Source organism: Zeus faber, assembly GCF_960531495.2.
Source record: "Zeus faber genome assembly, chromosome: 13".
Taxonomy (NCBI): Eukaryota; Metazoa; Chordata; class Actinopteri; order Zeiformes; family Zeidae; genus Zeus; species Zeus faber.
This window is the reverse complement of record NC_137198.1, coordinates 24,803,312-24,875,400: the sequence shown is the minus strand read 5'-3', so window position 1 is coordinate 24,875,400 and position 72,089 is coordinate 24,803,312.

The window sequence follows — 72,089 nt, the reverse complement described above, 5'->3', positions numbered from 1 at the left end:
CAAACAGTTTTTCTCTCATCGCTTCTCGGAGCGTAACTCACGCGTGCACTGAACTACTGGTACATACACCGATCAGCCACAACATTAAAACTACTGACAGGTGAAGTGAATAACATTGCTCATCTCATTTCAATGGCACCTGTTAAGGGGTGGGATATATTAGGCAGAAAGTGAACAGTCAGTTCTTGAAGTTGATGTGTTGGAAGCAGGAAAATTGGACAAGTGTTAGGATCTGAGTCACTTTGAAAAGGGACAAATTATGATGTCAAGACAACTGGGTCAGAGCATCTCCAAACAGCAGGTCTTGTGGGGTGTTCCCAGTATGCAGTGGATAGTACCTACCAAGAGTGGTCCAAGGAAGGACAACTAGTGAAGCGGCGACAGAGTCATGGACGCCCCTGGGCTCATTGATGCACGTGGGGAGTGAGGTCTAGCCCGTCTGGTCCGATCCCACAGAAGAGCTACTGTAGCACAAATTTCTGAAAAAGTTCATGGTGGATGTGTTAAAGTTAATGTCAGAGTGTCAATGCTGACTCCTGTCCACCGCCAAAAGTTCCTACAATAGGAGCGTCGGAACTGGACCATGGAGCAATGGAAGAAGGTGTCTGATGAAACACGTTTTCTTCACCATCATGTGAATGACCGAGGTTCGGGTCAGATCCGATGGAGCATCTGTGGGATGTGCTGGAACAACAAGCCTGATCCATGGAGGACCCACCTCACAACTAACAGAACTTAAAGGATCTGCTGCTAACGTCTTGGTGCCAGATACCACAGGACACCTTCAGAGCTCGGCCGTTGTCATGGACTCCACAAGAGGTTCTTGTGGAGTCCATGCCTCCACGGGTCAGATCTGATTTGCCGGCATGAGGGGGACCTGCACAATATTAATGTAGGTTTAAATGTTGTGGCTGATCGGTGTATGTTCTGTGTGTCAACCTTTCTGCTACCATTACACACTGGAGTCTGGAGTCACTCCTGCAAAAGAGTGGGCGAGAAAGTGAATCTTTCAGCCCACCAACTGAAAATGATTACAAAGGAGTAATTTAAAGTCCAAGGGCGAAAAAGGCCAGGGCATTGGCGTAATTCATATTGACTCTGACTGTACTGAACACTTTCACAGTCCACCTAAATAAATAATCGAGAATTAAATTATTGCCATCCTGACTCTTCAGAGTCTCGTTTATCCTTTAGGAAGTCCTCTCTCGCTTGCTCACCGCGTTTTATACCAATTCAACAAAACAAATGAAATAAAGAGTTGGAAAATCAAACAACTTTTTTTACCGTGTGAAACGCATCTCGAAAAAAAAGACAAAACATTCATCACTACCAATAGTGCTAACTTTCTGTGTGAAACTTGCGCCTGACTCACCGGAACTGATGGATTCAATGAATTAGTATAGCCCGCACGACGCGGAAAAGTTTGGACTGTTTCGAAACTTCATCTGGGCGAGCACAGTAAACACAGCTGTGCTCCAGTGCCCGACAGTCGTCCTTGACTTAGCATTTCTTTAAACCTTATACAGTTCATGTCTCTGGTGGGATTTAGAAAATGAAAATTCATTTTTTATTTATTTTGTTATGAGTTTTGTTTTTTTTTGCTGATACGGGCCATTTTCTTTGTCTTCTCCCATAAGACTCAGAGATTTCATGGTACGTGCTATGTGCTACATGCTACATGGATATAACTTAAGCCTTGACAGTCAAATGTGCTGGAGTGAACTGGTCTATGTAAATAGAGAGTAAATAGAGAACATGTTTTACACATGTTAATGAAAGCATGGTTTTAAATTTGAAAGAAAATGAATCATCTCACAGCAATATTAGCGTTTTATGACCAGAAAAGGTCCGATGGGAATTAAACTGGATGACAATGTTTAGCTTTAAGATCTTTAATCACCCTGTTCTCAAAAGAAAAACTAAAAACAAAAGGACTGCGTTTGACTGGATTTTGAGTTTAAAAATCCAATAAAAATGCATTGAATCGTATTTTGTATGTTTTGTATTTTTGTATATATTTGGCTTTTCTTATTTTCTTATTTATTATTATTATTATTATTATTTTTTTTTTTTTTTCAGGCTGTTAAGCTTTTTTTCATGCTAAATGTCTGTAGAAAAACATATCATTCTTCACCATGATGAAATCATTCTGCATAAAAATGTACCTTGCGGAATAAACTAAAAGTAAATTCTGATTGTGATTCTAAGTGTGCAGTCCGAGTGTGCTGGTGCACGGGGGCCAGTGGACGTGCTGAACAGCGCCCTAGAGCGGGTTTATGACCTTTTAGCGATAAGAGGCTTGTCGTAGCACCCGGGAAATTTATAAGAGAGGAGTGGAGAAGTAACAGTGCTTTCTAATGTCCCCAGAACACTAGTTTAATCCACTACAAAAAGGAGCCACAGAGGACACCTTAATATTTCATGTCATGTGACAGATGCTGCGATTGGGGTCATATGGCACTTATTTGAACAGCGATGGGGGCCGACATAAAGGGCAAATTAGGCCTTTGATATCGCTCTAAGTGTTATATCTGCCTAACCAAGCGCAATTAGGTTGGGGACTGTGGACGATGGATCTGAAATGTTACCTGCACCACCACTTTGATCGGGCTACAAAGAGCACGCTTACTCAGCTGCTAAATAAAATAAAATATTGGTCAAAGAGGCGGAAACACGGATACTAGCTTCAAAAAGAGGCAAAGCTCGTGGTTTGAGAACTTTTCTTTTTTCAAAAACCTGAAGAACATCGTGAAGAACAGGAACTCATGTTTTCAGTCAACTCTACGTCACTTTCTGTGAAACTAAAAATACTCAAAATGTTGATTTAAAAAAAGATGAAATGCGTATTTTTTTCTGGTTTGCTCCTTTAGTTCTGGTTAGCTTCTGGGAATGTAAAAAAAAAAAAAAAAAATACGATAGAATCTATTATGTATGATTTTATCTTATATATTACATATTTTATTACATATCTATCTATCTATCTATCTATCTATCTATCTATCTATCTATCTATCTATCTATCTATCTATCTATCTGTCTATCTGTCTATCTGTCTGTCTGTCTGTCTGTCTTTCTGTCTGTCTGTCATCTGTCTATCTATCTATCTATCTATGAGATAGATCTTTGATAACCACTGACAGTCAGGAATCACTTTAAATTACTCATATTACTTACTTGATGATGACAATACTATTGACATGCTCATCTCTGTCGGCTGTCTTTTCATCGTTCCAGTCATTCGGAACAAGGGCTATTACATCGGTGACAGTTGAGCCACCGAAAATTACATGTTTCTGCTTTCCGTCAAATCTTCATTACTTATAGCGTCTAGCGTGTATCGTTTTTGGTGCGCCTTTAATTAGCCTCAGATCACAAACCCAGTCCCTTCCCCTGGGAATATACCATGCATTTACTCTTTTGATAGGTTTCTCTGTAAATAAAATTATATATATATACAGTATATATATATATATATATATATATATATATATATATGTATATATAAAATCTTATTCAAAGCAGCGTGCCGAGGAAGGCCGTTTCAAGTATCAATGAGCAAATCTTGGGGATCTCGCTCTCTCTGCGTGTGTCAAACATTGTGTTTCGGGGCGACAATTGGCTTGGTCTTGCATCTCATGTGTATGAACTCAGGAGTGGAAAGTAACTACACTATTTGGCTTTTGTATTCTATTCTAACTATATTGTTGGTCAAATTCCGCTCAAAACAATTTTCAGGTGATTGAGTTCTTCTGTTTCCAGGGGACTTGGGGACTGTGTAAGAATACAAGTATCACAGAAAGTGTCGAAACTTCAGGGTTAAATATTTGCAAGTTGATTTCCACCCCCAAAGTGTAATTCTAACACATTCTGATTCAAATGGTGTTCAGTGTTGGAGCTATTTGACAGAGTTGCTCACATCCGTGTAGCCCAACTCAGCAGAGATCCATTAAAGCTCTGCCCACCAGCTTTTACAACTTGGCAACTTTCTCGCCAGATTTAGCGACTTTTCAGACCCACTTAGCGACTTTATTTCTAAAAAGCGATTAGTGACAAATTTAGAGAGTTATTTAGGCCATCGGGGAAAAGGCAAGAGATGTATGCAATTGTATTATTTTGTAATTCATTCCCATGCATCATGCTGCTCAGAGTAGTCGCAGTCCACTGCTCATCTGCCAACAGTGTCGGGGTCTCTCCTCTGGGCCGTCAGTAGGTGTGGCGTCCTTTACAGATTTTTTTTTTTTTTACTTTTTTACTTCAAAATATACGATGTCCCTGTAGTGAGTTTGTGATTATTTGGCTAAAGGTTCCTCTGTCTACCTTTTATATGTCTTAAGATCTTAAGATGTCTTATGATCTGTCTTGACACAACCACTAGGCTTTATGCAAATGTTGTGCGATGCAGTAATCAATATGCAAATGAGCATATGATGTTGTCTGGCGACTTTTGGTGACTTTTTGAGCTAGTGTGAGCTACTTTCAGTGGAAAAGAGTTTGCAACACTGGCAACGGTTTGGGTGGGATGTCGGTCTGTCTCACGGGACCTGGCTCCGGGCCTGTGGTCCATGGCCCAGGTTCTGCGCTTGCGGCAGCATGTTATGCCTGCACGTGGGGGTGGGTTGTATGTGTGCACCTCAGAGGTGCAGGGTCTCCTTGCGCTCTCTGGGACTGGTTTATGCTGCTCGGGGTGGGCTTGGGTGTTGCCCCACGGGCTTCCAGCGTCTCTGTAGGCTGTTCTTCTGTGGCTGCAGGGCAGAGTGCTCGGGGCTTTCCTGTGGTTGTTGGGTGTCTATACGACCGCGAGACTCAGGGTGGCTGCGGGGACTTTACCGCTTCTTGGATGCGCTATTGGGAAACGTCCTGTACACTCACTTGTGGACACACACACACACACACACACACACACACACACACACACACACACACACACACACACACACACACACACACACACACACACACACACACACACACACTCCTTTTCTCTTTCAATTACTGCCATACTGTAGCTATGACAGAAAGAGGCAACGTGCCAGAGACCAAATTGCTGTTCCAGTTTTCCTGGACTTATTTCACACTGTTTTTTCGATACATGTTGTCATCTGATGTTTCTGTGTTTATGGTTTTTCATGTACATGTTGTTTGTTTCTATATTTATTTCTCTCACCCGTGGTGAATCTCCCCCTCTTGGAGTAGTGATTCGTTTTTTAAAGATCAAAAAATGGTAAAATAGTTCTCCAAAGAGGAGGATTGGTGGCGGTTCTGTGAAATAAAAAGCTGTGCTCTTGCCATCCCACAGGTCGTCCACAGGACAGAGTTGTTGCAGCAGTTGTTGATGATTAAAGAATGAATAAAAAGTTGCATTGCAGGTTGAGAAGTTGAACTCCACTTGCAGACTAACTCTGTCCTAGATGCAATGGCATACAAATACTGTGTTGTGTATATGTTGTTTACCAAGCATGCTGACAGCACAGGTTAAATAAATAAACAAATGATAATAATAATAATAATAATAATAATAATAATAATATTTAACAAACTGGATGGTATACTCTCTCTCAGAAGCTTTTGTTGATAAGAAAGATGTTTTTGCCGTACTTCCGACAGGATTTGGTAAAAGTTTTATTTACCAACTCACTCGCTCAACGCTACGTCACACGTTTCTTTTCCCTGATTGGTTGTAGGTCTATCCAATGTTCTGATTGGTTGTAGGTCTATCAAATGTTCTGATTGGTTGTACATCTATCCAACTGCCTCCAGAGACATTTTGGTCTGCGCCCGTTGGTAACACCCCTTGGAAATCAAAGATGAACTGAGAGATTCCAGACTGATACGCCAGGCTAGAGAACTGCAGTATGTAGAATGAAACATATACAGAGAATATACAGTATGCTTTAAAAATCTTTGTGTTTTTTTACTCTATATAATGTTATTTGAGGCTGCAACCAATGGTCACATTTTTTTTTTTTTTTTTTGCTCTCATCATGTTGAACATCAAAAGGTCCCGCAAAAAATAAACAAGACCCAACATGCAAAAACTCGCTTTCACGTGTCTAGTTCTCTGCGTGATGGCGGCTTTATTTATTTTACCGTTCTTCCTTTAAATGTTTGTTTACTTTTTCAAACTTTCTTGCATGTCTCTTTGAAAATGCTGGTCTGAGTGAAGTACAGCCAACAGCAGTATTATGTGAAGTCGATGAAGTTGAAGGACGGTTCGACTTTCTGCAATTCCATGAAAAAGGTGTTTAATTTTACTTAAGCTTGTCTTAGGAAAAAGGTTTAAGAATACACCCATATTCTTTTAAAGCATACCTATTATGCTTTTCCTTATTTTCTGGCAAATATATAATGCTATAATGTGGGATCTTCATATTAGACGTGGCCAAAGTGTCAAATAATGAGGGAAACTAATGACAAAGTAATCACTGTGAACAAAACACTCGGACTTCCGACAGCTCTGAGCGCTTTTCAAAGGTTTCTCCAAACAAAAGCAATGAAAAAAATAGTTTGTTTGTTTTCTGTGTTTATTAAAGATGTATTTATCTTTTTTATTTTCCGACGTTTACATGAAACAAAAAAAAACAAAACACATTTGAGGGTCCCAGTGCGTCGCGGTGTGGTGTCTGTGTCTCCCACACGCTTGGAGAATAGAAACGAAAGTCTGATCTTACTTTTAAATAAGCCTTGAATATCTAATATGAGTGAAGGTTCAGCAACTGGATTGCTTATTTCTCAACTTAAACTTGTTTAGAAACATATTTTGGTGTACTGATAAGGTGAAATCACTGAAGGTTACAGGGTAAATGACCGAAAGCCATGCTCAAACGCCATTAGCTCACAGAACTCGGGGCCTCGTGAGGGTGGCTCCTCCCACAAAAACATCCCATTTTGGAACATGATGGTATAGAGGCATGTTAGAATGACTAGAATGCATAATCTGAGTGGTATTTTCAGCAAAAACTTCAAAGACATGTTTTGGGGACCTCAGAGATCTATATATAACTTTTGTAAAATGGAGCATAATAGGTCCCCTTTAAAATGTCATTCTGCAAGCTCCTTAATGTGTGTTTCCCACAGGTCAAAAATATACTTGTGGTGGTAGCCTCCAGACTTAGGGGGCTTTCTAATCCACGTGAACCAGAGAGCCGTGTCCGCATCTTCTAACCTAATATCAGAGAACGAGTCCACTAGTTTCGCAATCGCGGATGGCGTCGTTCTCTCAGACGGATAAAAAATAAAAATAAAAAAATGCTAAAACGGGTCGCCAAATATACTTTGCAGCCATTAATATACCAGGGCCCGCCCAAGTAACGTTCATGTGTGGGAAACACTCTTAAAGGGTGGGGGATGACACGGGGGCAATTTGCTAAACATTTTCAGTCCTGCAATGTGTGCCTGCCTCTTTGAGTGTAAAGCATAATATACACCAAAACAGTCAATTAAAAACAAAAAAAGCCAATCATCAACTTTCAATTTTTGGACTTAAGAAGGGAATGGATGTTGATGGTCTGTTTCATGATTATACAGTGGTAGATGAATGTATTTAACATGAACAGTCATTCGCTGTGAGGCAAGAAACAGTGCTGACTTCGAATGCACATTCAGTTTCACCTTAGTATCTTTTCTAGTCATCGAGAGATTTTGCCTGCCACCTGATGCAAAAGTTATAAACAAGGATGCAACAGGGAACGAAGTTGATCCAGAAATATTCAGCACCCTCGTTAGACAAGGCAGTGTGGTGCCGACAGTTTTCTTGAATCAAGGTGCGATAAAGAGGCATAACACTGTATAAACAACCACTCTGCACCCTGCAGAATACAATTATTTCCATTTTTTTTATTCCTTTAGAGTTTTCAGATTGTTCCTTGTCTTCTGCTTCTGAGATGTCTGACTCATAGATGAGGTCACTAGCAAGAGACAAATGATTGAGGATGCACTTTATGCAGTGATTGTTATGCTTGATTCTCATGAGTGTCTTGAGATGTTCACATTTTTTCACTCGAGTCTCTAGAAAAGCTGTTTCTCACCATGTTTTGCATTCCCATGTTTTTGTTTTTATGAGTAGATTGAAGCTATGCTAAGAGGCGAGTGTGGTGGTGAAGAAGTACTACAGGAGTACCAAACAAAAGAAACCCCAACAGTTGCCACAAGAAGAAGACGAATGGTTAACATATTGGTGGCTCACATGATTGATAGTAATGAATATCTGTGTTTCATTTTCTTTTTATTTGTGCCAAATAACTGCATGGCCATTTCATAGATTTAGATTACTTATTTAAAATCTCCTCTCAGGCACCTCCCAACTAAAGCAATCGGAGAAGAGTGTGCTCTTGGGATAGTGATGCTGTTCCCTTCCATCGAGGATCCATATTCCAAGAAAGGCTATGTAATGGTCATTATTATTGTTTGCACAACACTTTCATGTCATCCAGGCATGTTGCGACACGATGCGGTGTGCATGACATTCACATCAATTCTCTGAGATTTCTCACGAGCCGAAAATGACCCATTTCATTTTCTTCATTTCAGGGACACTGTGTGACACCTGGTGTCTGAAAACAATGCAAAGGAAGTCGAGGATCTCCACTGCCACCAAATAGCTCTCTTGACTTTTCTCCAGGAGCCCCAAATTTCAACAGTACTGTTAATGTTGAAAGGCAGCTTGATGCGGATGCTTGCCAAGAGGTCATGTCTTTGCCCAACCATACCACAATCAATTCCCTGATTTTACAGAAGATGAGAGAGACCTTGCAGCACCATCACGAGCTTGTTATAGACCCAGGCAGAAGTGTTGGTATCCTCTCCACCTTCCCAAGATTCCTGGATACAAAAGGATTGGTAAGTTTGGAATGATGTGTTCATCAAGGCTTGAAATTTGAAGTCGTAGTAGTTTAATATCTTCTTTCTTAAAGGTGAATCAAGGCTCCACTCCAATTTGATGACGAGACATCCTCCAGGCTGCTTCCGAAATCAGGTGTGTTCTTCCAGCCAAATGTCATAAAAGAGGCTAAGCAGCTCACTTCAACACCAGAGTTGCGTCGCTTGTGAACTTGAACCTGGTACAAATAAACAGAGTCCCCCAGGGAGTGATCTCTATGAGGCAACAAGTGAGTTGTATTTGTTTTGCTCGTTTTAAAGCATTTGCTAAAATTGCAATTGCACTTTTTCATTCAGTATTCTCATGACTATATGATAAAACTCAGGAACCAAGAGCCCCTGTGGGAATGGATATTCTGTGAACTTCTCTGATCCTCTGAAAGTTGAGATCAGATGAGATTTGTGGGATAAATATAAAAAACAGATGGATGACTGTTTAAAAGCATTTCATGATGCCTCCCTCTTCTCATTCAATCTTGAAAGGCATTACATTTGAAGAGTTTTCAATTAACTCTTGTGACTCTTTGTCCTCTGCCTACGACCAAGAAATGGCCTCCCTCCCTCCCTCCACCGCCAGAGAATGAAATTTCCAGAAAATTTGTGCACGTGATGATTCTAATCTTGCACAAGCCAGTGATAGAGATGTTTGAATAATCACTTCTATAATGTTTTTTTTTTTTCTGCGGCAGCAAATTATTCTTGTGAATGATGTTCAATTTCCTCATCTCAACCCTCGTCGTGCAGCAGTTTGGAGGAGCATCGCCACAACCAGCAGGATTGGCAGCCGTACCTCCTTGAGGTCGGGCATCAGAAGAACAAGATTGGCAGCTTCTACATCACCGTGGATAAGCATCTTCTCCCATGCCAGGCAAACCGCTCCCTCTGGACATTTGATGAACTTCTCAAAGCACATTTTGTGTTTAATTTGTGTTATGATGTTGTGTTTGTGAATTTTTAGACGTTCCTGCAGACAAGTGTTTAACATTGATTTCGGGGAAAAAAAGGAGTGCCAGAGAGTTAGCGGCTTGAGAGCCAGACTGCTTAACCATCTCACTCACTCTCACTGTGAGTAGAACAATGCTGACCTGTTTCGTGTGTCAGAAATTGTATCCCAGCAGTCAGCAGTTTGTTTCACATTTAAGCGTTGAACATGATTACTAACTTGGAGCCAAGTTCAAATTGTTTTGTTCTCAGAAAGGATGTAGGCATCACTTCCTAACATAAGGAAGCACCTTAATAGTGTTCATAGCAATGTTCAACAAATTGCTCAAACTTCAGTTGTTGCTTGTTCCTCTAGTGAGCCAGTCGCAACTTAATCTCGGGCACATTCTTTGGAGGACCAATTCATTCCCCTGAATCAATTTGATCTTCCAGTGTTTCCCCCGAGAGCAATGATTCAGGACTTACTAAAGATCCAAACTTGGAAATGTGTGCATCCATCGTGGCCAAATTAGAGGGGGGATTTCCAACAGTTTGGTATCCTCAATTGTAGGGGATTTGGAGGAACTAACAAGTGAGCTTCGCTCATAAGCAAAGCATACTGTTATTTCTGCTTTACCTATAACTGAGCCCAACATATCTGTAATAAATTAGACTTTTGAAGTGTTGGAAATCCCAGTCACAAATCTGAATGCAGAATGGAAACAAAATAAATACTTCAACTTAAAATGGGGAATTGTCGACCCAGAAGAAATACCACGGGGCGTTGAGATATGAAAACAGACAAAATCATAAGTCCGGTACTTATGATCAACTACCTGTCAAGGATACGTTTATATTTGTGCCAATTTTAGAAACCCTGAAGTTCATGTGCAGAAATCCGGACATATGTGTTTTTGTAAAGAAAGAGTATAGATCAGAGCCTTAGACAACTGACCTTTTTGATGGAAGTTATTTTAAAGCACACCCTTACAGCAAAAAGACATGGATTGAAAATTCAAGTATACTATGATGATTTTGAAATAGCCAGACCCCTTAGCTCCAAACATGGAATTCACAAAACTGGCGGTCTTTATTTTGTTGAAAGAAACTTGCCCCCAAAATTGAATTCAGGTTTGATGAACAGTCATTTGGTATCACTTTTTTATGCACCAAATTGGCACAAGTATGATTTTGATGTTAAACTGGAGCCGTTGATGAAAAAACTGGAAAGCCTAGGGCTAAGCCTACCATTTTCTGATGAGCAAGTAAATGGTACAATCTCACAGATCACTGAAGATAATCTAGGGATGCACACAATTCTTGGTTTTAAAGAGTCATTTAGTTGCTGTCATTTCTGTCGCCTTGGTTTGATTGAGAAGAATGATTCTCAAACTGTATACAGTGAGGATGATCCGAAGGGGATCCTTTGTGGAAAAGATATGTTTGAAATGCATTGGAAGTCTCTCCAGGAGAACCCACAGTTGAAGTCACTATATGGTTTGAAAATAAATTCTACACCTTATTCATTGAAATATTTCCATGTTTGTAATAACTATTAATTTGATATAGTGCATGATCATCTTGAGGGTGTGGCTCAGTACGAGATCAAATTGCTTTTTGGATACCTCACACAACACTTTATGTAAGAACAGGACTTGCTTTCCAGGATTTGTGGTTCTGATTATGGATTTTTAGAACAAAAGAAAACATCCCTCAAAGATTCATTTGGAGAGTGCTAGCAATGGCAATTGGTTGGAATTCAATTCAGACATTGTGTCTTCACCCCCCTTTTGTGACATTATTCCTCCAAACAAAAACTGTAAATGATTACTGTTGTTATTTCAAATAATGAACATGTTTTTTTCACCTCCTCTCACTCAAGGTATGATAATATATTTAAAGCATTTGATTGTTGACTACCACAAATTTAAGCACTTGTATCCACATAGAAACGTGTTACCTAAGGATCATTTTATGATCAATTACCCATCTTCTTTAAGGAAAATTCCTCCTCCTATTAAGGAAAATTCCTTAATATAGTATGTCTGTGAGATTTAAAGCCAAACACAAGCTTTTATTTAAAAATGTTCAAAAACATAACTAAATCTCTTGCGTAAAATCATCAGAAGGCCATTGCTCATCACTGGGCAACCTTCACCCTCAAACCAAATGAGTGCGGGCCAAATGAATCTTCTCATCTCCTTCAGAGATGAAAATGTGGTCAACAATGAAATGCTAGAAATGATCTTGTCAAAATATGTTTTCTCAAATCCTGGGTTTGAAGTTGATGGTGTAGAGTATGAAGCTGGACTTGTTATTTGCAGAGCAATAGAAGGAGACATGCCAGTCTTTTGTCAAATAAGGGATATACCATGGGTTGATGATCACATTTTTTATTGACTAACAAGCTATTCACAGAGAATTTTGATGACCATCATCATGCATTCAGAGTATTGCAAAGTGAGGAAAGTTGTATAATAAAAGTGTCTGAGCTTAAATGCCATAGCCCATTTGATATTCAAAGCACATACAATGTTTCAGATGAAAGTTTGTACTTTATACCTTTATTTATAATTTTTTAATTTAACTTTATTAATGACTGCAAGGGTGAAAATGCAAAAATAAATGTATAATTCATTTGAAAAAATAATTTAAAAATATTTTTTTTATTTGAATTAATTATTATAATTAATTTTCACATTTGTTCAGTGTAGCTATCATGACACTTCAGATAGTGAAACTAACACTACCCAAATAGTAAAAGAAATGTGACTCAGAGCAGTGTGATTTGTCTAATCTGTTAGTGCTACTTTAACTCTGTTTTGCGAGTTAAAGAAGGAACTCTTGCCTAGTGGTAAATGTTTAGCTATTTTGAAAGTGTTCATTTAACTCTGGAAAGTGTGGAGCTATAAACTCTGAAAAAGTGTTGAAATCAACAATGTGGGAGAAAATTCAACACTGGACATTTTGCTTGACAATGTTCATTCGATTTGTTAAAAAGGGTTTTCTTATAAGGGGAACATTTGCTAACTGTGCATGTCCAGTCGCTGCTGGTGGTCTTTGAAATGGCTCCACATTGGCAGAGAAATTGGAGTTCTCCTGCTTAGAGAGCCAGTCCAACAGTACATGTAACTGCATTCACCATGCATTCACCATTATGCAACTGCATTCACCATTATTAGCTAAAGATGGAGCGGGGGGACACAAAACGCTTGTGGGAGGGGCTGCGAACAATAACAAACTACAAGAGCAGCTCCTCCCCAGCCACGAGTGTGGACGCCTCCCTGGCCAACCAACTGAACTCCTTTTATGCGCGGTTCGAGTCTGGCAGCAGCACCGCTAGCTCACCGGCTAATTGGAGTTACACCGCTGGGGACGAGCGCGCACTCTCAGTGTCCATGCACGAGGTCAGGAGGGCTTTGATGCGGGTGAACACCAGGAAAGCTGCGGGCCCAGACGGCATATCTGGGCGAGTACTGAAGACCTGTGCTAACCAGCTAGCTCCGGTGTTCACTACAATATTCAACATCTCCCTGGCTGAATCAGTGGTCCCATCCTGCTTCAAGAGGTCCACCGTCGTTCCTGTCCCGAAGATCGCCTCTCCAACCTGCCTGAATGACTACCGTCCGGTGGCCCTCATCTCGGTGGTCATGAAGTGTTTCGAGAGGCTGATTAAGGATTACATCTGCGCCTCCCTCCCCCACACCTTGGACCCGTTGCAGTTCGCGTACCGGCAGAACAGATCCACGGATGACGCGGTCTCCCAGGTACTGCACACCACGCTCACGCACCTGGATGGCCAGAAGGGGGCCTATGTGAGAATGCTGTTCATTGATTATAGTTCAGCTTTCAACACCATAGTTCTCACCAGACTGGCTATCAAGCTGAAGGAGCTCGGATTGAATGGTCCGCTGTGCACCTGGATCCTGGACTTCCTCACAGGCCGCCCCCAGGTGGTCAAGGTGGGGAAGTACATGTCAAGCTCCCTCACCCTGAACACAGGATCCCCCAGGGCTGCGTCCTCAGCCCCCTACTGTACTCCCTGTACACACATGACTGTGTGGCCAGGTCCAGCTCCAACACCATCATCAATTTTGCTGACGACACCGTGGTCGTGGGCCTGATCACCGACTGCGATGAGAAGGCCTACCGCGAGGAGGTGGCTGACCTGTCACTCTGGTGGACAACAGCCTACACCTGAACGTCAGCAAAACCAAGGAGCTGATTGTGGACTTAAGGCGTGGATCACAATCGAGGACGCACGCGCCCTTGTGGATTAATGGGACTTCTGTCGATAGGGTGAGCAGCTTCAGATATCTGGGAGTCCACATCACTGAGGACTTAACATGGACTGTTCACACAGACACTCTGGTGAGAAAGGCGAGGCAGCGTCTCTACCACCTCAGGCAGCTGAGGAAATTCCGGGTCTCGGTGAGGATCCTCAAGTCCTTCTACTCTGGAGCAGTGGAGAGCATCCTGACAGGCAACATCACTGCCTGGTTTGGGAACTGTACTGCCCAGGACAGGCGGGCCCTGCAGAGGGTGGTGCGTTCAGCTGAACGTACCACTGGAACTACCCTCCCCCCCTTGCAGGAGTTATACACCAGGAGGTGTAGTAGCAGAGCCCGTAGGATCATGAAGGATCCTCACCACCCCAACAACGGACTGTTCCAGCTGCTGCGGTCAGGCAAGCGCCTCCGCAGTCACACAGCGAGAACAGAGAGACTGAGACGGAGTTTCTTCCCGCAAGCCATAAGAACTGTCAATGCTGACCTCACCAGGGGTCCTAACTGAGCCATGCACTAGGCTCCACTACCTACTGTACTGTATGTAGCATACTGTACCGCATACTGTATCACTGTTCAGGGTTGTTCGTGATGCCGTATTGCTGCGCCGTACTGTTGTATACTGTGCTGTATTATCCCAACACTACCTCACACTATTCACATTCACATGCCACTTTAATTCACATGCCACTTTAAATGCACATATCTGTATATACATAGGCATATTCCTTCTATCTATTCCATCTATTCCATTTTATTTCAATTTATTTTTATTGTATTTTATTCTATATATTTTTATCTTATTCTATAAGTATTCCACTTACTGTATTACGTTTTAGGAGTCAGTTAGTCGGTCTATTAGAAAGGAATTTTCTACTTTTTATTTTATTTTATTTTTTATTTTTTCCTAGGACATATTGTGTGCTATCACCGGGTGCGTTGCATTACATTTCACTGCATATATGTATGGAAGTATGTATATGTATGTGACAAATAAAAAATCTTGAATCTTGAATCTCTTGAATCTCTATTCAAACAGTACGCACAAGCAGGGCCGAAATTATGAGTCCCTAGGCAGCACGGGGATCATACTTCTACTTCTTCCGCTTAGTATAACAAATGATTCATGTTTCCTTTCAAATTGCAGCATTTTCTTAGATCATTACATTTACTATATCTTTATCACACAGCTCTGTGAAATACTCGATTCTCATTGGTCGATAGTGCCAATCAGTGGTCACTTTTTTCTGAATGACAATCAGTTAATCATGACCATTGTCAGGGACAACCACTTCTCGGTCTGGATTCCGAGCCATTCTAGACATAAAATCATTTCCAACCAATATTTCTTATGAATGTTTTCTTTAATTTTGTAAGGAACCATGATAATAAGCGTTACAATGTGCAGCCATTATTGCAAAAAACGCCCATCAGGTCTTGTATCACTTTGGTCTCGTATCAATATCCCTTACATACCAGCCTGCAACTGCTGTTTACCAATTGCCATCATATTTGACGATGGATTTTCTTTATTTTTTTTACATCATCCCTTCCCACAATAATTCTCTAATTACAAAAGAGGAAAAGGATTGCAACAAAGCCAACACAATCTATCTCTAATGGCCTCTTCCCCTTTTTTTGATGTTTAATCAGAGTAAGAGCCGAGGCAGCTGCCCATGGCCATTATTTTGGCCTCTTCTCTTCATTTGTTTTTTTTTTTGTTGTTTTTTTTATCCCTAGCTGCTGCCATTCCCTCACGATAATGATTAAGTCGTGTTTAGTATTGAAGCAGTTGCTTCGACTGGCCAATATAGGCCAATACTAAAACATTCTAACCGGATAAGTCTCTTTGTACAATCCTAATTGATGACAATGCCAAATGGTATTTGTGTGCATCAGCCATCACTTAATGATATGATGATTTCTGACTGAATATACAGTATTTGGGCTATAAGCCAAGGCCGTACATCTACATTCTAGGACTCGTTTTCAATGGCCAAGGTGCTAAGGGTAATAAAAATAAGTGTCAATGTCCACAAAAGGTATTTAATTTCAATTAAATTTTAATACAGTTTTGGCGAATACCCTCTGGTACTTTATATTCTTGCATAGACATTGCTTCTGAATACAGAAGCATTATTTTTGTTTTATTTTTAATTACTTTCAGCCATATGGGTATATGTCTCATCGATCTAACTATAAGCAAAAAGACAAGATAATACTTAATTTAATCGTTGGCGTAACATTCAGTAAAGAATTTCCAAGGAACAACTGTAAATTTGCTTCTGTAACTAAATCAAAAGTAATGTATGATGGGGACTGTTTAAAAATGGTCTTGCAGCCAGGACATGTGGGAGATGAGACGGTATCACAAGAAGAGAAAATTACCTACTTTCATTGGAGGACATTAGAGTCACATTTTATCTTGAGTCAATTGTGTAATTCTTGGCAGTGATGCTTTTTTCAGTTCATTGCTAACGTTTTAATTATTTATTCAAAGGTATACGGTCATTTTATAATCGTTCAGAAAGTCAGGTAGAGTTTATATGTATGTATATATATATACAGTAAGTTACAATTACAACGTGGAGAGCGGCAACAAAACTGACACATTCACAATGCAGACATTCACTGATTAGGCAATTGGCACCAATCAGGCGCACTTACAAGGTTTTGTAAACAATTGGCTTGAGAAAATGAATAGATGCCAGGGATACAGTGACTAATGGGGGGAGGTTGTCACTGCAATCAGTGCACTTGCAAATAAGATACAGTATGACCGATGCGATCACCACGTTAAACCATCAACAGCAAATGCGATCAGCCTTAAGATCCCACATCAGTCCTCACAATTTAAAGCAGTCAATAACACAGAGGTAATCTTATGCACAAAGCACTAGACCACACATTCAATGTAACACCAGTGTCGCCATGATTTAAAGCAGTCATTTACTATTAGTATGCCATAATTATAAGCACATCTCTACAGTGCTTACCAGGATAGTAGTGTGCCGTGGTATTATTTTGATTGTAAAAAGTTGTAAAAAGAAAAGAGGTTGGGAAACACTACTCTATGTGATATGGCGTGGCTGTGGTTCCGGACAGACCCATTCACAGGCATCGCTTCATCGCGTCTCTTCGGTGTCTGGACATTGGAGATTAGTAAACATTGCACAATGAAACATTAGGACACTGGCGTTGGAAAACACAGACAGCTATTATGAGGAACAAACTCTTGTCATTCTCCTCAGTTAGTACTCCACGTGTCCCAACTTTGCTGTTTAATTTCCGTCACGTTAGGACTCACAAGTGAAACGAAAGATGCACCATAACCACAAATGCGTACAAGCCGACCTGCCGATCGTTACGTAATCGTTGCTTGAAACCATCTTTCCGTTGCCGGTCGAGCCTTGAGGCAGCCTGCCTCTGCCATTCGCCGTTTCCCTGATATGCCGGTAATGAAATGCCTGCCAGGTGTCAGATAAGGCCGCTCCGGTGTTTGTCAGTTGGTTTTCCTACTAAAAGTGTTCATAGCAACTTGAGGGCTTCAATCCAAGGTACATTACAGTACTAGTGGTGTTTCACCACAACAGTGGACGACAGAATGGAAAGACCCTGAATTTGCCAACAGGTTTTTGGAATCTACATCTATCTACGCTGCATTTCAATAGGAATAAAAGTTCCCAAAACTAAACTAAATGTCTCCATTCTGTTAGGGTTTTGTGTACTTTATTGGTAAGACAGACGCCTGGCTGATCTACTTTTAAGTGAATATACTTTAAATTTGAAAGGGTTGGACCGATGGATGATGGATGATGGATGGACAATACCGGTGTCATGTATCAACGAGTGATGAAAAGTTTGGCTCTTTTTGGAAATTTGGCTCTTAACGAGTGATGCTACGAGTAAAAATGTTGGTGGTTACATTTTCCAACTCTTTAATTGCTGTAAAGATTCAGAAGAGTCGGTTTGTCCCTTGGACCAATTAAAGTGACTTTTTTTTTTTGTCCCCGCACCCTGTCAGCAGTGGTTGGTGTCACTGTAACTACGCTCGGTGCCCACTTTTTTCTTTGCAGGTTGGACCGACGGACATTACTGGTGTCATGTATCAACTAGCAATGAAAAGTTTGCAGATTTAGTAAAAAGATCAGTTACATTTTCAGACACTTTGTTCGTTTGATTCGGTGGATGTCATGAAAACCAGAAGAGTCTGTTCAGCTCTGAGCAAGAATTCTGCAAATAAAAAAAATTTAAAAATGGTGGAATGCAAGGTGTAAATCGGTCACATTCGAAAAGAATTACGCCAAATTACTTCAAATTTTTTTCACATGAATTGAAGTTTAAGTAGAAGATTTACTCACTCACTCTCGCAGTCTCCCACCCACTCACTAAGCTCGCTGGGCTGCAGGGCTTGGGTTGCATGCATGACTCTTGGCTCTTTTTGTTTGCAAATTGAGAGTCGAGTCTCAGTGAACGCCTCTGTGTCTGGCTGCAGTTACCACACGAGTCACAAACAAATTACTCTTTTGCCAGAGAGACTCCAAACTCCCAAGTCTTTAAAACAATTTTTTTTCTCTGCGAATGAATCGTTTGCGAGTCTTACATCTAGTCGAAGTTAACACAGCATACTATCGGTAAGGAATCAAACTGGTACTCAATAGGGAGTTATTCGTAGTTCCTGATTCCAAATCAGTGTGGGTAGTGTAAAAGTGATATTAGCGAGGGATCGCATATACAGCTTAGAACCCAATGGAACTCTTTGGGCTGGGAGGGAACCACAATACTTTGAGTTACACGGTGCGTTTACATGCACAAAATACCCAGATTAAGCTCAATATTTGGGCTAAGGTAATAATGACTTTAAGGTGTTTACATGCGCTATATGCAAATACACCGTGTTCCAAATTATTATGCAAATTGGATTTAAGTGTCCTAAATATATATATATATTTTTTTTGGATGGTATTGTGTCTCAGGGCTCTTTGGATGACTGAAATCAATCTCAGACACCTGTGATAATTAGTTTGCCAGGTGAGCCCCATTAAAGGAAAACTACTTAAGAAGGACGTTCCACATTATTAAGCAGGCCACAGGTTTCAAGCAACATGTGAAAGAAAAAGGATCTCTGCTGCCGAAAAGCCTCAAATAGTGCAATGACAAGCTATGAAAACATTAGATATTTCACAAAAACTTATGCGTGATCATCGTACTGTGAAGAGAGTTGTGGCTGATTCAGAGCACAGACAGGTTTGTGCAGATAAAGGCATCATGAGGAAGGTTTCTGCCAGTTTCTGCAAATTCAACAAATGACCATTTCCAGTTCTTTACAACCTATAAAATGTTTTGAAACTCTGTTGTGCATAATAATTTGGAACAGTGCATTTTGAGTTTTTTATTTTTGACAAAAATACGGTTATCATTGGGAGGTTTGTTCAATAACATTCAAATTACAGCCTAACGGTTGATGACTTGAAAATTATACTGGCTGTCATTTGCATCAACTATTTAGGAAAATCATCATTTGAATAATAATTTGGAATGCGGTGTAATGCGATTACTGAAAAACCTGAGTTTACATGGCGAGTGCCATAGTCAGGTTATTGAGTGGAAGCACTGGCTCTTTACCGTCTGGGAAAAACCTCATCTACAATCCTCACTTTCTTGAATACGCCCCCATCCAAATATCTCAGTATAATAAGCTCACTAACTAGCATAAAGACGCTCTCACGTTCCTGACCAAAAGTGCGTGTGTTTACTGGCGGTTGCCACGGTGTCCATTGTCTATCTGCCCAAACAACTCTTTCCGGGTGAAATATATGCAGCAGAATCACTGGGTTTTGTGTGCAATTTCAACACACCGGTCATATGCGGGTTAAGGTGTTTAGATGCCACGATAAATAGAATGATTGAGAAGAAATCCAGGTCTCTTAACCAGGTTGTGCTTACCGATTTTGAGTTGAACTTCAGTTGCAATATTCTGAATATTGCTTTCAAGTGCAATGTAAAACGAGTCTGACGTTGGTCAGCACCAACCTGAAAGCCTTGCGTGTCTATGCATCATCCTGAGTGTGTGTGTGTGTGTGTGTGTGTGTGTGTGTTTGTGTGTGTGTGTGTGTGTGTGTGTGTGTGTGTGTGTGTGTGTGTGTGTGTGTGTGTGTGTGTGTGTGTGTGTGTGTGTGTGTGTGTGTGTTGTTTTGCGTGTTTCAGGGTGTCTATTCTAGTCTAGGGTTGGGGTTAGGTTCATGCGCGGCAAGGTCAGCGTGTCAAGGTCAGCATGCGTGATAGCTCCGGTTGGCACCGGGTGCGGCAAAAGGGAAAGAGCCGAGCTGCAGATTCTCCCTCCATCTTTGTAGTTTGCGCATTTGTTCTCCTACACCCACCCGCTCTCCTTCTCCATCCCTCTGTCCTGACCACCCATCTTTTTCTCTTCTCTGCTTCTGGCTGTTGGCTCCGTCCACCCTCTTGTGTTTCAGGAGCACCAACTATAGGAAAGCGGGGGTGGAGGGGTTGGAAAAGCAGAAAAAGCATCCCAGTGCTCCCTAGTGGACACACCCACACACACATATATACCACATACACACACATACACACACACACACACACGCTCACACACACACACACACACACACAAGTGCAAACACACACTTGCCTCACAGCAAGAAGGTCCTGGGTTCAATTCCCGCCTGGGGCGCTGTTGGCACCGTGCTCCAGGCGGGTTATCTCCCAAATAGGAGCCTTTCTGTGTGGAGTTTGCATGTTCTCCCCGTGCTCACATGGGGTTTCCTCCACCTAACGTCAGTAAGGACCCCCAGCAAAAACATGCACACGTCATCGTCTGACCAACGATGGACACTCATCACCAGGTCCCCGGGCGCGTCAACGTATGCTGCCCACTGCTCCTGGCTGTGCCCCCGGAGGAAGGACAAGCCAGGATGGGTTAAACACAGAGGCCTCATTTCACCGGCCACCATCCAAAGCATGTGCATGTGTGTGTGTGTGCATGTGTTGTAGTGTGGTGTGCTGTGTGACGATTAAAGATTCTTCTTGTTCTTAAGTAGTAAAGCAAGCATGAGCATAAACATGTATGTTAGCCTTTCTTAGACTTAGAACTAACTATTATAACTTATAACGACTAAATCACAACTACTGTAACTACTATATTGGGATTGAATCATATTATTTAAATAATTCAATGGGATGTTTAGATAAATATATATAAGACCAGATATTACAGTTCTGACAGACAACTCTTGGATTCTACTTTGTATTGTTTGAGTTTGACGTCTGGGCACTACGGCTCATCACTCCTGAGGTGCACAGCAAACATAGGCATACTCAGTGAGCGAAATTTAGGAATGATGAGATTGAAAGACCATGCTGGAGTAGAGCCCTACAGGTGGATGCAGGGGAGGTGGAGGCAGCAAATCAGGAAGCAAATTGTTTTCCTAACCCTAAACGTATGAAATAGTAACTTGTTTCTAAAAGGAGTGTCTCATCTGAAATGGGTATTTGTCAAAGACTTTGGGTTACGCCATTTGGATTCAGCTGAACGACATTGTGCGTGGAGTGGGTTTCTGATGCTTACCAAGGTGGCTCGAAACTCCCCAGATCCTCTTTTTCTATCTGAGAGGAGTGTGTGGTGATAGATAACCCAAATATATATATATATATATCGATATATAAATGTACTGATCAACCACAACATTAAAACCACCACTAATAATCACTAATATTGTGTAGGTCTCCCTCATCCCGCAAAAACAGTTCTGACCCATTGAGACGTGGACTCCACAAGTCCTCTGAAGGTGTCTGAAGCTCTTCTGTGCTCGGACCAGGTGGGCTCGCCTTCGCTTGCCATATGCATCGATGAGCCTTGGGCGCCCATGACCCTCTCACCGGTGACCCCGACATCCCACAAGACCTGCCGTTTTGTAGATGCTCTGACTCAGTCATCTAGCCATCACAATTGTTAACGGACAATGGCCCTTGGCCCCAGTGGCCCCAGATGCTCGGATCCTGACGCTTGGCCATTTTTCCTGCTTCCAACACATCAACTTCAAGAACGGAGTCTTCACTTGCTGCCTAATATATCCCACCCCTCGACAGGTGCCATTGGGACAAGATGAGCAATGTTATACACTTCACCTGTCAGTGTTTTATTTGTTGTGGCTATATATATATATATATATATATATATATATATATATATATATATATATATATATATATATATATATATATATGGAGGAGAAGTTGTGAGACTCCATCAAACTTTCCAGAGTTGCCCTCCTCTGTCTGCTCCAGCTGAGAAGATAAGCCATCTGGAGGCTGCGGAGCAGCAATGGAGCTGCTCTGTATTCCTCTCCGGCGCCCTCTCTCACTCTTTCTTTCAGTAACCCTCTCGCCCTCCAACCCTCACCCCCCAGCCAGTCTCGCTCAACCGAGGAAGAGGGAGGAGGGATGGTAAGAGATGGTGAGAGAGTAGGTAAACGCACACCATAGTCTGTATGAGGTGCTGGTACTGGCAGTAAGATTCAAGTAAGAAAAAAGATATACGGCAAAACATAGTCATACAGGGTATTGAGCTACATCGAGTGTGCCGTATATATTTTTTCTTCTGAGTAATAAGGGGACCACACTACCCCCACCAGGCTGCCATTTTTCAGGCCCCGGGGTTAGAGGTGGCTGTTGTGAACATTAGGGATCGGGATAAACTACAACAAATAAAACCCTGAGGGATCAGGAATAAACATAATGTAATATATGATAATTGTGTTACATAAATAATGCTAATACAAATTAACAATATTATATTATACTATATAATACAAAAAATTGAAAAAAAACATTTGCTCCATTTGATGAAGATGCATTCATACATTCATCACAGATCATTAAAGGAACAGAGAAGATTTTCCATAAAGCACTCCAGCCCCTTACATGATCACCTCTATTAATGCATAGTTGTCACACTAAATGCTTTCAGTTCTCTTTCTACTAAGTTACTATTTAATTGATTGAATATTTCATTGGTTATCAAACACCCATATCACCGATATGAAAAAGTAATTGAAACCTAACGGAAACAGAAAGGAGCGGTTCATGTTGGAAAACGGACCAATGTGTCTGAATTAAAGCAGTTCTGCTAAGATTCCCCCTCAGCGATGTGAAAGACTGATATCAAATTAGGTGCAATTGGAGTTATTGCTGCTAAAAGCTTAAGGGGGCACTTAGTTTTCACTTTGGTGAAATGGGTGTTTGATCATTTCTTTCCATTAAATAAATGAAGTCATTGTTTTCAAAAATGTGTTTAGTGTTGTGTACCCGGGTTGCCTTTGTGTAATAATACATTTTGTATGATGATCTGTCTGATCTATCTATCTATCTATCTATCTATCTATCTATCCATCTATCTATCTGTCTATCTATCTATCTATCTATCTATCTGTCTATCTATCTATCTATCTATCTATCTATCTATCTATCTATCTATCTATCTATCTATCTATCTATCTATCTATCTATCTATCTATCTATCAATCTGTCTGTCTGTCCTTCTGTCTCTGTCAGTCTGTCTATCTGTCCGTCTGTCGGTCTGTCTGTCTGTCTGTCTGTCTGTCTGTCTCTGTCTTTCTGTCTATCTATCTATCTATCTATCTATCCATCCATCAGGATTGTCTTGCCATGAATCGTACTTCTCCTCCTCACTGAATTTGTCACAGATCACACATCATCCACTTCAGATCCTTTTCGTGAGCTTGAAGTTACGACAACAAAGGCGATGGTAAGGTACGCTTATACGTTCTGACTGCATCAGTCTGGAGCGATGAGGTTAAAAAAATATAATAATAAATATCCTCAGCTTCTAAAAAAATTTTGGGATGTGTTTCTGCAATCTATAAAAAAAGGTAATTACTGTCAGGCACTGTCTGTACTGTCAAGCACGTAACCCGGGGTCATTCTTAAAGTTCCCTTTTATCCGTCACACACATGCAGATACAGTCACAATCTCCAGTAAAAGTTCCTCTCACGCGAATGTGTCGCATGGGGCAGCATGAACAAATAAGAAAGGAGCAAAAAATAAAGTGGGTCGGTTGTGGTGTCACAGAATTTCAAAGCAACAGATGCACACATAAAAAATAAAACAAACAGACAAATAAATAAATGAATAAATAAAAACCAAATAAATACATTCAAAAAGTATAAATAAATAATTGCTAAATAAATAAAAAACAAATAAATAAATGAATAAAAAAGAAATAAATACATAAACAAACTAATTAATAAATAATTCGTAAATTCATTAAAAACAAATAAATAAACAAGTAAGTAAATAAATACATAAATTAATAAAAGACAAGTACATAAATGGACAAACACATGAATAAATAAATATAAACTAAATAATAAAATACATTTGAAAACGAATAATCACTTAAAATATATTGATAAATACTGTCCGCCCACACTGATATTCTGTGTTTGTGTATGAAAGACAAAAATGGAGCGACTCGGTGGAGGGGAGCGGTGGCTGCTACCTCTGCCTGACGCATGCGTCCCTCCACTCCCCCCAACCTCCCACCCCTCCACCAACTAGCTCGAAGCTGCGACAGGACTCATAGGGACCTCTGCCATGAATCAAAAAGCCAGCTTGCATTATTTGAAAGGGGACTGGGGTGGGGGAAAAAATGGGTGGTATAAATAAATTAAAACATCAGGGGAAAGATAGAGCGAGAGCGAGAGAGAGAGGGGGGCGGGGCCTAATAAGTCTAGTACACAAGAAAACCCGGGCAAAGTCACCTTAAGAGTTTTGGACGATTTCCAAGCAAACATTAATGGCAAACCTGGAATAATTAATATCCCGAAAAGATCTACGCCAAGCGGCGGGGGTGATATTATCAGTACCTAAATCTCCTGTAGCAGTCTTGTGTTTGAACAAACGATGAATAAATTACATATTAACAAAATGATACGTCCTTAAAACCGCCCAAGCATAGGCCGTACACAATTTATTTCAAAGAACAGGGTGGCGCAAGGTTTATTACATCAGAGTTTCCCAACCTTTTCTCTGCCACGGCACACTTTTGAAAATGAAATAATCCCGAGGCAATGCAGGTACTCCTCACTCAACGACCTACCTGTTCCACGACCATTCAGACTTATGACCAGCTCTCTGACCAGTCTGTATTGTATGCTGCGTACAATACCTATATATACTATATATACTATAAACACTATATATACTATATACACTATATATATATACTATATACACTGTATATACTATATATACTATAAACACTATTTGTACTATATTCACTATATATACTATATACACTGCTTACACTATATACATTATATATACTATATATAATGTATACACTGTATACACTGTATACATCTCATCTCATCACCGTTGTCAGTCTTGTACCTGCAGTCTGTCAGTATTCACTACACTAGTGTTCACAATGGCCACGCCCCCCTTACCGTGAAATAACACAGGTCCTCACCTATCAACCAATTCACTTAACGACCTGGTCTTACGAATGGAACTCGATTGTCAAGTGAGGAGTACCTGCATAAAACGGTCCTGTCAACCACTAAAAACATCATAAACACATAGAAATGTGCTTATTGTTATGGCCTAGAAATAGTTAATGACACACGACACTTAAATGATTTTTTCGTAGTGAACTACTTTAAATGACTCAGGAGTCGTCAGTCGCTCTGGCAAAAGAGAGGGCGAGCGAGTGAATCTTGACTCACAAACTGAAAATAACTAAATTAAAGTCTATGCCAAAGGTCTCGTCCTTTGGCATAATTCACATTGAATGTGACTGATTTACACTTTTCATTCCACCTAAATCAATCATTTAGACCAAATTAACTGATTCTTGTGAGAACTCTATTCACAACTCAGAGGCGAACCGACTTTCCTGACTCTCGTTCATCGTTCACAGGAAGTCCTCCCTCGCTCACCGTGCGTTGCACCGACTGAATCAAACAAACAATGTGTTGGAAAAGTCGACGAGTATTTATTCTTCACTGAGTGACGTGTCAAGAACTGAATCTCAAAATAGAGTCGAACCTTACATAACTACAAATAGTCCCTTTCACATCACTTTCAGTGTGAAACTCAGGTTGTTCTAACGAACACAGAGCTGCTATTCTGGCTGAAACTGACTGAATAAGATGAATTAGTACAGTACTGCAATTTTGATCTTGTAACACAAAAGCTAATTTCCATGATTGCCATATTTTAAGTGGAATTTGAAACAATTTCACGGCACACCAGGCCAAAAAATGTAGCCGATGGCCAGCTGGTCGAGGTGTTTGTCCACACAGCACCTAGTTGGGCAATCTGCACAAAAACATTCTTTTTTCCTATCTGAGGCTGCCAACAGAACAGCACACTCGGATTCTTTGGGCAACAGTTGCGCTCCTCCTCCTCATCCTCCTCCTCCTCCTCCCCCTCCTTCTCCTCCTCCGCCTCCTCCCCCTCCTCCTCCTCAAGCATTTTTTGGAGAAGTAGCCAGACAAACGGTAATTTGAATGATAATGACGTTCAACTACTTTGCGAGGGGAAAACAAACGACCCCCCAAAAAAATGTCCTCTCCCCCTCTTTACGACCCGAGATGAATGAGTTGCCTCATCACGCCGACAGCGGGGCTGTTCCATGTGATTGTCACAAATGAACCGGAGCGGGTTCAAGGGCCGTCTCATTAAAATGCATTAATTTTTTACTCATTCGCACAGGACTTGCTGAATACAGCGGAAAAGAAGAAAAAAATCTCTCTCCATTTAACGCGATCAGGATTGCTGCCTTCCTGTTTGCTCGCGTGGGCCTACATGTGAATATCAGATTTGAATGTGTAAAGTCTGTAGTAATAATGTTGGTGGACCGGCTTTAACCGGCAGGGACTCAATCCTATCGAGCAGAACCATTTTTGTTTTTCAACAAAATGATGAAAGCTTCAAGGTGATTTTTTCTTTCATTCTTTCTTCTTTCTCAGGAGGCTGTTGACAAACAGACAGACAGACAGACAGACAGACAGACAGACAGACAGACAGACAGACAGACAGACAGACAGATAGATAGATAGATAGATAGATAGATAGATAGATAGATAGATAGATAGATAGATAGATAGATAGATAGATAGATAGATAGATAGATAGATACAACATAATTATACAAATAGAAAAAAAATGGCAATAGGCAATAAACAGCAGGATTATCGGAAAAATTGGCAATATACAGTAAAGATTATATTCTGTTGCGTATGACATGTCGCCGCTCTCGTTTCTGACAGGAAATATATTGATCCATGCACTGCTCATAAGAATAATCAATAAATAAATAATCAGATAACACATGCTCATGCAACTCCCAGACAGATGCAACGCGCCTATTTGTTTCTTTCTTTTTAAGTTCCCTAAAGAACTAAGGGTCGTCATGGTTCCATCGAGACACTTAGACTTGATCATGCCCGGTGTGACCTGCTCTATTGATCGGCCGGGGGGGAAGAGCCCTTTCCAGAGGGTCCGACGGGGGAGGGCGGGGGCGGAGTTGACGATGTCACTTGTAATCAGGTGGACTCTCGGAGTGCATTGATTATAGAAATACATAAATAATGAAGTGGCGTGTCTCATCGTGGCTTCCCATCGATTTGCCCATTAGCGGCTGATTGATACAAGCTTTAAATGTCAGGCGTCAATCGATCGCCCGGGGAGTCGCACTTGTGCTTGCCCGGAATGCCACGTCGCCAGCCCTCTGCCCAGACGGACCCGATGAAAGGTCAATAGGGGACGCGCACGGTTTTGCTCAAGTTTGTCTGGCTTTTGTGGGAGTTTAACTTCGAAGCGTTGACATTTGGGGAATTTCTAAGAGCAATTTTCTTCAGAGCAACTCGCTTAGACAGGGAACAGTTCCACTTGGGGCCTGCACTGCCCCCTGTAAACAGAAGCAGCAGAAGAAGAAGAAGAAGAAGAAGAAGAAGAAGAAGAAGAAGAAGAAGAAGAAGAAGAAGAAGAAGACCACTTGTTTTATAATATATACTGTATATACAGTATATGCAGTATATATATATAAAACAAGTGCCAATATTTGCCTTGCGGCTAAAACCAAAAATCTATGTGCTTGAGATGCTGCTGTGAGGCCCTGGAAGAGATAATCCCAAATTTAGGATGCTGGAAATAAAGAAACACAACAATGTGCTTCCATTTGGGGGTATAGGAAGAGGCGGTGAGGATGGGTAGAGGAAGGTAGAGCAACGCTTCTCTTCCCTCTGATGAATGAGCTCAGCAAGAATTTTCTACTTTTTTCACTTTTGGGTTACTTTGGAGAGGGTTTCCCTCTAACAGCGCACTCAGGAGCAAGAACATACCCAGCCCAACCCACCGCCTCCCAAAACCAGCACAGCAGAGAGGTAGCTAGACGCAGACTAATGATGCAGGGCTCTCCAATTCACCTGGCTTTTGCGATGCTTGGGCTTGTTTAACGACCCTCTGGTAACCTATTTACTGTCGCTCTTGGGGATGATAACAGAGGTTAATAAAGTGAGGGTCAACTCTTTAGCCCGCCGCCTCATCTGGCTTTGCGAGACCCCGCAGCTCCCGTGTAGCCAAGCCCATAAAGAGTGTGCTCTGCGTAGCTATTATACTAACTAGGCATCCCCGTAGGCAACGCTTGGCCAATTACCAAATAATACATAAATTGGTGCTAACTGCTGGTTTTCTGCGCTGGGCGACAATACATAGAAATATAGAAATAAATTCATAAATAAATTAATCAAAATACAGCTGCAAACAATAAGCAACCGCCGGTGCTGCCACAAAGTTCAGGAGGAATCAAAATGCACAATTTCATCTAAATCCAGTGTGTGTGTGTGTGTGTGTGTGTGTGTGTGTGTGTGTGTGTGTGTGTGTGTGTGTGTGTGTATGTAGAGGCAGAGAGGATGCATACATTGAGAAAGAAACCTAAAATACTTGTTTTTGTGTGTGTGCAAAGGTAGTTTGTGTTTGTGTGTGTGTGTGTGTGTGTGTGCTTGTGTTTGCACTATCAGCCTCCAGAGCCGGTCTCTTTTGCCTTGTTTCGTCTGACAGGTTTCATTGCATTGCATTTTGGGCCAGCCCCCCTCATCAAAGCGATTAAGCAATTACCCTGATTGTGCCGGCATCGAGGAGGAACTCGGGTGGGGGGGCGGGTGCACCCTCGAGTATCGAGTGCTGGAGCTTTCTTGAAGATAACGGCTTAATTTGTTCTTAATCAAAATAAAACTCAGTCTCCCCTAAATCCCAAACCATTTTTTCCATTATTCTTACGATTTGTGAGGGGTGGCTTGGGGGACCTTCATAAGAAGGTACTGAAGGGAAACCGATGGAGTCTACCTGTAGTCCGATAGTGGGGGCCCCTAGGCTAATATATAGGAGTCCTATATCTCTACTGTATATACAGTAGTATCTCTTAAAGTATCTGCTCTGAATTCATCATTTATATTGATGAGAGAAAAAAACAAAGAGTATGGTTAACAATATTAGTATGGTAAAAAATGCCAAACTGAAGAGTCCCAGGGATCATTAAATAATAGATGTAAATATCCTTTCATATATCCCAGCATTAAGTCATCAGATCATCTGATCCTGTGATCTCTCCCCCGATTTTCTCAAAGTCCTTCACACCATGAAAGCTCAGCAGCATGCTTCTTTTGAAAGGAAACGTCAGACAAAACATTGTCATATCAATGCTCGAGAACGGAAATATGCGAGCAACCTGTTAGTGTGTGTATTTGTTTTTCCATATGTGCGAGGATAATACAAAAAAAAAATATGCAAAAGAAAAGTCTATCAGTTCCAGTGAGTTTGGACAGGGAAACAGCTAGAGGACACCATTGAAGAATGGGTGGACAGAGATGGATGGATGGGTGGATGGATGGATTCATAGACAGGTAAAGAAGGACAATCAGTGAAGGATAGACCGAAAGGTAAAGACAAGAAGGAGACGGATGGATGGATTGATGGGTGGATGGGTGGATGGATGGATGGATGGATTGACATACAGGTAAAGAAGGAGAATCGGTAAAGGATGGACCGACAGGTAAAGACGAGAAGGAGCTTGATGGATGGATGGATGGATGGATGGATGGATGGATTCATAGACAGGTAAAAAAGGCCAATGTCCAGTGAAGGCCAGTGAAGGGTAGACCGAAAGGTAAAGACGAGGAGACGGATGGATGGATGGATGGATGGATGGATGGATGGATTGATGGATGGATGGATGGATGGATTCATAGACAGGTAAAGAAGGCCAATCAGTGAAGGGTAGACCGAAAGGTAAAGACGAGGAGACGGATGGATGGATTGATGGGTGGATGGGTAGATTGATGGGTGGATGGGTGGATGGGTGGATGGATGGATGGATGGATGGATGGATGGCTTGACAGACAGGTAAAGAAGGAGTATCGGTAGAGGATGTTCCGACAGGTAAAGACGAGAAGGAGTTTGATGGATGGATGGATGAATGGATGGATGGTGGGACTCACCGCGTGAAGCTATCTGGAGGAGGAGCCGCGGGTCCGCAGCCCGTATGGCCGCGGTGTACCAGTCCTCCACGCCGGGCACCTGCGCCTTCTTCTCGGGCATGAGTCGGACCCTGAGCCGCCCCCCCTCGGCCCCGAGCCACCACTCCATGATAGTCGTCAGGTCCATTTCCAGAGTGAGTACCGGGGCCTCCTCGTACACGGAGAGCCCCCCGCACCCGGTCCTGATTACATCCTCACCGATCTCCACCACCACCTGGTTGGACTTGCGGCTGGCTTTGGTCAAGCCCAGGTTCAGCACCTTGGACAGCGGCCGCGCGGAGTGGGACGGGAGCTGTCCGCCGGCGGACGCGTTCCCACGCGCCGCCAACTTGGGATCCGTAAAAGTTGAGACGGTCTTTTGCAGAGGAACGCAGCGCATCTCCAGGCTGGAGCGCACCGCGTAGCACCCGTTGGGAGTCACGCAGTCCCCGTTCAGGGGTCTCTTGATGAACTCGGCCAGGTAGGAGCGCAACAGGGACGGCACCGTGAAATCCACGGCCAGGGTTTTCCTCTTCTGCCGGGAGCTGAGGGTTTGGTTCAAATCCCTTTTGGAACCGCCGCCGCCGCCGCCGCTGTCCGCGCCGCTGTCGCCGGGCCCCGCCGCGGTCTCGGACCCCGCCGAAGTGCCGGCGGTGCCCCTCTCGGACCGGGCGCACCGCAGCTCGGCGAGAAATGCCGCAGACCAGACGATCCAAAACAATATCCTGAGCTCCATGCTTGCAAAATGTGTGTTTTTCCCCCCCGCTCTTTCCAACCACCGGCACCGGCACCCTGTCGGTTTTTTGTCCCACCCCCTGGTAAAGCCTTGGAAATCAAAGCGGATCGATGGACCAATGCGGGTTCCGATCCCTCCAGCCGGTGCGCACCCCGCGACCAGAAGAGGAGCCGGATCCGGGTTTACATCTGTTCACACCGGCGTTTTGCCGTTTTGCTCCGTTTTTTTTGGGGGGGTGGGTGGGGAGGGGGGGGGGGGGGGGAGCCAAAAACAAATAAATAAAGAAGTGCTCTCACACCTTTAAACCAATGCCCTTTATCCCGTCTCCTGGTGATTGGTATGCGGGTCAGGTTGCGCTCCGGATCCGCTCAAAGACTCCTTGTCTCTTCGGAAGTCTCAACTCCCCTCACTCCGCTCGATTCGCGAGCACTTTGGGAGGTGTGGGGTGGTGTCGGGGAGGGGAGGGACGGGGGGGGGGGGGGGGGGGGGGGTCGGGTGGGTGATGATGGGGTGGGGGGGCGGGGGTGGGGGAGGGGTGTCTGGCTGGTAAAACCCGAGTTTCAACTTTTTCCTCAGATTAAAGCAAAATTAAAAAAAATATATATTTTAGGCTCCAGCTGGAAGAAGAAGAAGAGGAAGAAGAAGAAGAAGAAGAAGAGGAAGAGGAAGAGGAAGAAAACTAAATAGGATCCCAGTGAAGGAGTCCGGAGCTGCGGATCCACCTCCCGCCCAGCCCCGATGGTGTCTGCATGCGGTTAGCTCCGCGGTGAGGGGCGCCGACACACGGGTAAGAGAGCTCCACGCGGGTCCACGATGAGTCTCCCGTGTTTTTTTTTTTTTTTTTTTGTTTGTTTGTTTCTCTTTCCTTTTCTTTTCTAGCACAGCACTAACGCCTCTGCGGCAAGGAAATCGGATTCAATGAGTACCACCCGAGTCGCCACCACCACCACCACCACCACCACCACCACCACCACCCCCTCCGAGCGGCGACGCAACGGTGCTCCTTCCCTGGGATCGACTTGATCAATGCGGGGCGAAGGCACCGAGAGAGATGGAGAGAGAGAGAGAGAGAGAGAGAGAGAGAGAGTGTGTGTGTGTTTAAACCTCACATCGAGTGACCATATGTGTCTCAGCGTTAACCTTCAAATAACCGCAGACCATCATATTTCAACTGTCCAAAAAAAGAAAAGAAAGGAAAAAAGTAAAAATATGGAAAATGAAGGTTGATCGATATGATGCAGTGCGTGGTGTGTCCGCCTGGTGGCGCTGTTAGACATCCATGGTCTCGCCTCATTACTGTGGATTTGCACAGTGGTGCCATTGAGGTGTTATCAGGTCTACTGTGTTTATTTATGTATTTATCTGTTTGCCTGTTTGTGAATTCGTTTATTTAATTTATTCATTTGATTGTATAATTGTTTGTTTATCCATTTATTTATTTACTTACGTATTTATTTACTGATCATATTATTGTATTTGTCCATTTGTTTCTTTGTTTACTTAATTATTATTCATGTGTTTATTGTTGAAGCGTCAAGCAATCAGCCCAGAATCAGAAGGACTTTGGCAACAAATGTCCGATTTGTACGTTGTGTCGGCCTCAAGACCTCACGGCCGACTGATAAGCACACGTACGCACGCGTACCGCTGGCTGCAGTACACATGGGGATTATGCATTTTCTACAAGAACAGCATAGTATCCGGGAAAACAGTAAGCAAGCAAGTGGCAGAAATAAAATAGGAATGACTTTGCCCCGCTTAATCTTGTAGCGCTTTAAAGAGATTCCCGCTTTTGAAAGTTAGCCCACACTTGTTTTGGTTTTCTTTGTTAATGATTGCGAGGATATTTTAATAACCGTGCATTTGGGCTCAATGAGTAATGAAGTGATTAAGCAAAGTGATGAAGCCTCCATTCAGAGACACATCATTTGCATATTGAAGTTTGATACGCAAATAAGTGGAATTGGATAATGTGGTATTCTTTATTTATTTACAGTATTGTTTTCTTTTAGCATGAGGAGTAATGGTGGTGTTAGTAGTAGGTTAGTACTACTAATATTAACACCAGTAGAGTGGTACCACGACCAGTAGTAACCCTTGTAGGTTTGTACTACCAGTAATAACACTCGTAGGGCAGTACTTCTAGTAGTAACACTAGCAGGTTAACAATAGTAGACTAGTAATACTAGTAGTAAGACTAGGACAGGACTGTTAGTATTATTGAAACGATAGCAGGCCAGTACTACTAGTCGTAACACTAGTAGCCCAGTATTGTTAGTAGCATTGTAACAATAGTAGGCCAGTACTACTCACAGTACCACTAATAGACCAGTGCCGTTAGTACTAGCGTAACAATAGTAGGCCAGTACTACTCGTAGTAACACTAGTAGACCAGTACTGTTAGTAGTAGTGTAACAATAGTAGGCTAATATTACTAGAAGTAACACTAGTAGGCCAGTACTGTTAGTAGTATTGTAACAATAGTAGGCCAGTACTACTAGTAGTAACACTAGGAGGCCAGTTCTGTTTGTAGTATTGAAACGAGAGCAGGCCAGTACTACTCATAGTAACACTAGAAGACCAGTACTGTTAGTAGTAGTGTAACAATAGTAGGCTAATACTACGAGAAGTAACTCTAGTAGGCCAGTACTGTTAGTAGTATTGTAACAAAAGATGGCCAGTACTACCCATAGTCACACTAGTAGACCAGTACTGTTCGTAGTAATGTAACGATAGTAGGCCAGTACTACTCATAGGAACACTAGTAGACCAGTGCTGTTAGTAGTATTGTAACAATAGATGGCCAGTACTACCCATAGTCACACTAGTAGACCAGTACTGTTCGTAGTATTGTAACGATAGTAGGCCAGTACTACTCATAGGAACACTAGTAGACCAGTACTGTTAGTAGTATTGTAACAATAGATGGCCAGTACTACCCATAGTAACACTAGTTGACCAGTACTGTTCGTAGTATTGTAACACTAGCAGGCCAGTACTACGAGTAAGCACACTACAGTAATAAAAGAGTGACAGCGGTGTTGTGAATTTTCATTTTATCTTGTTCTATTATTAGTTTGTCCATCAAAGTTGAACTTGGGGTCAAATGAAATGCTTCCTCCTACTTGTCACAACATCCAATGCAGTATTTCCCTGCGCTGGTTAGGGTTTCATTAGCTCTGGATTACAGCAAAACAGTGATGCCAAGCGCACCACCCGATAACCAGCTATTTCCCTCGCACGCCAGGACCCCAGCTTTTGAGGATCCCTCAAAGGGTTTATTTAGTTGTATTCAGTACTCATTTCATCTCTTGAATATATTTATATGCACATATACATATGTAGACATATCCAGGTGTGAGACAGGTTTTTAGGAGAAGCGCTTACCACCGCAGAGTCCAGCTGGGTGCAGGGGCGTGTGGGTAACTTTCCTCAGGGCCGTGATGTTGTTTCCTTATTTGCCACAATAAGGACGGTAGAAAGAGAGAGCGGATTTTACCACTGACTCTTTGAAGTGTTTTTTTTTTTTTTTCTTCCTTTGGTTTCGAAACAAAATCGCCATCGGAATGACAATCATTTATTCCGTACACTTTTTCATCTACCAGGAGTCTTGCTTGTCACGTTGAGGAAGATTTTGGAGCCGCGGCTGTGCAGACAATTAGCATTAAAAAAAAAATAAACGGTCAGGAAAAAAATGCAAATGAAAAAATTTGAATAAAACGAACGAAAACAAAAAAATAATAAATAAATAAATAATAAATAAATAAAAATACATGAAATCCAATTTTAAAAAAAAGTACAGAAATAGTTAAAATACAGAACAGAAATAGCCAAATAATTTACATTTGAAATATGCCGAATATATAAACAAGGATTCTTTTGGTATGGGTATATAAGGTATAAATTATTACAATTTATTTGCGTAATTATTAAGGTATGTATGTATGTATGTATGTATGTATGTATGTATATATGTATGTATGTATGTATGTATGTATGTATGTATGTTTGTTTTTATTTTGATAATTATTTTGTATTTATTTATTAATTTATTTTTGTATTTATTTGTCTGAAATTGTTGTATTCATTTACATTTGTATGAATTCATTTATTTAGTAACTCAATTATTCGTTTACCTTTTTGTATTTATTTTTTATTTGTTTATTATAAAATAATCTGCGTTTATTTGCAGCATGCAAACATGCACGGATATGCGTGCTACCTCCTGAATCTTGAACCTTGAAGCATTAAAAATCTATTCAGCGTACAGAAACCATCTCCGCCAGCCTTTTAGTTCGATGATTTTCGGGGGAACTTAGCACTTAGAAATCTATTTAAACATAACTTAAGCAACGCATCTTATCTGTTATTAATAAGTGCGAGACGTTGCCTCATTCCAAGTGAGCGATTATCGCACTTTCCACAGTTCATTTGTCTCTGGACCCTGAATGATGGCAACGAGCCTGCATTTAAAAGCATGCAAGCAGGGGCGGATATGACCGTTAGGCAAGCTAAGCAACAGCCTGGGGCCCCCAGCAGCCAATGGCCCCCAGTGTCCAAGGGCCCCATAAAAGATACATTTGAAATTTTTGGACGCGTTATTGCATTTTCAGAATGTCACACAAACAGCAGTTTTACTTTCAGTTCCAGTGTTCGAACGATGGCAAAAAGTAGCTGCCATCTCCTGCAACTCTATAGACTATTCCGTTCTATTATTTTTTTCATTTATGTTTTTTATTTTATTGTTTTCCATGTTTTAATACAGCATTTCAGTAAACAGGCTCACTTGTCTCAGCGACTGGCTCAGCGCAAAGGAAAAGGAGAACGATAGCGACTTGTGTATGATAAAAATGTTATTAAATACATTTTAATAAAGATTATTTTTTGTTTTGAGTACTCAAATCATAGTATGGCTATGACTCAAAAGCAATGCTTTTTAAATAGAAAAATCTTTCTTTCGGGTCAAATATATATATACAGTGTATATAAGTATATATATATATGTATACATATACAGTATATATATATACAGTATATATATACAGTATATACTTTTATGTATACTGTATATCCACTATTTGAGCAGTGAAAGTACTTGGTGGAGGAATAATGAATCACATACAAAATACTCACAGTACCCTCCCGGTGCCCTCCACAACTACTACCACCACGTCCGGTGACAAGCCGTAACACCCATAAATCAGCGGGTGACCTTTCCCACCCCACTCCACCCAACCACCATCCATCCTACAGTCCCCCACCACCCACCACCTCCACCCATATTTCTGTGTATGCGTAGCACGTGTACAGAGTCGCGACATTCACATGGCTCTCTGTGTTTGTATCTCAAATTGGGGGAAAAAAAAATAGAAAGCCCAAGTTCTTGAAGAGTTTTGTGGCCGTTTGACGGCTGCAATAAGAGCGTTCGTCTTGCGGGTGCAGGCGAGTGAAATTTGATAAGTGGTAAATTACACCCCTCCGGAGTGAATGCCATGTGAAAAATGTCAGCTTTTCCAGCCAAAAAACAACAATAATCAGAAAATTGTTTTAGGCGCCCACTCATGTTGCCAAACCAGCGTTCCTGCCACCGAACACTTTCGTGAGGAATTAATCCCACGGCACACTACCACTATTCTGTTGACCAGTGAAAAAGTGGAATATACACAGACTGTGCTTATTATTATGGCCTACTAATAGTTGGGGACACAAGTCCCACTAACGGTTTGTTCGTAGCATCTCTTAAATGACTCGGAAGTCACCAGTTCCAGAATCACTGAATTTCTATTGGAAGTACAAACTTTCCTTGACAATTGTAGTAGCTCCTTCTCATGTTCACATTATGGGAGAATGGTTAACCTATCATTGCTTGATTTTGTAATGATGTCTCATGTCTACTACTGTACATTTTCTGCAGCTGAAAACACTTTGTGTTCCTCGACAGGACTTTTTTGTGCGCGTTTGTGCAAGTATTCCTCGAAGTTACTGATGCCGTTTTTGTTTTTTGCAGCACATTGCCTCAGGACCATGGACGGAATTGACAGGCCTGGATGCTAAGGTAAAATCATTTTGCATATCACTTTTTTTATTAATTAAGGTTTTGTGTCACAGCTTGGGCTATTACTACTCTACTCTATTTGAACACCCTACAAACCACCAAGCAAGACCCTATCACGCTAACACACTTTGTCATTAAAAAACTAAAATAAAGTTAATGTTAGTTAAGTTGAAGTTAGTGTAAAAATAAAAAAAAAGAAACACATTTTTAATTCATTCCCTCTTACAAAATGGCCATTAGCAGTGTTTATGGTCCTTTTCACACGTGCAGTTTTTTTCCTTCACTTTCCTGGCATTGGGCTCATGTGTAAATGGAACAAGGCCCAAATTATGGCAAGACAATGTCAGTGCTCTCTGATGCAGATTTAGTTGTTTCCCTTCTACGCACTTCCACCTAAAGCAGTTTTTGTGAAAGTAATAGAGTCATGCTGTTGTATTAAAGCGTTCTCTCTATTTATTTTCGTTCAGCTTGCTGACTTCACATGCGCACCAAAAAAATGTGCCAACACAACTTTGCTTTGGTTGCAGTACTCCTGGTACAGTATGTTGCCATGGAGACTCCGTTTGATTTTGCAATTGTAAGTATAACTTCAATGCTCATAGATATGGTTAAAATAAATGCAATTCAATTTTGACTTGGTCCAGAAAGGGGCCCCCTCTCTGATCTTTTCTAAGATTTCTTAATTTTTCGCTTTTACCTTTGGGTTTCTTTGGGGAGTTTTTTTCTTGTTGCTATGAGGGTTTAAATCAGGGGTCTTTGTCGTTTTTTTAGTTTTTTTTATGTAACCTTGTAGGCTTGGAGGGAGACTAAAGGGTACCGGTCGGATTTTTCCAAAAATCATGATAATTTCAAAATATATTAGCAGTAATCTGGGACAGCAAGGTAAATAATTTTTTTTAAATTTACTACTACCATGGCCGGACATTTGGTCACTTTACCAAGCAGGGAGTACAGATGGCCAGGGGAAGTCTGGACCCAATTTGTCAAATCCCTAGGATGGAAATATGGTGAGGCCACCTTGCTAAGTATTATGGACAAATTTTTACAGGCCCAAAAAATTGGTGTAAAGTAATCGTCATTGTTGTGCTTATATGTAGTAGGCTATTATGTAATATGCAACTCCCTCCCTCCTTGTAAAGGAACCTGTTCTCTCAAACCCACGCGAGCAGAGGATCCAAGCAGGGTCGAGTCCCCTCCAGAAGGAATGGTTATTGGCATTTTGAAAGGCATGTGTCTAGATTTGATTTGCTTCAGTTTTTGCATGTGAAGCACCTGTATGTGCCTTACGCGAAACTCACTGACAGGATCACAGTTAGTTATAGGTGCGCCCCACGTAGACATGCCAGCTTGCCACTTGTAACACACTGTATCTTAATCCAAAATGCGACAATAACTACATACAGTATATGCTACCTGCAGGACGCAAATGTGAAGGCGACGGAACATGCAAATAAAGAGTGGTCCTTCGCCACTGACACTGTGTCCTTGTTCCACGATGATGATGGAGACCTATTTATTGAGCCGACTGATTTTGTAGTGACTCTATTTTATGTTCACGGCTGCCTGAGGAAACTTTGCGCGTGATCTTCATCCTTGTGGTGCTACAAGATGGCGACCCTGCAATCTGTACCCTGGCTCTCTGGTGCACACGTTTCTGGAGGGTAGTGAAAGAGGAACCCTTTCTGAAGGAAGCACACTTCTGCTGGCTTGACACTAAGTCAAGTGTCTTTCCTTCACCCTTCCTCCCATCTTTTTAGATGCAAAGCACCTCTGAACTATGGGTGTAAGTCACTCACCCACAGGATCATTGTAAGTGATAGGTGTACTCAACTTGGAGTACGCTTCTTAAATCGCAGCGAGGGCAGAGCAAAAGGCTTGTGGGTGGCAGCTGTCGGCTTCTGGCTTAAAACGAAATAAAAAATTAACCATCAAAGCCAAATTTACAATCATGTTTGTGTTTCTGCAAGCATTGTGATGGTAATCCAGAGACAGATTTAACCACTCGGCATAACCAGCAAATGCAGGTCCACTTTTGGGCTATATCAAATCATTTTGGAAGCAAACTCTAATCTAACGTGCATTAAAAATACAGTCAAAACTTCTCAGTATTCACGATCATAGCTAATTTTATACCGTCATGAAAATTATTGCGATTATACGGTACATATTCAGTATACTGCCCAGCTTTATGCACAGGTTCAGTTATCTGTTCAGTTCGTTATTTACACCTCTGCTCATTTCGCAGACTTATTTTTAAAAGCCAGTAATGGTGACTTGATTGTCTGTTTTCACAGCTAAAGTTACACAATTCATGTACTAGCCACAAATTTTAGATGCTTTACTCAGCCCACACTCCGTTTAAACACTTTGCTCTGCTGTCACCGCAATGTAAGAAGTGGAAAGTCGGCACGTCCAGATGGAGTGAACCTGTAGCTAACAGTGACTGGACTACTACTTCTTTGTTTTTTAGATAATAAATGTTTATTTAAATTTCATATTTCTCTTGCAGTGGTAGTAAATTCCATTCTGTTGTGACGCACACTGCTAAATGAATATATAATTATATAATTATATATAATATAATAATATATATTATATATAATTCACAAAAATACCCTTCTGTTCTTTTGTCTTCACGTGTGGTGATCTAGCATGCATTTTCAGAGGAGTATAGAAGGACCCACAGAACTTTGTGTCTAATCTACTGTTGCCTTCAGTGCAATTCTCTTTACAATGAAGGTGAAGGCTACGGAGAATGTGGATAGAGAGGAAAACTTCAAGGTTTCCACTTAGAAAATAATCATGCAGGATACTGCAGCATTGACTGTTGTTTTATGCGGCTGGAGGTACGTTCTGAGTAACCGCTTCAGCTCTACCATCAATGGGTTCATCTTTACTGCGCGAGTTCCCAAATATGTCCTGAATATACGTATGCATTACAGGGAAATGTGTATAAAATGATGCACAATAAATGTTTATGGCTGCAGCCATAAAACAAAGGCATCTTGGCTTTGAACATTTCACTATACTATAAACATTCACATGTTCACCGAACATCATGAATTGAAAATATGAAATATTGTAGAAGCGTCAGTGATAAGATTTGTCCTTGAAGAGGTACCTAAGCTGAGTAACCTCGACATTTTTTGTACCACATATAAATGACAGCCTTATCAGTGCGATGTGGCTACAATGAAGTGCTGCAAGCAGCAAGACACATAAGACATGTTTTGCCTCCCGACTTTGAAGCTACTTAAAGGGAAATCGATTCAAGGAGTTGAAAGGCTCTTTCCAAGAGAATAAAGCTGATACTGTTGGTGTTGTGTTGTGTTGAGAAAGATGAGAAATTTAATTTAATTTTTGCCTCATTGACAGTCGTTTACATATACTTTGGCAAATTACCCTTCTGAGCTGGTCTGCATAATTATGACAACATAGCAGGAAAAGCATGATTGTCATACATTTAAAAATTGACCATATTGACATTGACAAATTGTACACTCATTCATTATGTGCAGTCACTTTATTGTTATAGCCCACAGTGCACTGCAAAAGCCAGAATGTGTGATTGTGCTAGAAATGGAGATTTATCCTCCTTATAGATGAGAAAAGTACCCAGTCGCCACAGGGGCCTACTCATCCAGATATTCATGACAGTTGGACAATTAATTCAAATAACACTTTCAGTTCTTTAGTACTCTGCAGTGGATAAACTCCATGCACACTGCTCCGCACAGTTTTGCTGTTCTCCTTTTGCACCATCGATCCGTCCAGAGTCCTAATGGGGCCATTTGACGGTGGGGAGACTCCGTTACTTACCCTCTGATAGATTCACCGGACCCCGACACAATCCGATCTCCCCCACTCATAGTGTCTGGACGGAGGGGAAATAACGGAAGGGAATCGGAGAGGGCGCTCTGAGGGACACCAGGACTATTTTTTTTACTCACTCCCGGTGACAATACACACGCCCAACTATCTCCCATTTCAAGTTTTTCATCATTTTTCGCCATAATTTTTCAACAAATTGATGCTAAACTTGCAGGTTTCACCCCCTCCCAGCATACACCAGCAAGTGGGTGGGACTTAAATTGAATAGTCCGAGGTCGGGTAAGCGGGATGTGGTTTGCATGCGTTCACATTGGGAAAAATGCACTGGTTACAATGTAGCAGTGTATTTCAATTAATCTATTTTCTTCTTACAGGTGGATAAGCCCGGTATCCATGCTGGCCTCTAAAGGGCTGTCTTGACCGAAGTAGGACTCCTGAAACACTGGTAAGAATTAAAAATCAAATTTAAATCAGTAAATAAATAATGTTAAACAATAATAGATAACAAAGAAGCCTTGATGTGTTAGGGTTAGGGCTAAACCTAGACCTAAGACCAACCAAATCACTAACCCTGACACCTAACCCGAACCCTAACCCTTAAGACATGCATAAAGATGTAAAGATGCAGGTGGGAAAAGAGGCGTGTCTGGATCCTGCAAGCGGCGAAAAACAAAAGGAAGCAGCTTATAGTGGGGGGGGGGGGGTTAAGTGGAGGTGAGAGGATGGGTGGGCGGAGGGCAACGCGCCAGAAATAGACGCCAACTGAGCAGCAAATTCTAAACTTTATCTCCGCCGAGCAGCCTCTCTCTCTTTTTTTGCTTTAGAGAAGCCCTTGTTTACAGTATTTCCTTCTCACTCCGCCCTTTTCTTTCTTCCTTTCTCTGTTGTTATCGCTCTCTCTTGTGTTTCCTGGTGACGGAGCTGACAAGGAGAGTTTTTTTTGGTTTTTTTTGTTTTTTTTTGTTTTTTTGCGATATGAATATGAATCGCACCGTTTTAGTGTTTAGAATGCGCACCTGAGGGTATTTCATTACTCCTGGACAATATAAAATAAATATATACTGTATATATAATAAAAACATAACAAATCAAAAATCTGCTAGGACAGCGGGGCGGATGCAAGATTTGTGCTTTTATATGGAAATATGAAAGATTGAGCTTTTGGTTATTTTTATTGGTTATTCAGGATTTTACTCTCTCCTTGTCCTCGTGTATGTGTGTGTGCTCTGTTTCCTATATTCAGACTGTACCTGCTGGAGCTTATTGTCCTCGCTGTGCGCATGCACTGCATGAATAGGTCAAGTAAGGTGGTGTGTGAGGGGTCGATTACTTCTCTTGAAGGAATGGAGAAGGCCGATGGAGACAGTGGGTTCAGTGCCACTTTGGCATGCGTTTAATTCAACTGAGGGGTTCTCTGGCCAAAAAGATGAATAATATTGTAACCGTAACTGGACAGCCTCAGCGCGGACATCGGCCGGCGGGTTACGTGTGGCTCCTCTCGGTTGGCTCGTGGACGGCTGCCGAGCCCTGTACCACTGCAAGACAGACAGACATTAACAAAACGTTCTGCCCCGGGTCGGACCCATCGGCGCCGCTTGGACGCTGGTTCAGCCGATTCGAGTGAGGTGTGCGACTGCGGGAAGAAAGCCGCGCTGCTGCACAACCCTTGGTCCGCCACAGTTGGCAAATAAGTTTCATAGCAGCTTTCAAACTTATGATACGTTACTGTTGCATCTGGATTTTATAGGAGGGGGAAATGGATGAGGAAGAGGAGCAGTGAAATATGTGTCCCACCCCAGCAAAAGTAGCCATCTCGCGCATTTCTAAAATCGCCAGGAGCAGCCAAATAAGTTGAAAAAGCCTTTCTTGAAGGAAAATTTGATTTTTCCAGATTCGTGTTTGTTCCTTTGTGCTTTTTTAACTCTCAACATATTCTCAAAACCGAGTTTGATTTATAAATATGAGAAAAATGTTAAACCCTGGAGTTATATATTCCTGTTAGATTAGATGGGGAAACGCAGTTCACTTACTGCAGAACAGCACTGAACAACGCTGATCGATCGTTTCCTTTAAAGCCAGGTGAAGATCATTCGTCCATTTTCCATGTGATGTGAAGTCACAATGTGAAACCGTTTTGATAGAATTCAACCTTTAAATCGTACCTTTACACACACGGATCAACTGTTGTGAAAGAACCCTTCGCGTTGTGCACCTACATTACTTCCGTAAACAGACGGTTAAAGCGCAGCACGTGGGTGTTTCAGTCTCACTTGTCTGTGAAAACATTCTTCTCCGTATCGTTATGGATTACTCGCAGTGGGTGGTGGAAGCTCTGAATCATATATCGGACCTTAATCTGACCAGTGCGATAGATCCAAGTCAGTGTGAGCAGCGCGTACTGGACGTCATTTTCCGCGATGATAGTCAGTTCTCCGACAGCGACACCTAGACCAACAGCGATGCTGAACCTGATGTTACTCCGGACTTGGAGAACATTTCAAACAGTGGATTTCAAGAACCACCGGAGGGGGCCAATGATACGCCCGTTGTTACAACGGAAGAAGTTTTGATGATGTGATGAAGTCTGTTGAGGTTGGTGGCAGATTTTCAGATTTCATAATATTGATAGACTCTACATTTTGTTGTGTTGTCCGTACTTTTAAATTCAAAAATAATTCCACTTTCATAAAACATGTATATTCTTACTGTTGAATAAAAGCTTTTTTAAAAACAAAATTACTTGTGTGTTGTTGAGCTGTTTGTGATTGGCCAATTCAGCAGTATGTTAAGTAGCCATGAGGCTTTGTTTGCATTTGTTTGCCAACCCCATTTGCATTCTGGGAGCTGGCTGAATGAATCTGGTGTGGGGAAAACTTTGGAGGTGATTATCTCAGAAACACAGTTTGCCACACCCTTGTCATTAACAAGTCCTAACTTTACAAATATTTCCTTGATTTGTACAAGTGACACCTTGTTTGGAAGCTCTCCCAACTCCAAATTCTCCACTTTCAAATGATGCAAAAATAAATAAATAAATAAATCAAAAGCCGGCAAATAACCCTAAAGTTTGCAGTGGTATGTGTGTTAATCTACAGCCTTTTTTCGAGAGCAATATTATTATCACCATTTTGGTTTTTTTCCCCCTGGTACATACAGTATATGTACAAATGTATATATATTTATCCATGTACATGCAAACTTGCACAATGTCCTGGTTTTCAATGAATGTGAATTGATGATGGTTTATTGTGTCATGTAATTTTTGTTATATTGTATATTGCCATTTTTCAATTTGATTTGACAAATTATTAAGTTTGTTCGGTATTATTACCAATTGTTTTATATTTTTTAATTTTTTTTAGGCGTATTGTAAATTGTCCTATATTTGTTTTTTGGTTTACTGGATAATGCTATACTATATATTGCAATCTAAATTTATTGCCATGTATCAATCTATCTATCTATCCATCTATATGTTGCAATATATGGAAGTTGATAATAACCTCCTTGAGAGAAGGAAAGACCTTTCAAACGGTTGTTACAGAGTGCTTTCCATCAGTCACAATATTGATAAATATAGGTTAATATGCACAATAAAACTTATACATATTACAAGATCAACATGAGTGGGTTTTTAGATGTTTCTGTAGTTCAGGCAGTAGTTTAGGCAACTCAAGACGTTGTATTTCTCAGTCAAAAGCCTTGCAGCTGGACACTGGGCTGGAGATTAAATGTATAATTAATTTCAGATCCAAATCTTATGTGAAGCCTGGGTGTGTGTGTGTGTGTGTGTGTGTGTGTGTGTGTGTGTGTGTGTGTGTGTGTGTGTGTGTGTGTGTGTGTGTGTGTGTGTGTGTGTGTGTGTGTGTGTGTGTTTGTGTGTCTGTGTGTGTACCAGTTAAGTGTAAAGTGAAATACTCCAAACCTATACTCAAGTTACAGCACTAATACCTTAAAACATAAACTTTATCATAAGTTAAAGTAGTTCAGTTTTCCAAAAGAACAACTTCTGTAAGATAGAGTTACAGTGGGACCTTCCACTCTAATTCTATCCACCCTCGTTATGATGCCCCGCTGCGGAATATTTCGATTCTGATTGGTCAATAGCGGCAATCTGCGTTCTGTTATAGCTGAATAATGACCGCTGATCTGTTAGCAGAGAGCAGACAAGAGGACAGAAGCAGCACGACCAGAAATGACAACGTGTCTCAGAATAGGTTTTTTTTCTGTTTATTCGGCTCAATTACATTCATTTGTAAAATAGTTTACACAATGCAACATTATTTATTTGTGAATTTAGAAATTCATGTATGTCTCTGGTATTTTTAAACCTTAATACAGTACATTTGAATATTGTAGTATTTATTGATCTTTTTCCATTTATAGTTATACTTATATTATATTATACTATACGTATTTGTGAATTGTCACACATAATTCCTTCCATAACCTATTTTTTTTTAAAGGTTCAACATTTCGGCTACATCGCATCATTTAGCTGGCACTTTTTTTCAAAGTCATTTCCAAATATAATTTTCCATAAGTTCAAATAGTAGTTCTGGATATAAAAAACAGATTGATGTTACAAGCAGCAGAAGCATCAAGTCGTTTTGAACATAAATTCCCACGTGACTTGAGTCCACTGTGGATTCAAGCGTAGATAAAACTCAAAAAAGGAGTATGATCGTGGTCACTGAGAAAAGTGGAAATCGCGATCTGGCGCCGGGGTACTGTTTAGGTTTTGTCACGTTGATTCTTGGAGTAGCGGTGTCTCTCCCTAGAGTCGTATACTGGTAGGGAAAACCCTGCTGTTTATTCTGACATCGTGTTGGCTAAAATGTTGGCGACATCAATTATCAAGGTCAGAAAAATTATCGTTAAATGCCAAGGTAGCTGCGCTTTTGGATGGCCTTTGAGTTATTTATCTTCACTTACCACTGAGAGGATTGAGTTTATATGAACACTTTTAAAATGTAAAATTTCATAACGGCACCGCTTATCATTTAGCAGCGGCGCCGCACTGCACCGCCGATGAAATGCATATAAGGTAAACACTGACAGACCAACTGATTGTATTTAGAGATGCACCTGCCTTATCGCTGCACCCCAGGAAAGAATGCTCGCGATACTGCAGAGATACCAGAGGCGTTCATTGATCTGCAAGCATATTTTCATTTTATCTCGTGCATTTGAGAAAATTTGCTCGTGGCGCACAGAGAAAATGGACTTTACAGGAGCGCCGTAGCCTGTTCACGGAGCTGCGTGACGGATCGTGCCTGGTGTGAAAGCTCTTAACCACGAACAAGCCAACTCGCCTTCTCTTCGGCGTCTGGTCTGTTTCAGCTGTCATAATGCAAATGAGCGTGCTAGGACCATGAAATGGAGAAGCAGAGCAGTGATAAATGCGTAGTGGCTCTCAGATGGAGTCCCCCACCCCCCTCCTCGCTGACACACCGATCATCTTTTCCACATGGATCATTGTAATCAGACACAAAACAAGGGCAAATAGCACTCAGCAGCAAAACTTAATGGCCTAGTTGGCGCTGGCATATCATTTGCTCAATATATTTTGCAATCCATCTCTTTGTAAATTCGCTCCTCAATCCTCAAATTCGTTGTTTTAAGGTGAGACGATGTCCAAAATGTAAAACTTAGAAAGTATTACTTAAACACATTTGATTGGCCTTGAAGAGTGCAGGCCAGCGATCAACAATTTGGACCACATACATTATCCTAGAAACTACAAAAACTACAATTCTGCACCATTTTGCCACGCATCATCAATTCAATTGCCTCATAGGTAATGTTGTTTTATTATTGGAAATAGCAATAGCAAATGAAACTAATTTATAGGTGAAAAACAATATGCATGTGTTACTAGGGGTTAATTTGGTCAGGGAATATACCTGTGTATCAAAATTTACATATGTCATTTGCAAAGCCCTGAATTATATATTATATATATAAGTGGCTCCCCCTATTGACGCTACCACCCCTCTTAAAGAACATGTCCAGAGCTGTCCAAAACAGCTGACATAATTTTGATAGCTCTTTTAATAATTGAGATAAAGGGCTTAAAATGTTACTTCTGGTTGGGGTTCAAAGGGCAATATCTCAGTTAAGGGTCCACTGAAATCTCTCACACATACTTTTTTTTTAACCTACAAGCTGAGATCTTTCCAAAAATGTATTTGGTTTTGTTGTATGACAAAGTTAAAACAAATCCAACCTTGCCATGGAAGTGGGGTGCCAAGTGTACACCATTCACATTCTAAAAAGAATAAAATCATATTTATTTACAGTATTTGTCATAATTGTTTTTTTACTTTGTCAATTGTACTCCGGAACACAATTCAATACAATCATTTTTGTAACTATAAGCACGAAAAAAACGTGAGACAGGGTTGGGATAGAATGACGAGTAGACCGATATTTTGCTGGCAGATTGACAAGAACCCAGTACGCAGTCAGGGACATAAACAGTGGATTTCTTCTCTTTGTCAATAAACTATTCAACCGGCATTACAACATATAATTCCTCGCCTTTTACTGGTTGATAAGGATCCCTCTGTGCTGCAGAATTTCAGAAGCATGTTGTTCTCAATGACAGCACTGATCACCTCTTTGGCCACTGATTGATTTACATCTGCGTAGTATTTACTGTAATTTTTTGAATGGAAAGATGCAATTATGGCTGTGACAGTTGCATCTGGTTGATCTGCTGTAAGAGGGCTTGTACAGCTTTCTGAGGCGTGTGCAGAATTGTTTGCATTTTTAAACAAAAGGCAGCCAAGTTATGCTCCAACTCCCTGTCTTGTGCGGTTTTCACCACAGGATGCCTCGTTGCTGTCAAACTCTGTGGTATCGAACTGTGCAATTTCCTCCTCTGATGGCGAATTAACACTGGGATGAGCGATTTCAGAAACAAAATCTGGTGTGAACTTCTGATTTGGTGTCTTGGGTTTATTGCTTTTGTGTGCATTGAAGGTGGAGTAAACTTTTCAAAAGTTTCAAAGCTACGGGCATTGGACACTTTGCTTCAAGTGTCTCCTGCGCAAGTGGGGTGAAGAGATCTGCTTCTGTACAGGGATCTTAAAAAAAAACATAACTGGCATTTGAAAGTAACTTCACTCGATGATCCAGCCTGTACGTGTGAGGGAATTTTTGATCAATGCACTTTCAGTGCATTGAAGGATTCGAGTATACACAAGCAGCCCTGGTGCAGGCAAGGAATCGGAACAGTCCTTATGTAACTCCCATAACTCGTAACTCGCAAGTTGTACTCAATTTTCGATACTAAACGTGCCGTACTACATTTCCATTTCTTTATTATTCATAGTCTTCATTAGATCAACTCATGCATCCATACTTTGAGAATTCAGTTAACTTTAATGTACTGGAAATTAGCACTCACTATCCAACAACACTATCCATCATTATAATATACAACGTCATGTAAGCTAATGTTGCATGTGTAACGTTAGGCTAAATGGCATGTATTACCTTTTCTTGCATAAATAATCATAATTCATTCAAGGTTTGTAGCGTTAACTGTTAAGTCACAGTAACCCTTGTCAGATCCCCAATTAACCTTAAGATAGATAGATCTGCTGCTAGATAAATCAATAGTAATTAACGGTAACGTGAGCTATCAACCAAATATTAAAAGGCTCCATATCGGCGCAATATAGGTGTTTTATCTATCAGTCCGTGCACCAATACTCACTGCTGAAGATGGAGCCTGACTAATTCCGGTTACAAGGCTGTGAAATGAATTCAACAGTCGTCACTCATTTGTAGTCCTTGTCTACTCGCTGATTTTAATGCAAAATGGAGCAAAAAGTATCCCTTTTTGGCAGTCATTTATCAATTCAAGTTAAGTCAACATATAGTACTGAGTAAACAGATGCATTCACTTCAAAAATAGATATAAGTTACACACTTTTCCCACCGAACCAAAAACCCGGAAACACCGGGTTGTCGCATAAATATACAGGAATATCCGTGTATAATTCCATCATTTCATATTCGATTTAGAATCCCAAATCAAAATCAAAATCAAAAGTTATTGACTTTCTTCCCCCCATGGGGGTCCATGAAATATTTTGAGGGTTGATGAGCACAGTGGAGAAGCCCCACCCTCTCCACCAGGAGAGAGCGCCTCTGCTCTGAAGAACCAGCATGCCACCGATTATGGTGTAAAAGTGATTTGTTTAAAAGATATATTTCTGAATTTACATGAAAATGAAGTAAAACTCCCTTGAAAAATCGGATTCAAGTCATTGCTACGTAACCCTAAACCCTAACATACGTTATTGTGGACAATTTTTCTGAGCTGAAGCTTTAAAAACAGCATAGTGACTAATTTCAAATCAATACTCTGTCTCAATCTATTCTTTCATTTGGGAAGTAGCTGTGTAATAAGCATGCAGAACGCACAGCCGGATGGTTGTTATTGCAAAAAAACTCTCTTCAGAGGGATACAAGATGGGGTTATTTGGCGATAACGAGCGGCTGGCCGCATGTTATCCTTTACATAGTAAAGGGTTTGGATGAGGAGATGAGGCTATTAAGTCTGGTGTGAAAATTATCGAGGAAAGGGAAGGGGATAATGCGTGGCTGAATTAAAAAAAAAAAAAGCGAGTGAGCGAGCATGTGACAGCTGTGATAGGTGGAGGAGGGATTCAACTTTTGTTTTGTTATGGATAATTGGCGCTGGAGTGGCGGTGCTGAATCGAACTGCAAGGCAGGAAAAGTAAATAACCAATGAAGCAACATCCTGTCCAAATGTTCCAGACACAGAGACATGTAGACATGAGAGTCATTTTAATGCAGTTAATGCTGTATAGAAGCGCATGTTTTTTGATGTGGTGTACACTGTAAATCCTAAATTTATTGACTTTGACACAATTCCTAAGCAATATTTATTATTTCATATTATTAGGAATACTGTGTTAAAAACATCTCACTAAACAAGAAATAAATTAAAACATATTTTTTTAATATATAATTTTTTTTTTTAATTTTTATTAATTTATTGTTATTATTATTATTATAATAATTATTATTATTATTATTGTTATTATTATTTTACTCGGTGCAGGGGCCAAGAAAGGAGCGTCCACGTCGCAGCCCTGGGAGTATTGAAGAGATCGACAAGATCGACTAGATCTACAAGACACTGCTAATCCTATCACCACTACAAGCAACAGTTACAAGCTACAAGCTACGCTGAAAGCTGTAAGCTACAAGCCACAAAGCTACAGAAGAGAAGAGAAAACATCATGCCTGGAGATAGGCACAAAGGTCGATGTTGAAAACGAGGAACCTCCTCAAGACCAGCATTGACAGTCATATCTGTGAACATTGAAGGGTTCTCCTCTGCAAAACAAACCATCTTAGCCGATCTACGCAGAAAGCAACACTGTGATGTTCTCTGCTTGCAAAGGACTCACAGAGGGAGTGAAAATAACCGCCCCACCATACCAGGAATGGTCCTGGCCACTGAGCGACCTCACCGGCAGTACGGCAGTGCTATCTTTGTAAAAACAGGGTTAGCTATAGAAGATACAGATATGTCAGACGACTATGACATCGAAGTCCTATCCGTTGACCTAAGCAGTGCTGTAGTAACATCTGTCTATAAACCACCACCTGTAGACTTTATATTTTCCCAGCCAATCCCCAAAGTACACAGCAAACCGTAGATCATCATTGGGGACTTCAACAGCCACAGCACCCACTGGGGCTATCCTGAAATGAACAAAAATGGAGAAGCAGTAGAGGAGTGGATGGATACTAACAAACTAAGTCTAATCCATGACCCCAAGCTACCACACTCGTTTTTCAGTGCTTGCTGGAAACGTGGCTACAGTCCAGACCTCACCATGGTCACAACTAACATCGCTGGACTGTGTAAAAAGACTGTGCTGGACCCTATTCCATCAAGCCAACACCGTCCCATTGGGATCCAAATTAATGCAGCTGTAGTCCCAACCATCGTGACCTTTAAAATGCATCTTAACTACAAGAAAGCAGACTGGAAAAGCTTCACCAACGAGCTGGAAGAGAAAATCAAAAATATAATACCAGTTAGCAAGAACTACGACCAATTTGCTAACCTGGTGCTGAAAACTGCTCAGAAACACATCCCACAAGGCTGTAGAGTTGAATATATACCTGGGCATTCAAAGAACTGTAGAAGGACTCAATGACAACTATGTCAGCATGTAGCATGAATGAAACATCTGCCCAAGCTGAGAAGGTGATGGAAAACATTGCCCAAGAGTGAAGCAAGACCTGGAATGCTCTTATTGAGTCCACAGACATGTCAAAAAACAGCAAGAAAGCATGGACACTTATTCACAAGCTAGGGGGTGATCCTAAAGCAGCTCCTCAGCACCCAAAAGTCACTGCCAACAAAGTTGCCAACCAATTGCTCTTGAATGGAAAGAGTGGAAAGGGAGGGAAAAAGACCAAGCTGAACCGCAAGAAATACATCGAGGACCCTGCTTTTACAAGACAGCTTACTATGGAAGAGCTGGAAGGGGGAATCTCTACCCTCAAACCAGGAAAGGCAATCGGATTGGATAACATCGCAACCGAACAGATCAGGCACTTCGGTCACAAGGCAAAGACATGGCTTCTACAGCTTTACAATGAGTGCTTAACACACAATGTGGGCTTTCTTCCTAACATTTGGGAGAAAGCCCACATTATAGCACTGCTGAAACCTGGGAAAGATCCATCCGCTCCCAAGAACTTCAGACCAATCGCACTTTTGAGTCATACCTACAAGCTTTTCGAATGTCTGATCCTCAACAGAATAGGCACCTTTGTTGACAAACACCTCATCCCTGAACAAGCAGGTTCCGGCCCTGGCAAGTCAACAACTAGCCAAGTACTCAACCTCACTCAGTACATCGAAGACGGCTATGAGGAAGGGATGGTAACTGGTGTGGTGTTTGTCGACCTCTCAGCTGCTTATGACACAGTCAACCACAGACGTCTCCTCAGCAAGATCCTGGAGACCACAAGGGACATCCGTTTGACAGAACTGATCGAAAGCATGCTTGAAAACAACAACTTTTTTGTTGAGCTTGGAGGAAAGAAAAGCAGGTGGCGAAGACTCAAGAATCGCCTTCCACAGGGAAGTGTGCTTGCACCACTTCTTTTTAACATCTACACCAACGACCAACCAAAAAGTGCAGACACTCGCCGTTCCATCTATGCAGACGACCTCGGCATAGGTGCACAAGCCACTGACTTCAAAGTTGTGGAAGACAGACTCTCCAATGCTCTGGCAGAGCTAACACCTTACTATGAAGAGAACCACCTACGTGCAAATCCATCTAAGACACAGGTGTGTGCCTTCCATCTGAGAAATCGTGAAGCCAAGCGCCAACTGAAGGTCAACTGGTCAGGAACCTCCCTCGAACACTGTGAGCACCCAGTCTACCTAGGGGTAACCCTGGACAGATGCCTCTCTTTTAAGACCCACATTGAGAAGACCAAGTGTAAAGTGAGTGCGAGGAACAACATCACCCGCAAGCTCACTGGAACAACCTGGGGTGCTAATCCACAGACTCTGAAAGCAACCGCACTGGCTCTCTGCTGCTCAGCTGCCGAGTATGCCTGCCCAGTATGGGAGCCAGCTGCCCATGCCAAGAAGTTGGACCCAGCCCTCAATGCTAGCTGCCGCCTTATCACTGGCTGCCTGAAACCAACACGTACAGACCGGCTATACATCCTGGCAGGCATAGCCCCACCAGAGATACGACGAAATGCAGCAAGCAAGAAAGAGCGGCAACAACAGTCCAATGATCAAAGACATCCTCTCTTCGGCCATGTGCCAGCCAAAAGCCGCCTTAAATCCAGGAAAAGTTTCCTGAAGAGCGTCTCACCTCTCAGAACACCGAGCGCAAGTAGTGAAAGAGTCACTTGGTGGGAAGAAAGACTTGACAACCTCCCACCAGAAACAACAATGGAGCTAAAGGCGAGCGAGGCACTGCCCCCTGGAGCAGACACCAACTGCGCAGTGTGGAAATGCCTTAACAGACTAAGATCTGGTGTTGGACGTGCAAAAGCCACTCTTGCCAAATGGGGACACCTGAATGACGGGGACGCTGTGTGTGACTGTGGCACTGGACCACAGACCATGGAGCACCCCCTGATATGTCCCCTGCTCGAACAGCCCTGCACAGCATCGGACTTAGCAGAGTTTAATGAGAAGGGACAGCAATGTGTTCAGCAGTGGCTGAACCACATCTAGCCAAACCTTGGAACTGACTGTTTTGTGGACACGACAAGAAGAAGACTCTCAGTGCACAAACCTTTAATGTTCGATTTGTTCAACTCGTCGTTTGGTTGATGCAGTCGCTGTAACGTCTGGGGAGAGAGAACGGACCTCCACAGAACGATGAATGAGAGTCAGCAGACGAGTCGGTTCGGCTCTGTTACTCTCACAGGCATCAATTAATTCCGTCAAAATGATTTATCATTTATCATTTAAAGAATGCAAACTGTTGATCCCAACATCCATTCTTTTGGCATAACTCTCACAAAAATATTCATTTTGGCACATACAACAAACACAAAGTGTGAATCACAAAAATAGAAAACATTTTTTCTTGCTAACATGCATTACTGAACTGATACTGAACACCATCCATGTGAGTATTGAATTTATATTTCCCAGCGCTGGGCACACCCAGGGCTCCCAGCGAGAGTGCGCAGAGATAATTGCACAACTGTCTTATGGGCTTTTTGTCCTTATGTCTCCATGGTGGAAAGGCATGATGGTTTTGGACACGTGTGTAGGAGAGATGAGAGTTACATTGGGAGAAGGATGCTGAGGATGGAGCTGCCAGGCAAGAAGAAAAGAGGAAGGCCAAAGAGAAGGTTTATGGATGTGGTGAGGGAGGACATGCAGGCGGTTGGTGTAAGGGAGGAAGATGCGCAGAACAGAAGGTATTGGAGGCAGATGATCCGCTGTGGCGACCCCTTCAATTGCATTTAATTGTAATTTTACTTTTGTATGAGTTAGTATTGTTACATATACTGTATAATATAATTATACAAATTTATCAAGTATCATTTTGACATAAATATGCTGTTACAACGAGGTAGCTCTGTGTTGCTCTCTAAAAATATCTATTCATTTTTTATATTGACATAATTTTTTCTATGATTATTTCAAACCTTTGTCATTCATAGATTCTTAAATTGATGAAGTGAACATATGTTTCCATTTGCTTTATTGTAATGAGAAAATCTTGAAATTAGAGAGGAATTTCCTTATACTGCCAGTGCTATAAGAAATGAATACTACTACAACTACTGTACAACTACTACAACATTTTGTAAATACTGGGAAAAAAAGTACTGCCGACCCAGTGACTTTAATGAAGAAGGGCGAGTGGATCTATGACTGATTTTTTTAATCGGTTGCCAGTTCTGCTGTACGTTCCTGTGATTTCTCATTTCGTGGCTCAGGCCTCCCACTCCCAGTGAGGAGCTGGAGCGGGAGGCAGATGTCTCCACTCGTCTCCAGGGGGTTGGGTCAAAAACTGAGACGAGCTTGTATGGAAAGGCTGTTTGTTTTTTTTTAACAAACTACCGCCCGGCCTTGATTAATTTCCAATGAAATGTAGGCGGGCAAAGCTGACTGAACATGACCTTGTTCTTGTCAGAGCGTCCAGAACGCCCCCAGTTTCAATGCATAAAAATACCATAGTATACTGTATATCTTAACTGAAGATATCTCTATATCTATATCTGATATCGATTGGGTTTTTTTAACCTTCACCCATAGGTCTGTGCGTGTGTGTGTGTGTGTGTGTGTATGTGCTAATTCTCAAATTCTCAAACATATGAATTTGCCTTAATGCTATATAACATAATGCTGTTTAAGTCAAATGGCTCCTACATGCCTTTCAGAACCACACATACATACACACACACAACTTGTGCAATAAACTGTGCAGTATATTGCAATAGCATTGTGATAACATTGTAGGCACTGTAATAACATAGTCATAACATAGTAATAACTTCAACCGTCTTGTCATTGTCTTCCATGCCCGTATTATTGTACACATATTTATTCATCTTGTACAGTAAATGTATTTATCTATTTATTTATCAATATCTATTCATCTATCTATATCTATGTATCTTGTATACCCACAGCCAACAAGAAACCTCGTCACTGAGCCTCAGTTATTGCCTTTGAAATGAATGTATCTTGTGCATGGATTTACATTTTGTATATTCTGTATATTTGTACATATGAAACTATTTTTGTTTTTCATTTGTCATTTTTTTTGTATATAAGGCTATTTCTTTTTTTATTTAGCATTTATTTTATTTGGATCTCTTTTTTTAATTTGGCTATTTTTGTATATGTGGCTATTTTGTATTTTATTCAGCTATTTTATACATTATCTATTATGCTATTTTCATTATTTAGTCGGCTATTTTCCATATCTGGCAATTTTTTTCTCTAGACCATAAGCTTTTTAAAATGAGATTTAGCTCCTCATCTATACTACATAATAGCTCATAGTAATTGTTCGTTTAACTTCCCAAAAATGCTTCCTAACAAGTTTGGAAAGATGAAGATAAAACCCCCAACCCCCCCTTGCCTTATGAGACTGCGTCAATATTCTTAATGAATCCCAAGAGAATTCGTTCCCTCGCTTGTTCATCGAGCTCTGATCCGGCTCTTGAAGAGGAACACTCATTTGGAGAAGCGGCAAGGTTATATTCTCTATTAGCGACTCCTACACTGCAAATTTAAAATCTTAACTTTAACACCCGCAGATTTAAAATTAGTACTCACCTGGCGTTTATATGGGAACCACTTTCAAAAGTGTAAAATTAACACTTTTGAAAGAGTTAACATTATAAACACCATCACAGTGTTACCGAACAAACTCTTACAGTGTAAAATATTAACACCACTATGGATGACGAGAACACTAATTCGGATTTCCAAGCTCACTCATTAGACACTCATTACACTCATGGAGTAACGGGTCAACACTGCGCCAATGTTTGTGTTTCGCTTCATACCTCATACTCCAAACATGTTCTAAAGGACCGGTTTGGTGTATACACTCAGGAAAAAACGTTCATGAAGTGATGTTTTGGGATCAAATTATTTAGAGGATGCAACTCTGCAAATAACCTGTGATGCTCATCAATAAAAATGTTTCGATACGCAGTTGTTCCCTCTGTAACACGTGGGGAAAATACAATGTTGACAATATGCAACAAAAGTGACAACAAATGCCAGTGTCTGTCGCCTTCCTGGACAACCTCACCCAAGATTAGTGGAAGATTCCGACTAAGGCCATAGTTGAATGCATATACACATTGAAGTATGTTTTCATTAGGAACAATTCAAATATTCAAACAACAACTTAGTTTTATACTGTGCGACGCCTTTTAAGATACCATGCATTATGTCGAACACAAAGTCATTTGATACATTTAAGTATGACAAGGAATTGAGTAGACTAGAGTATAGAATAGAATAGAGTAGATTGAGTAGAGTTGCTTTGATCACAAAACAAGATTTTTCCCTTGCATTTTTAACAACTGTATAATGCTGCTCATCGGTTAATTTGGTGCGTAACGTCACATAATGGATGATTTTCGCTGATGCTTCGTCCGTAAGACACATCCTGCAGTAGAAGAAGAAGAATCTTTATTTGTCACATGACATGCCACTACAATACATCCACACACACACACACACATGCTTTTTGGATGGTGGCCGGTGAAATGTGGCCTCTGCATTTAACCCATCCTGGCTTGTCCTTCCTCCGGTGGGGTAGTCAGGAACCCGGGGACCTGGTTCCATTTGACCGACGTTGGTCAGACGGGGGATGTTTTGCATGTTTTTGGTGGGGGTCCTTACTGATGTTAGATGGAGGAAACCCCATGTGAGCACGGGGAGAACATGCAAACTCCACACAGAAAGTCCCCGAATTGGGAGATAATCTGCCAGGGCATGGTGCCAACAGCGAACCAGGTGGGAATCAAATGCAGGACCTTCTTGCTGTGAGGCAGCAGTCCAATGCACTGTGCCACCGTGCCACAGTAGTAGTTCACACTGAAAGATACCACATATTCAAGAATTTAGTTCAGACCTAATTTGTCACATGTTAGAGTACTTGTGCAATGGTGCCCTAGAGAGATTGTTCAGAAAATGATACTTTCATTCAATTTTGCTCTAGTACTTTTACGTCTTATACAAACTGAGTTAGTTTTTTGTCAATGCTGTATTTGAAAAGAAAAAATTAGATGGATATTCATCAGGGATGAATTCAGATTTAGTGGTAAATTGTAGAGTGTAAAATATATACCTATCTTATGAATGGCTTTTTTTGACGGTGGTGGATTTGTTCTTTCAAAGTCATCATATGAACCTTGAATTTGTTGCACAAGCATTTTTTCATTTATAATACAATGGGTGATGTCTGTAATATTTTCCATCACAGAAATTAACTCTGTTTTTAACAGGGATATATGCAGTAGATGAAAGTGTCATTTACTGGTAGCTACTGAGGTGTCTGGAAGGTTTGAGGTGAATAGGTCACTGAGCTCCCAAAGCTGAGATATAGTGCAGTCATAATATTAACTATGTTATTATTTGATTTATTGCTCAAGAACGAGAACGTCAAGGTTCTGTTTAGAGGTCCTATGGGAGAGGAATTTTGTTTATTCCTCCAGCTCGACCAGAGGAGGAAAAGTTTCGATTTATGACAGGACATAGGCTGAGCAGGCACCTATGGGTTGGAACCAGAGATGGTATGTTATCTCTGTACAGCTTTAAAAGCGAGTGCAGAGCGTCACTTGGCAGAGATTCCATCCGGCTCGGGTCTCTCCCAGGACATCCATGGCAAGTCTTGTTTGATGCTGATTTGTGTAATAAAACTATTATTTTTAATCAAGTCAGCGTCAGCGGTCACTCCTTCATTCTTCAACACATCACACCCATCAAGAAACTAAACTACAAAGTGGCGTCACGAATCAGGATCTGTTGGGCCTCATCTGCCGATGCTGCCTGCTCCAGCGAACTGCCGCTCTCAGGGTGAGTGACCTCTCACAAAATTGAGCTGTTATGTGGGCTGGAGCAGTTGTGTTTTTGGCAAAGAGACTGCACTGAGATTATGCGGAGATGGAGATTATGTGTTGATGTGTGAAGTGAGTTTCCGTCTAAATTGGGGTTAATTAAGATGTAAAAGACGTAAATAAGGGGAATAAAAGAATAATAAATGAAGAAAAAGAGAATTAAGTTGAAATAGAGAATAGAGACGAGAGAAATAAAAGTTAAAAGTTAAAAGTTGAAATAGAGAATAGAGACGAGAGAAATAAAAGTTAAGAGTTGAAATAGAGAATAGAGATGAGAGAAATAAAAGTTAAAAGTTGAAATAGAGAATAGGGACGAGAGAAATGAAAAATTAAGTTCAAAGTAAAAGTTAAAGGCTTAAAAGATGTGGAGAAAGTAGAAATAAAAAAAGTAATTGTAGAATGGTAGAACTAGTAGCCAAAAGTTATTTAAATAACCATGCAAGATTAACGAAGACAGGGCCCGTATCTCATTAAACAGTAAGACATGTGTACATTAAATGCTGCGTGAAAGTTGGCCGAATGAAGATATAATATAGTCAAATCTAGATAGGAAAAACAAGAGGAAATAACCCTGGCCAGGGGAATTGACTCAAAATAAAATTATATGAATAAAGATGAAAAAGAAGAAAGTAAAGTGAAAAAAGAGATAAAGGTTAAAAGCCTAAAAGTAAGATGAAAAATATGAAAAGTGAAACAGAGATAAAAGTTAAAAGCCTAAAGTAAGATGAAAAGTGAAAAAGAGATAAAAGTTAAAAGCCTAAAGTAAGATGAAAAAGATAAAGTCAAATAAAAAGAGTTACAAGTTAAAGGCTAAAGATGAAAAATAAAGTTTGAGCTAAAGTAAGATGAAAAGGATAAAGTGAAATAAAAACAGTTACAAGTTAAAGGCTCAAAAGATGAAAAAATAAAGTTTGTAAAGAAAAGTGAGGAAAAACAGGGCAGAACCTGCTCTGGAGAACTAGTGAACATGCATGATGAGAGAATCTGATTAAAAAGAATTTGTTAAAAGTGTGGCCAAAGTAAAATTTTAAAAGTCTGGCCAAAGTGAAAATTTTGATGAAATTAGAAAAGTATAAATGAGTCGACGTTAAACATAAAGCTAAGCGCTGTTGAAGTCTCTGGGGATTAGATGTTCTGCTGGTCAGACGTATCTTTTTCTTTTTTTTCTTTTTGTGTGTGTGAGTGTGAAGGTGCCACATGTGTGAAGAGCTTTGTGTAATGTTTTGTGTATGTGTAAGTGATATATATAATATATGTGTTATTAATAGGTATACATATGTGGTGAGCAGTTGAATAATACATAAAGAGAAACATTTCTTGCCCCTTTAGTGATAAACATATATGAGCCTGTTTACGGACTTTGTAAAGTTGATAAAAATATATGAGCCTTTCTTTAAGGACTTTTGATAAATATATATGAGCCTTTTTCTTTAAGGACGTTTGATAAATATATATGAGCCTTTTTTCCAAGGACGTTTGTGCATTTGATAAAGGATATGAACCTTTACAGGACTTTATATAGTTGATAACAAAATGAGCCTTCTGAAGGACTAGAGCCACAGTCTGCCTACACATACATGTACACATCCAGAAAAGAAAAGAAAATCTCCTGCTCTGAATTGGAAGGAGGATCTGTGATTTGTTTGATTGGCGTGTGGGTTTTTTCTTTTTATGTTTGGGGTGTGTGTGGCGGTGATTTCTGTGAATCCTGTCTGGTTAAAAGAGCAGATGGTTTTGTTGGGGTGAAGGGAGACTCTGGTTCTTGATGCAAGAAAAGAGGTTTTGTGTTTCGACTGCTGAGAGAAAACAGCTTTGATTTACGAATGTGCGTAACTGCATTGAGCTGGGCTGTCCCTACGGGAGCCAAAACAGGATGTTCACTCGCTGACGACCAGTCCATACTGGAAGTCTTTGCTAAACTTAAGAGGTGGAGCAAGGGGTGGTGCTTCACACAAGAGTGGAATTTAGTTAACTCCTCCTGACAAGAGGGGCTGGTGAGCCCCCTCTCTACTCTTTTCTCTCAGTAGTTAGAAGAAAGAATAAAAAGGATAACATACAATTAAATAGATAAATAGAATAAAAACAATTAAATAAAATAAAAATAAATAGATAAATAGAATAAAAATAACTAATTAAAGGTGATATCAGATTGACTAATATACCCTTTGGACTTTAAATGCATTGCATGATTAAAAGTAACCACTGCTTTATTTCAAGTGTGCGCAAAATAAAAAAGCTGATAATGTATGTCACACTGAATTGTATCACAGTGTGTATAAGAATTTAGAGTGAGCCTAAGGCATTGAACTCTTCTGTTGTTCTTTTTCTTTTTTCTTTCTTCCTCTCTTTTACTATGCTGAGTGAAAGCTGAGTGAAAGCTGAGGAAAGACAGAAAAGATGGAATGAGTCTGAACTGAATCATCCATAGGGCAGATGACAAGACATCTGGCAGATCTTCACAGACACTGAGGCTTGCGGATGACAACGTTCTGGAATCCTGAATCCATCCAGACCAATTAAAGGCCAGTACGGTTTTATCCACAAACTCTTTCAACAGACCTCACCTGCATTTACCTATATGCCTATAAATTTAGTTACAATAAATGTGTTTAGCTTGTTTTCACATATGGGTTTGTAGTAGTTCTTTTTCATACATTGCATTTGCAATTATTTAGTGAGAGACTTGGCAACGGACTGACCAATTAAGGCATTTGCCTAATTAATAGGGTATTATTGACTGATTGATTAATTGATCATGTGGAAAAGCTGATTTGATTTAAATACTGTTCTGTGAATATTGGTTTCATTATCTGGGTATGATTTATCTATGCATTTTTGAGAATGAACACTGATATCATTTTGATAATTGAACATAAATGAGTGTGAATGATAGTGAACAAGTGAATTGGCTTTCACAAGTGGGAAGCGATTGGTCTCCTTTGGGGTTGGCAAATTCAGCTGTTGTTGGTTGAGTGTGATTACACGGTGCTTTATAAAGACATTTTTAAAATAATTCAATTTGATTTACAATAAAAGAAAATAAGAGAGTCATTAGGATGTCAAAAATGGATACTAAAATTACAAAAGTAATCACTCCTATTGATGTAGTGCAAAAGAACAATCCCCTTATTAAAGATATTGCAAAAATATCAGGAAAATGGAGCAAGCGTTGGCCGGACATTGAACAACCATGGCCAGTTGAAGGAACTCTTAACCCGGATGTGATTAAAACAATGCAGGTGCTTGTGTCCACATATAAAGTAAATCAAAAGAAAGGCAAGAAAGGAAAGAGACGCACGGAGAAAAGACAAACAGAATTTGGCATTCTGCAACTGTTTGCAAAGGAGGGACAGACATGGTTCGAGGCTGCAAAGGAATAAAGGAAAATGAAAAGGAAACAGAAAAATTGATGGAGAAGATTACCACGCCCTTCTCACATACAGCATCTTTACAGAAGCCCCCGCCTTATGAGAAGGTGGTGAAGTGCACTGATGCTCATCCCCAGCTCCCAGTGATTACACAGGAGGGCAACTATCTCTTCAAAGGTGAGGATGAACAAATAATAGAGATGGGCAAGGCTAAAACAACCATGAAGATGTACCCGAGCTCCAACAGTACAAAGAAGAAGGAACAGGATCAGGAGACTCTCAGAAAAGTCAACCAAATACAGTTGGTGGACAATAAGAAGAAGAAAAAGAAACAAGCTGTGGTTATGCAGAGCCAGTCACAACTAAATCAATTACCACCACAACCACAGCAAGGACAGATTCAGGTACTACCACCTGTGGTCTTCACTGTCTCCTTTCCACAGCCAGTTTTTGACCAACCACAAACATGGAGAGGAAGAGGCCAAGGAAATTTAGGAAGAGGAAGAGGAGGAAATTTCCAACAGTCTCAAGGAGCGTGTCATAATTGTGGACAACAAGGTCATTTTGTACGTGACTGCTACAGGTTCAGAGGAGGCTTCAGAGGAGGCTTCAGAGGAGGCTTCAGAGGAGGCTTCAGAGGACAACCACAGCCACCCAGGGGACCAGCGAACCCTTACAGGGGTCCGGAACCTGGTTTCTAGGGGTGCCCAGAAGACTCGAAAGGGAGGTGTCAGCTGGTAGTATCAGGGCCGGAGCAAGATCCAAAAAAAGAGGTGAAAATAAATGATAAGTCATTGGAAGTAATGGCAGATTGCGGAGCAGCTTTCACCTGTGTTCGGCCTGAAGATGCTATACATCTCCCCATGTCTGACCAATTGGTACGGACAATCGGGTTTGAGGGTGTGAAACAGCTGATTCCTCTCACAAAACCAATTGAGCTCTGCTGTAGAAATCGGAAAATCACACTACCTATTTTGGTGTCAGAACATACGCCCATTGCACTCTTGGGAAGAGATGCTATGTGCAAACTAAATTGTACAATACGGTGTACACCGGACGGCTGTCTGGTGGATGTGCCACCTGATGTCTACCACCAATTATTTAGCGCACCAGAGACCGAGACTTCTTCAGTATATTGGATTGGAAATCTTAGTCCAGAGCTATTAGAGCCAGCCAAGATGTGGGAGAAGTTCATTGTGGCAAATATGCCTGATGCTAAGCCCCCTGAGTATCCACATCACTGCACGTTGAAATATTTCAAGAAAACTGACCAATTGGATCCAGAAGAATGGTTGAGTAGTCAACCGAAGCATGTTCAGCTGACCTCATGCTGCATAATTGTGGGACCACAAGGAGCAGCTATGAAGATAAACACCAATGAATATCTTGAGAAAGAGTTTGACATTGTGAAAAGTGTGCCACATGTGACTTTAATGGTGGCTGAAGGATTTGAGCAGAAGCATATAGGAGAAATGATGGCAGAAGCTGAGGAAGCCATTTTTTCACCAATAAAGGAGAATCTTGCTCTCTGGATAAGTGAAGAACAGAAGTTCATGAAAATCATGATTTCAGCTCAAGGACAAGGACAACCACAAGTGATACAGATGACACATGAGTCAATGTTCAGCGCTAAATTGGACTCAGACAGCATGAGAGAGAAGATGCTGCAACAAATTCCAGAATGTTTGTGGTCACGACATAGTACTGACATCGGACTTGTGAAGTCAGCCCAACCGGTGAGCGTTGAACTGAGACCAGGAACCAAACCTCCTTGGAAGAACCAATACCCACTAAAGGAGGAGGCAATCAAAGGGATTGGACCACAAATTGAAGGACTGTTAAAAGCAGGTGTAGTGGAAATATGTTTGGATACTCAGAGCAATACGCCTATATTGCCTTTAAAGAAACCAGATGAGTCCTATCGCTTGGTACATGATTTAAGAGCGATAAATGAAGTTGTGCAGGATTTTCCAGCAGATGTACCAGATCCACATACCTTGTTAGCCCAAATTCCTCCAGAGGCAACACACTTCACAGTGTTGGATTTGTGTGGAGCATTTTTCAGTGTTCCACTGAGCAAAGAAAGTCAAGGATTGTTTGGATTCACATACAAAGGACAAACCTTCAAGTACAAGAGGCTCCCTCAAGGATTCAAACATAGCCCTCACATTTTCAATAAAGTATTGCAGGATGACTTGGCTGGGATCGATCAGATCTTGAAAAGTACTGTCATTCAGTATGTGGACGACATCGTCATCTGTTCACCATATAAGGAAACATGCCATGAGGACTCAATCACACTGTTACATCTATTGGCAGACAAAGGACACAAGGCCTCTCAGAAGAAGCTACAGTATTGTCAAGAAAAAGTCGCACCAAAGCCTAAAACAGTCAGAGACATGATGACATTTCTTGGCATTGCGGGATATTTTTCAGCCTGGGTAGAAGATTATGCCTGCCTAACAGGGCCTTTGAGAGCCATGATAAAAGAGACTGGGAATGCTCAACTCCATTGTAACCTCACCTGGACGCAGGAAGGTCTAATGGCATTTGAAACGATCAAACAGAGGCTACAAGAAGCTCCAGCACTAACACTGCCAGACTACTCTTAGAACTTTTTGCTGTATGTGGCTACGTCCATGTGAGGCAAATATGCATGTGCAGTTCTTTGTCAGCCAACAGGTATAGGGAGAAGCCCCCAACCAGTGTCGTATTATTCTACTGCCTATTCAGAAGTAGAATCGGGGCTACCACTGTGCTACAGAGCAATGGTGGGAGTTTATCTAATGTATGAGAAAGCATCATCAGTAACTATGGGTTACCCAGTGACAATTCTTACCCATCATAGTCTCAGAAATCTTTTGAACTTCGGTAAATGTACATTGACTATGTCTAGGCTAAGAGACTATCATAGGCTCTTAGAGCAGGAAGATGTCACCTTAGTAAGGTGCGTCACGGTAAATCCAGCTTATAATTTACCAACACCAGGGGATGGAGAGCCACATGATTGTATTCAGGAAGTAGAGAGATATGCAAAGCTCAGATCAGACTTGCAAGCTTTCCCACTGCATGTGTCAGATGTGGAGTATTGGACTGATGGGTCCTGCTATCGAATAGGAGACACATTGAGTGCTGGTTATGCAGTAGTCAAAGCCCAGGGAACTGAATTTGTTGTTGAGAAAGCAGAAGTAATACCACAACCTGCTTCTGCACAGCTTGCTGAGGTTGTGGGCCTGACTGAAGCTTGTCTATTGGCCGAAGGCAAGCGAGTGACAATATATACAGATTCGGCATCTGCACATAATGTGTGTCATTTATTTGGATCAGTGTGGAAAAATCGAGGATTTAAGAAAACCGATGGTTCTCCGATACAGCATCATGCCCAAATAATGAAATTGTTGCATGCAATGATGAAACCAAAGGAAATAGCTGTAGCTAAGTGTGCAGCACACAAAATAGACACGTCAAGGGTCACACAAGGTAACAAAGCGGCTGATGAGGCTGCTAAAGCAGTTACAGGAGCAAACAAAGCAGGCAAGGTTCTTCTGGTCACTCATGAAGTGGACTTGGAAGATAAAATCACGCTCAGAGATGTGATCGCGATGCAAGAAGCGGCATCAGCCATCGATAAACAATTATGGTTGGCCCGAGGGGCCACACAAGATTCTACTGGTCTGTGGAGAAATCATGAAGGACTGATGGTAGCACCCCCTGACCTACTAGGTCTGATGATTCAGGAAGCACATGGGTTAGCCCATGTTGCAAGGGGGGAGGTAAGGAGAAAAATCACGAAGAGTATGGTTTTTGGGCACCGTACTTGCTTGAGCAAATTGATTATGTCATAGGCAGATGCACAATCTCTCTTAAAAACAATATTTGGAGGGGTGTGTTGAGTCCACCCAGTCACATTCCAACTCCGACAGGTCCTATGCGTGAGTTGGTTGTGGATTTTGTTGACATGATAAGACCAATAGTAGGTAAAAGATACATGTTAGTCGTCGTGGATAGATTTTCACAGTGGCCTGAGGCATGTCCAACCAAGCGTAAAGATGCTCAGTCAGTTGTCAAGCCAAGTTCTTGTGTCATGAGGTCATAAGCAGGTGGGGACTTCCAGATCGGATATCCTTAGATAATGGGAAAGAGTTTGTGGATAGAACAGTAAAATTAATTCTGCAAAAATTGGGAATTAAACAATGTTTAGGAGCTGTTTATCCTCCGCAAAGCCAAGGAGTTTGTGAAAAAATGAATGGTGTGCTGAAAAATCACATTGTTAAAATCTGTCAGCATACAGGTCTGAATTGGGTAGAGGTGTGTAGTTAGGATCTAACACTAGTAGATAAAGACCCATTCTAAATATCTGATTCCATCATTTACTCAACACTATTGTTAACAAGGAAAATGCATGGACAAAGGAGGAAAAGGAAAAAGTTAATCATATATTGGAATAATGTTAAAGCATAATGCAAAAGTGAAATTATTATACTGTATTTGATGTTTGTGCAAGATACTTGCTGGTGATTCTTTCTTTCAGGACCAGTCAGAGGATGGCTGTGTCCAGAGATCCTAACAGCCTAATGGACTTGAACACTCAAACATTGACACTCGAAAATGGAGGATGGAAATGGACGGCGGACCCTGAATGAGGACATCATGATCAGGAGTGTCGAGTGAAATATCATTAAAAGTTGATGGTGTTAAAAAACCAACAGTTTAATACATACATGTGTGTCCTGAATGTTTTATAATATTGGAGTTTGTTTACTACAATGTAACCTGTATTATTGATGAATATCCTGTACTCTACGCTAGACATTTTTAGCAAGACATATTACTCTGATTTGCTATTGTTTTCTTTGAGTTATCTGTAGTAGGATGAAGTGAATACATTGGGACCTCAGGTATTTTCTCTTTTTGCGGTTTTTGAGGGACATTGGTGCTAGGCAGGGAAAGGTCCACTGGAAGGTCCGATGGGTCGACCAGCCTGACTTTGGACTCATTTTTGATTTATTTCTGAGGCTCTAAATGTATGCATTTATATGTAACATCCTATACAGTATTCTAAACCCTTTGTCTTTTTCTGTTAATTGATTTGGAGTACCTTAGGTGGTTGCCTGGGGCAGAGGGACCGTGAGAGAATTTTCCTGTCTTGATTGATTGATGGATGTTCTAAGAAATGAAGCTGCCAGATGGGTTTTTCGCTCTCACACTCCGCAAATTTGCTGTATTGCTATGACTAAGCATGGTCAGAGGGGTATATAATAACCAATTGTGTTTGTTATTGAGTGATTTCTATTTAGCCAATTAACATCGTATGTTCAATACCTTCTCTCTGTCGAGACTTTGTGTAGTCTCGAAGGGGGGAATATGAGGTGTCTGGAAGGTTTGAGGTGAATAGGTCACTGAGCTCCCAAAGCTGAGATATAGTGCGGTCATAATATTAACTATGTTACTATTAGATTTATTGCTTGAGAAAGAACAACAACGGGTCTGTTCAGAGGCCCTATGGGAGAGGAATTTTGTTTATTCCTCCAGCTCGACCAGAGGAGGAAATGTTTCGATTTATGACAGGACTGAGGCTGAGCGGGCACCTATAGGTTGGGACCAGAGATGGTATGTTATCTCTGTACAGCTTTAAAAGCGAATGCAGAGCGTCACTTGGCAGAGATTCCATCCGGCTCGGGTCTCTCCCAGGACATCCATGGCAAGTCTGGTTTGATGCTGATTTGTGTAATAAAACTATTATTTTATTCAAGTCAGTGTCAGCGGTCACTCCTTCATTCTTCAACACATCACACCCATCAAGAAACTAAACTACACTACTCACCAGTATCACAATCAGAATCATCTTTAATTAATACTAAGTAAGTTTACACATACAAGGAATTTGTCTTGGTGTTTTGTGCAAACAATTGGAATAAACATAAATGTAAAATAGAACAAGAAGAAAACAAGATCAATGTATATATTAAATATATCAAATATATAAGAATATGTAAAATATATTGTAAAATAAAATATGGCAGATAAAATAAAATATGGCTATTTATTTTTTTAAATAGCTGTAAGGTTTGTGCAGGAATGTTGAAAATATGAACAATGGAATATGCGTTAATGTAATGCATTGCCAGATTATTATTGTTCTTATGATGTGAGGTTTTGGTCCTAGTTGGATCGCAGGCTGCTGCCGGAGGGAAGTGGCTCCAGTGTCCAGGGTGGGAGGGGTTGGCCACAATCTTTCCTGCTCACCCCAGGGTCCTGGAGGCGTACAGGTCCTGGAGGGAAAGAAGGTTGCAGCCGATCACCTTCTCAGCAGAACGAATGACGCGCTGCAGTCGGCCCCTGTCCTTGGCAGTGAAAGCAGTCTCCCAGATGCTGATGGAGGAAGTGATGATGGACTCAAAGATGGCGGTGTAGAAGTGCCCCATCATCGTCTTTGGTAGGTTGAACTTACTCAGCTGCTGCAGGAAGGAAATCCTCTGCTGAGCTTTTCTGGTGAGAAAGCTGATGTTTCTCTCCCACTTGAGGTCATGGTTTAAGGTGGTTCCCAGGAAGCAGGGTGATGGGGGTGGCTAGCGCTGGGTTCTCCCTGAAATTTACAACCACCTCCACTGTCTTCATGGCATTGAGCTCGAAAGACGAAATCATCCTCTATTTGACAATTAAATCTTGTGTCCTGTTTGAATCAATACGGTATTTCAATCCAAACAATCTAAATTAAAAATATTAAATATTAATATTTTAATGAGCAATTTAACCTGGCAAAGATTTTACTTTGACATAAATGTCAATGTTGCCAAGTGTAGGTAGGATCATGCATGTATAATATCTGCACAATATGCATAAACTGAAATAACAGCATTCTAAGATTACTAAAGAGGGAATACATTTATGAATTTGAGGAACCAAAAGAAATAGTTAGAAATAGAAACAGCTCTGAACTATTTCCGCCAGTTCTTTAGGTTCGTTCACCGATTCGTTGGCAAACAAATTCCAGCAGTAGCTTTTGGACTTTTAGACTCAAACGAACAAATCGTTTTGGGGGAGGATTCAGTTCATTTTGTTCACTTAAAAGATTCGGTCAAAAAGAACAAACCGTTTGCGAACGACCCAACGCTACAGCTGAGTAAGCATGCTCTTTGTAGCCCGATCAAAGTGGTGGTGCAGGTAACGTTTCAGATCCATCGTCCACAGTCCCCAACCTAATTGCGCTTGGTTAGGCAGATATAACACTTAGAGCGATATCCAATTTGCCCTTTATGTCGGCCCCAATCCGCTGTTTAAATAAGTGCCATATGACCCCAATCGCAGCATCTGTCACATGACATGAAATATTAAGGTGTCCTCTGTGGCTCCTTTTTGTAGTGGATTAAACTAGTGTTCTGGGGACATTAGAAAGCACTGTTACTTCTCCACTCCTCTCTTACAAATTTCCCGGGTGCTACGACAAGCCTCTTATCGCTAAAAGGTCATAAACCCGCTCTAGGGCGCTGTTCAGCACGTCCACTGGCCCCCGTGCACCAGCACACTCGGACTGCACACTTAGAATCACAATCAGAATTTACTTTTAGTTTATTCCGCAAGGTACATTTTCATGCAGAATGATTTCATCAAGGTGAAGAATGATATGTTTTTCTACAGACAAAAACATTTAAATATAAAATAAAATAAAAATAGGATAATAATAATAATACTAATAATAATAATAAGAAGAAGAAGAAGAAGAAGAAAAGAAGAAGAAGAAGAAGAAGAAGAAGTAGAAGAAGAAGAAGAAGAAGAAGAAGAAATGGGAAAATATGAAAGGCCAAATATAAACAAATATACAGAATATACAAAATGCGATTGTATGTATTTTTATTGATAAAATGTACTAAATATTTTGTGGTATTTATTATAAATTATTACTATGTACTAACTTAGCTACAGATGTCTATGGTGTTATAAAAGTGTTAAACATATTTACATATGTAATATAAACATATTGAACCGATATTGCACAAGTTGCGTGAGACAAAAGACAAAGAAGAAAACGTATAACAATAACAAGCCACGGTCAAAGGACATTCCAGCGTCCATCAGTCAAAGATCAGACTCAAAACGCTAAAAGCCCTTGTAGAAAAGGGGGGTTAATACGTTTGATTTATCGACTTTCCTTTAAATCTGACTTTCCTTATCTGTCTGTCTGTCTGTCCGTCTGTCCACCCGTCCGTCCACCCGCCCGCCTGTAAAGTAAACCACCACCCCCAACATAATTAATTATTTCCGCATTAGGTAAAGTACGCACGTACGTAGGCTGTTGCCTGAGCGTGGACGTATTTCTTCGACACCCCACCTAATCTGAATGCAAATACAGAGGAGCGCTGGCTCAGCGTCCTAAGGCCGTGCCTGGATTTCTCCTCCTTTTCCAGGTCCCTGATTGGAGGGAAACAAATGATTTGGTTCCCGGCAAACGCAGAGTTGTAAGAGAATGAAAAATGCATGAATAATGTACCTACCTTAGGTTGATCCCCTAGGAAGCCTTCAATCAGTTAATTTACTAATCAAAATTGATTGATGAAATAACCTACAGTACAACTGTGAGGTGGCGTGCAAAACAAGTATTGTATTGCGCATATTGTTATGGCCTACTAGTCGGTGATGCAGGACTCCTTAACATTTCATTTGGAATGAGCTTGGGAGTCGAGAGACACTCAAAAGAGTGGCCGAGGGAGTGAATCTTCCTCTCACAAACTGCAAGTTATCAGTCCAAATCAAAAAAAAAAGGACAAGGCACCTGGCATAATTCATATAGAATGTGACTTAAACAAAGTCGGAAAATTTAACAGCTCTTTACTTTTTCCTGGGTGACTCGTTAATTACCAGCGTCCAACCTCTCATCACTACTAATAGATCTCACTTTAAGAAACCTGCTGGTATTCTTGCTTGAATTAATGATTTCAGTTAATTAGTGCAGCCTCACAATTTTGATCTGGCACAGGAGAGGTCATTTCCGTTATTTCTTTTTTTTTTCAGTCAAATTTGAAAAATCTTCACGTTGCATCAGGCTGGCTCTGACACTGGACAAAGGTACAGAATGTGAAAAGCATCGACAAGAGCGTCTCACAATTGGGAAGATGGGTCTCTGATTGGTCTGTTTGTCTCGTAATCAGAGAGCTCCTTTTCCAATCTGCCTCTCAGATCGATGGGGGCAATAAAACAAAGTGAAAGAACTGAATGAGAGCGGCTTGCTGTGCATTTTTTATTTATAATTATAGGTGTAAGAAATTATCTGTTGCACGGTGTTTGGGGCAGATAAAACATTAATAACATTAATAACAGTCATTAATAATATTTTACAGTTAGGGCTGGAATTACATGGATGGATCGCCTGGTTTATATATAGATTACAATAATCATAATAATACATACATAAGATATGTATTGATATTAATATACACTGATCAGCCACAACAATAAAACCACCACTAATAACCACTAATATTGTGCAGGTCCCCCTAATGCCAGTAAAACAGCTCTGACCCGTCGAGGCATGGACTCCACAAGACCTCTGAAAATGTCCTGTGGTATCTGGGAACAAGACGTTAGCAGCAGATCCTTTAAGTCCTATAAATTGTAAGGTGGAGCCCCCATGGATCGGGCTCGTTGTTCCAGCACATCCCAAAGATGCTCGATCGGATTGAGATCCAGGAACCTTCTTTCATTGCTCCATGGTCCAGTTCTGATGCCAACTCTTCCTCAAATAAACGTTGCACATGCACCCGGCTATCCACATAAAAGGTGATTCATCAGACCAGGCCACCTTCTTCCACTGCTCCATGGTCCAGTCCTGACGCTCACGTGCCCATTGTAGGCGCTTTCGGTGGTGGATAGGGGTCAACATGGAGACTCGGACTGGTCTGTGGCTACACAGCCCCATACACAGCAAGCTGTGATGCACTGTGTGTTCTGACACCTTTCTATCATAGCAATATCAACTTTTTCAGCAATTTGTGCTACAGTAGCTCTTCTGTGGGATCGGACCAGAGAGCTAGACTTCGCTCCCCATGTGCATCGATGAACCGATGGGCGTCCATGACCCTGTCGCCGGTTCACTGGTTGTCCTTCCTTGGACCACTTTTGGTAGGTACTAACCACTGCATATCGGGAACACCCCACAAGACCTGTCATTTTGGAGATGCTCTGACCCAGTCGTCTAGTCATCACCATTTGGCCCTCGTCAAATTGTCTCGCCATTACAGTAGTGCCTTTGTCAAAGTCACTCAGATCTAACACATCAACTTCAAAAAGTGACTGTTCACTTGCTGCCTAATATATCCCAC